This window comes from Populus trichocarpa, chromosome 18 (assembly GCF_000002775.5).
Source record: "Populus trichocarpa isolate Nisqually-1 chromosome 18, P.trichocarpa_v4.1, whole genome shotgun sequence".
In the NCBI taxonomy this organism is placed as follows: Eukaryota; Viridiplantae; Streptophyta; class Magnoliopsida; order Malpighiales; family Salicaceae; genus Populus; species Populus trichocarpa.
Window position 1 is genome coordinate 1,587,472 of NC_037302.2, and position 70,799 is coordinate 1,658,270.

General features: G+C 32.6%; 7 protein-coding genes across 9 annotated transcripts; 5 read left to right on the forward strand and 2 right to left on the reverse strand.

Annotated features, from left to right (window-relative positions):
- Positions 1-6,608: 6,608 nt before the first annotated feature.
- On the reverse strand, positions 6,609-7,903 carry LOC7458406 (ethylene-responsive transcription factor ERF003). The gene is made up of 2 exons (XM_002324281.4): positions 7,536-7,903; positions 6,609-7,442 (listed from the first exon to the last, which is right to left on the reverse strand). The coding sequence occupies exons 1-2, from the start codon at positions 7,616-7,618 to the stop codon at positions 6,941-6,943; spliced, it is 585 nt and encodes a 194-aa protein (XP_002324317.1). The 5' UTR covers positions 7,619-7,903; the 3' UTR covers positions 6,609-6,940.
- An 8,007-nt stretch (positions 7,904-15,910) lies between these two features.
- On the forward strand, positions 15,911-19,544 carry LOC7458405 (probable homogentisate phytyltransferase 1, chloroplastic). 2 transcript variants are annotated; one of them, XM_024589622.2, is made up of 13 exons: positions 15,911-16,198; positions 16,273-16,327; positions 16,829-17,129; positions 17,257-17,340; positions 17,422-17,496; positions 17,700-17,783; positions 17,894-17,983; positions 18,092-18,193; positions 18,350-18,445; positions 18,676-18,747; positions 18,873-18,968; positions 19,061-19,165; positions 19,249-19,544. In XM_024589622.2, the coding sequence occupies exons 1-13, from the start codon at positions 16,126-16,128 to the stop codon at positions 19,288-19,290; spliced, it is 1,275 nt and encodes a 424-aa protein (XP_024445390.2). In that variant the 5' UTR covers positions 15,911-16,125; the 3' UTR covers positions 19,291-19,544. The 2 variants fall into 2 exon arrangements, 1 of the variants encoding a protein (XP_024445390.2); XR_008058060.1 differs by lacking the exon at positions 19,249-19,544 and having other exon boundaries at positions 18,665-18,747; positions 19,061-19,113.
- A 1,714-nt stretch (positions 19,545-21,258) lies between these two features.
- On the forward strand, positions 21,259-21,983 carry LOC7493414 (60S ribosomal protein L39). The gene is made up of 3 exons (XM_002324527.4): positions 21,259-21,420; positions 21,513-21,616; positions 21,730-21,983. The coding sequence occupies exons 1-3, from the start codon at positions 21,418-21,420 to the stop codon at positions 21,776-21,778; spliced, it is 156 nt and encodes a 51-aa protein (XP_002324563.1). The 5' UTR covers positions 21,259-21,417; the 3' UTR covers positions 21,779-21,983.
- A 2,784-nt stretch (positions 21,984-24,767) lies between these two features.
- On the forward strand, positions 24,768-28,844 carry LOC7465406 (aspartate aminotransferase, chloroplastic). 2 transcript variants are annotated; one of them, XM_002324860.3, is made up of 12 exons: positions 24,768-24,928; positions 25,092-25,163; positions 25,388-25,465; positions 25,787-25,981; positions 26,105-26,143; positions 26,234-26,323; positions 26,455-26,563; positions 26,647-26,756; positions 27,094-27,237; positions 27,424-27,590; positions 27,965-28,229; positions 28,567-28,844. In XM_002324860.3, exons 2-12 carry the CDS (start codon positions 25,092-25,094, stop codon positions 28,696-28,698), a joined length of 1,401 nt encoding a protein of 466 aa, XP_002324896.1. In that variant the 5' UTR covers positions 24,768-24,928; the 3' UTR covers positions 28,699-28,844. The 2 variants fall into 2 exon arrangements, with proteins under 2 accessions (XP_002324896.1, XP_024446192.1); XM_024590424.2 differs by having other exon boundaries at positions 24,791-24,928; positions 25,073-25,163.
- Positions 28,845-29,124: 280 nt separating this feature from the next.
- Positions 29,125-32,819, reverse strand: LOC7458403 (probable receptor-like protein kinase At1g80640). The gene is made up of 10 exons (XM_002324280.4): positions 32,408-32,819; positions 31,949-32,125; positions 31,587-31,837; positions 31,360-31,492; positions 31,167-31,230; positions 30,975-31,071; positions 30,780-30,882; positions 30,133-30,251; positions 29,945-30,034; positions 29,125-29,537 (listed from the first exon to the last, which is right to left on the reverse strand). The coding sequence occupies exons 1-10, from the start codon at positions 32,568-32,570 to the stop codon at positions 29,340-29,342; spliced, it is 1,395 nt and encodes a 464-aa protein (XP_002324316.4). The 5' UTR covers positions 32,571-32,819; the 3' UTR covers positions 29,125-29,339.
- Positions 32,820-44,452: 11,633 nt separating this feature from the next.
- LOC7458402 (uncharacterized) lies at positions 44,453-45,600 on the forward strand. The gene has a single exon (XM_002324859.4). The coding sequence runs from the start codon at positions 44,597-44,599 to the stop codon at positions 45,140-45,142; it is 546 nt and encodes a 181-aa protein (XP_002324895.2). The 5' UTR covers positions 44,453-44,596; the 3' UTR covers positions 45,143-45,600.
- Positions 45,601-50,253: 4,653 nt separating this feature from the next.
- On the forward strand, positions 50,254-57,323 carry LOC7458398 (trafficking protein particle complex II-specific subunit 120 homolog). Its single transcript, XM_024590273.2, has 10 exons — positions 50,254-50,873; positions 51,347-51,553; positions 51,682-51,864; positions 52,097-52,206; positions 52,556-52,615; positions 52,748-53,036; positions 53,492-53,784; positions 54,061-54,923; positions 55,587-56,501; positions 56,759-57,323. The coding sequence occupies exons 1-10, from the start codon at positions 50,463-50,465 to the stop codon at positions 56,977-56,979; spliced, it is 3,552 nt and encodes a 1,183-aa protein (XP_024446041.1). The 5' UTR covers positions 50,254-50,462; the 3' UTR covers positions 56,980-57,323.
- The last annotated feature ends 13,476 nt before the right edge of the window (positions 57,324-70,799 follow it).

Genomic DNA, 70,799 nt, shown 5'->3' on the forward strand with positions numbered 1-70,799 from the left:
GTGATAAGACAATATTTTATTTATTTTTTAAATGCAAAATATTAAAAAAAAACCCAGTAAAATCATCTTTACCATGTATTTTTTAAATAAGTCACAAATAACATTTAAAACTCTAAAATCACATACGACACGTGGACTTTAGAGCTTCAAACTGTTATTCTTACAGATAAATTTTCAACTATATTATATTTTTTAAAAAAACCTATTTCCTTCTATACTTTGAAAAAAACTTTTTTAAAAAAAATTAAAAATTCTTTACACATCAGGTTATTTTTTTTCATCTATCTTGTTTGAAAATGGATTGCAAATTGCAAAACAATATGAACATGGTTAGGTAATTTCGGAAGCGTTTGGGAACGCGGTTCAACCCGTGTTTCCAAAAAATTTAAATTTTTTTTTTTTGTTAAAATTTAATATGGTTTGTATGTTTTGGATCGTTTTGATGTGCTGATGTCAAAAATAATTTTTAAAAAATAAAAAAATATCATTAACATGCATTTTAACACGAAAAGTTATTTAAAAAGCACCCACAACACGCTACTCATCCTCTCAAGTCCAAGACAAAAATAAAAGAGCCCACCATGTGTGAAAACATCCATCAATCCACACCTAGTTCTGTCCAAACGCTTGCCAATTGCCAACCACGCTACAAAACAAAAACCCTAATAATTATACAAGTAGATCACACCATTAATTACCTTCTTAAGGTCCCTCCATCCATCTTTGGTGGAGCAAATTAGAGTCGTTAGGCACTCTTTTCAAGCAATTAAGCCGCAGGCTTACCACCTATAAAGGGAGGTTACAATTTCTCGTGAATTCAATCCTGGAAACACAGGGAACTTTCTTCTGCTGCCTCTTTTAGCGTAGAGTTGTCAAAGTTAGGTTGCATAACTGCCCTGAAGTAGGTTTAAGAAATTTAAGGTTTAGAGTTTATCACGTGAATCTATAAAGATTTTAGATCCTATTTAGAAACGTGTTACAAATTATATTTTAAAAAATTATATTTTTTTATTTATTTTTAGATCATTTTAATGTGCTAATATTAAAAATAATTTTTTAAAAAATAAATAAAAAATAATCGATAGCACAGTAAAATGAAGTCCTCCCCTACCTTCCAAACACGAGCATGGACAGGACAAACGCCTCTTTTCCATTGTTATGGCACATGAAGAATAGTGGAAGGAGCTTCTCAAGGTTTAATCCTATACTCAATTATACGATGCCATCTCAATCCAAGGCAAATACAATACTTTGGGCTTTGAATAGTCACCTAACGCTTTCCCTAGTAAGTCTGGATTATATATTTAATTTAGGTGTCTGAAAGTAAAAGCAAAGGTGTCTTAAATATTAAAATAAAAAACTGAAGTTTAAGAATTCCAAAAGATTATTCTGTCTAACTCAACCTAACGGGTTGATTCAAGTCAATTCAAGTTTTGATATTTTTTTTTAAATACCCTTGAAATAATATTATTTTGATAAAAAAAATATGGATTTTTTACTAACCTGACCTGAATAAAGTATCGAATTAACAAGTTATCAAGTTGATTTAATATATCGTACCCAATCTTAATTAGGGTTGAAGAGTTATGTTCTATTTTGGATTTTTTTAACATCAACCCTTAAACCCATCTAAAGACATCAAATTATTATAAAAAAGATGCATTTTTCTTAGAATTTTGAAAAAGAAATATACTCTCAAAGAAGTCGATCCAGGAATACATGTTCATGTCGAATTAAAAAGAAAAAAGAAAAAAAGTCCAGTCTATTATTATCCATCAGTCGTGGGCTTAGCTCTAAAGGCAGAACGTCCACCACTACCGAACTAGGACACATTATCAAGAAAGATAGCAGGTTTAAGAGGTTTTTTTAGTTTAAGCTTGTGATTAAGAAATCTGTTCCCAGCATGCTAAATGGATTTTGGAGCCCAAGCATGGTCAGTGGCTGCAAGGCCTAGCGGATGTTTCCTCTCTCAATTGGGCTCTGGGCTAGGCCCAACCCAATTACCATGGTCCTTAAGGTGTTTCGTTGTGAGGACCAAAGTAATTTGAATGGCTTAGGCCCGCTGTCTGAGCTATGTCCATGGACTGTGCTACAGGCCCTGAATCTATGAGGCCCATATAAATATTACCACAAACCTCAAATCAAGGTCTGCTAGTAGAGATTCATAAGCCTTCCCAGCTTCCACTTTTCCTCCATAAATGATAAAATACTCAGACGAGCCCTGCTTATCTTGAACACTAACATAAATCTTTTAGGACTCTTAACACAAATTCATCATCGAACTTGCCACAAAATGAGGTTCACTAATATTTTCTACTAAATTTTTAAAACTTTTTGATTTTTTTTAAGTTTTATTTTTTATATATTTTTGAATCATTTTGATGTGCTGATATCAAATAAAAAAATAATAATATTTTAATATATTTTTAAATAAAAACATACTTTAAAAAGCAACCTTTAATCTTTTTTGCACTATTTTTCTTTTGAATTGAGCTTGGTTAATGTTTTTAAAATCAAACAAAGATGGTATATAAAGGAACAAAAATATATTTGGTCGGAGAAACGAAGAGAAATATATAAAATAAATTATTAAAGAAACAGATAAAAGTTAATATAGTTTCACTTCAGGCGTCCCCTGTTATGGACCAATCAATAAATTATCTAGTATGCAATCTCCATCTGTTTATCTTGAGTGAACACGATGCCTATTTTACACTACTGCAGCCATGCTGTGATGATAGCTGCTAGAATTGCAAAACAGTAAATGACTGGATGACAGTGGCTTTGATTAGTAAATGACAAAGCCAAGGTTGCTAGTGCAAATGCATGCATGGAAGCTGGAAAACTTTGTGCCATGTCACGAAGGCATAAACTTGCTAGCACAATTCAAGTGTTTTTTGCTTTAGTACAGATACATTTCATCTATATACATTATATCGAACATCACTGGCCTACCCATCTCAGTGAAGATAAACTGGTAATCTCCACGTTGTTGTGAGGATTCAAGATCTGTAGTTGCATAATTCATGTCTCTGATTAAGATGGGAAAAATACACTTGATCGGCAAGGACAGAACCCATGAATGAGAATGTGTTCATGTGTATTTTATGGGCACACATGTGTCCCATTCCTTGTTTGTCTTTTAGGACCATGTGGATGTTAACATGCACATGTTGATCCCTGTGGCGGGATGGGGGAGGAGGAGAATTTGGAAGTATGAGACATGCCATGTACCAGTGCCATGAGCCTAATGTGATAGAAATAGTCCTGTTGAGGTCTTCTCTAGACACATCCACTCAACTAATTAAAGAGCTGTGTAATTGAAAGTATTTTGGCTTTTCAGGGAGTAGGTCACCAAACCTTTTTCTTTTCTTTCACTCACAAACAAAGTTTTTTGCCTTTTGGAGTTTTGCATGACTCGCTTGATCCAAGGCATCTAAAACAAATGATAAAAACACCTAGTCGCAAAGACAAGAGAGCAACATATAGGTATATAGTAGTACCCTTTGGTTTTGTGGGAAAAAAAAGAAGAATTAAGGCCATATCATTGTCTGTTCTCTAGCATTTCCACATGAGATTCTATTTGTATACACCATGATTGGTTTTGACTACTTTTATGATCAGAAAGATCCCACCTTTGACTCCCATGTCCCATAAGTTTATCCCCCTCTTTTTCACTGAGGTCTCTGCAATTCAAGCAATATATGACCCCCCTTTACAAAGGAAGTTGTGCCAAAAAAAAGCTGTGCTAATGTTCGTGCTTAGATTATATGATAATGCTTCACCACCTAGAGTTGGCAAACTCAGATCCACATTTTCTTCCAAAAAATCTTTGAGTTTCTTGAGGTTACAGTAATTGTTTGACCTGATATGACCCTTGAGCCCTCGTTTTACCCTATGATCACTTGACCACTGATTTGGCCAGCACCTTTAGATTATGCATCTTAAAACCACTAACTTGGCTGTGAAGTAGGCAGAAATTTACAGATAATGTCACCAAAATATAGGGTTTCTAGTTTTCATGGACAGCTGCGCTGCTTTCATTTGATGCACAACAGAAAACCTGGAAAAAAAAATATTTGTGACAAAAGATGAGCATTCAAGAGTAAACATCATGGGACTAAATCTGGTAATTTTCTGTCAATTATTAGTGAGTCATTTACCAAGCTTTTTTAGTCAAAGGTTCTTGTCTTGAAGAGCATGCATGGTCTGAATGACATATCACCAGAAACAATGATAATTATTATGTATATAAAGAGCTAAAACATGCCAGATTCATTATCAATCAAAGATCAATTCACTTATCTCACTAGTAAATTTGAAAGCTTTAAGGAAATTTCCTTTAAAATCCACTGTCTGTTAAGATCTAATTGGCCACTCTTGTTCTTGTGTTTGGTGATCTTGCATTTTTGTTTCTTGACAAAAAGGAAAATGGTTGGTCAGGTGAAATATCAAGTGTCCCTTTAAGGTCACAAAGTTCAAACTTTTAATGATGGTAAACTCACTAACATGCCATGATTTAATCACCTTTGCTGAATCAAAAGTTGGAAAACAATATAATGAGACTAAACAACTTTAATTTTTTATGGTTGCGGGGAGCAAAATCAATTTCCAAACAGGTAAACAATCATGAAGTTTTCAATGACAAAGACTGGACACCAACACCCAAAGCAGATATATTTTAATCTGGATGTAGTAGAATTTATGATCTTAACTGTTCAATTAATACAAGTTAAACACACACTCTACTTAAAGAGAGAATCAAACTAAACTTCTATATTGATGCAAGAATCTGTACTCTTGAAGAGATAATAATAATAATATAAATTATTAATCAACTTTGATTAGAAATACTACATATTTCTTCGTACATTTGGTAATGTGGTATGGCGTATTTTTTAAAAATTAGTACTTTTTAATTAAAAATATATATATTAAAAAAATATGTTTTCATATTAGACGAATGGATTAACCATTTCCTTGAAGTTAGAAGAATGGGATAATCCCTAATAGGCCATTTATGAAGCTACAGTTGCAAAAAAAGCTAACCATTGCTCTGCAGAAATATTTGTGGTGGCCAAAAAAAGCTAACTATTGTTAGGCATGTGTTTCATCTAGCTACTTTTTTTTTCATCTAAAAGAGATCCATGCCCAGAAATGAAAATCTTCATATCACTTTCAAGTCAAGTGCTGGTAAATCTCATATCGCTCTCAACTTAAGTGCTGTAAAAAGCATTCCTTTACGAGGAAAACTACTATAACTGGAGGTTAAATTGGAAATGGCAAAGACATGCAAAAGGAGTGGTTACATCAATAATCACCCCATTATAGAAAGAAATTGAGCAAGCACACATGGTTAATCAAATGTTTCTAATCACCCCATTTGTTTACCATCCAATGTTAATTAACCTTTTAATTCAGGGAACTGAAACCTCATTTTAGAACACTAGCAAGCATGGCATGAATGAAAGATATGGCTCTACAAATATTTTGTACCACTTTTGTAGATTTTGTTGTTGTGTGTGGCATGACATAGAAAAGGAGAGAAAGATGGGCCTGAACAAAATAATTAAAACACCCACTCAATCACATTCAGTGTCACAATTTTCTTCAGGAGATGATGCAGCAATCCCAACTGGAATCCTGTCTTATAAGCCTGAGCAAAAGAACCTTTAAACCTAACAATTCAAAAAGATTTCAATTTTTTCAACCTCCATTGAAAGTTGGTCTCACATCTTTCTGACAGTAAAGAAACTCAGTCTCTGCGTTTCAACCTTCATTGTAAACTAAATTGCTTCTTTACCTTGCTTTGCAGAGACTCTTCCAATGACTTCAGTTTTGTTCTGTTGAATAAAATCTTGCAAGATGAAATAATGTATGCATTTTTACCAAGTGACTAATAGTACAACACAGTTTTGTAACTCAAAATTTGCACAACATGCAATGCCTCTCACATCTAGTTCTTTCACCTTAACTTTCAAGAAAAGTGCCCTGCAGGCCCTCCCTTTTCCACTAAAAAAATTGTTTCTTTTCGAGATCCTCTTTTCCAAACAAGTTCCTTTCAACACTACAGTGTTCATTTTGACAAATTTAGCCACCCATTCAGGATACCTACAGTATCATTGAGGTCAGGTGTGTGCTACCATTCTGGTGAGCAACTTGTATTATTAACCCCAGCTAGTGTAGTTTATCCTCTTGGAATCCCGACAAATTAGACCAAACCAAACACATTATACAGATCTATTGCACTATTAATTAGTAAGATTAGGGTTTACTGCACCAAACATCGAATCAGACTGATAGATTTTGGTCCACATGAATAATTTTCTACTAATGTAATGGATATTCCCAACAAAATGTCACACTAAATAAGCAAGTGAAAACTGACCATGTGGGTGACCTTTCACAAGATCGCTATTCTTTCTAACTGAACGGTAACGGTACGAATTTCCAGGTTCTTTGAAAATACTGCAAATTGAATACAACATACATATGCCAAATTGTCATATTGTGCTTCCAAGTTTCAGAGGCTGCTTTTTATTCGAACCCCAATAAAAGTGACATAGCAATTGAATGCAAGAAGCCTGGAAGATCAGAGAAAGGAGTCCTTGTTTCTAAAATTGATCCATTTGCATTATAAATGAAGATTTGGAATCCTTCAAGAAGCAGCAGCAAGATTCCTACAAATCTTCCACTGAAGACATAATGCATACGACAGCATCAAACATTATGGCATAATCTACTGTACACTACTACTAATTAAGCATCATCAAATGGAGTCCCTAAGGGGACACTTCTAAGGAGCTTAGAGGGTGTAAAAGACTAAACACTTGAAGAAGCTATAAAAATTGGTTAAAATTAGCTAGTTAATGCCATTGCTTTGGCAGAGGAGGACTAGATTAATCAGGGTGTTTGTGGCGTGGCCCCTTCGGCTTGCAGGTTACTGAGTTGCCACCCCAGAACATAACTCAATAGACCCATAATCAAGCAATTCTTCAATCATTTGCTCAATGTGGTGATCTTCAAGAGGCTTGATGAACTGCTGGTTGTTGTCAACTTGAACTTTCTTGTACACCCAGTTTGCCTCTGCCTCTTGAACTTGCAATGGACTTTTCTCTGGCTGCAAAGCATCAAGTTCCTCACTCTTTATGACAATGCTATTGGTAGGGGTTTTGACTAGTGAAGTTGGTGCCTTTTGTTGCTGTTGTTTTTGTTCTTGAAGTGATGTTTGTTTAGTCACTTGCAATGAGGCCATATAGCACCTATGCAACTTTGCTGTCAAAGTTGCTGAAAGAAGTTTCGACGAAGCTGACTGCGATGCATTTGGGTTATAAGGGAAGTTGGTCCTTGCCCTTGGTCCACACATAAGCCTTGCAGCTTCATCATAGGCTCTTGCTGCATCCTCTGCAGTTTCAAATGTGCCTAGCCAAATTCTAGTCTTCCTGCAAAAAAAAAAAAAAAGCCAAACGTTTCGTTAGAACTCAGGAGTATATTATCCGAAACGTTCATGGGTCACGTTGTTGATGTGTTCTTACAATAGAGGGTGGCGAATCTCAGACACCCATGATCCCCAATGCCTTTGTCGAACCCCTCGATATCGCTGTTGCGGTCTGGCCATATTAGTTAAAAAAGAAAACGTTTCTTTAAGAAAGTGTTTGTGAAAATGCCTGAGAGAAAGAGGGGCGTTGGAAAGCAAGATTGTGATGCCAAGGAAGGGGTGGGGGAGAGGGGTTTTTGTAGGTGGGTTTGCCTGAAAGATATAGGGAAAGCTGGTCTGGCAACCAATTTAGGGAAGTGGGTCCAACTTTGTGGGTTTAGGTCTTTCTATTCTTTTTCTTTCTTTGCTGGTTGCAACAAGTGATGAAGGATAATTGATTATATATTTTGGTGAACTGATGTTTCAAACTGACGTCCAAATTCAATTCACATGACTGGTTAGCACTACAACTTTTGTTCCATGAGAAAAAAGAACAAAAAAAAAATCAGAATATTCAACTGTTGCCATGGCGATCTCCTCTCCCTTCCAGAAAATCCAAGGTCATAGTCTTTGTAGATATGCTTTGTCACTTCATGCATGTGAGTGTTATGTTAGCCTAGCTAAAGATGATACTCCACCAGAACTCTCCTCTTGCTCCGTGACCATGAGAATTAAAACTTTTTTTAATTACGAGTTCATATATATATATATAAAACAGGTTGAATACCGGTTTAAATGGTCTGGTTTGAATAAAAACCTCAATTGATCCGAATAAAAAAACTAAACCAATTGGTACGGTTTTATATTTGAATTAATGGGTTTTGATTTAATGGAACTCTAATTTATAATTACAATGGGGTTTTTCTTGGTTGGATGTGGTTTAGTTTTTTTTTGTTAGGTTCGGTTCGAGTCCGTCATTTTGGTTGGTTCTTAAAATCCATGAACTACAATCACATGTTTTTAAGAAAAAATCCAAAAGAAATTACTCAACACGTTTGAAAAGCATTCTATTTAGTTGGTTTTTACTGATATTATGGAAAATTAGATTAATCTGCTCACCACTACGGATTTTGAGACCACAGATTTACCCATCTCTTGTGACCAAAAAATGGGAGTTTATTACTGTGTTGTAGTAAGATGCACAGATCTTTTTCACGCACACAGTAAATGGTCCACAGGTTAAAAGGGTTCATGCAACAATTTGGTACAGACATAATTGGGTCAATCCTAAGTTGAGACACAACTATTAAAGATTCTTAGACCATAATGATTGCCCTAAAAACCCAAATCATTTGATCAAATCTTATTCACTATATAATCGAATCAACATGCACTCAGAGAAGCTAAAAAGATTAAATAAAATACTTTTCACACAAAAGAGAGAAGGATTCTAAACTAAATCAGTAAGCTATAAGTGTATGGTGATTGTTCTGCGGTAGAGAACACGGCCCTTCCAAGTTTCAACAGGGTGATCTAGGCAACTTCACAAGCGGTATTTGTTATCTGGAAACATTAGCGTGTGTCACAGAGGGTACAGAAGACAAACAGTGTACATGGATTTGGGACAAAATTAATGCAAATGGGTGCTAATTTTGCAGCTGAAGAACACAATCGAAAGAACAAATTAAGAGAAGAAAGTGAAAAAATAAAATAAAATGGGCCACAATGTGGTCTGTGAGTGCTTCAGCAGTGTTTAAAACAGTTCGAAACACCCTTGCGTTATATTATATTTAGTTATGCTCTGTGTTTATTATAATATAGACGCATTCCCAATCTCTGTCTGCAGTCGCAATTTTTGACTGTTTGCTTCTGTGTCAGGAGCTGTTCCCATGAGCGAGGTACTTACCATAGTATTACAAGCAAACATTTACATCTTCATTCGTTGAACTTATTTAATTTTTCCTGACTTTCATGGCAGAGTGGTGTGGCCTTGCAGTGGTAACTAGGTGTTCATAACTTCAGGTTTGTGGTGTCTATGCGACATGGGACCAGGATCTCTTGTATGCAAATAATTTATTGCAGAAGACTTTAGCCCTAGCGTAGATCAAGTGGAGTTTTCGCTGCTCTTGCCACTGTCGAATGTCCGGTTATAGATGACCTAAAATATAGATTTTTCCACGGTTAACAGTATTTTTTTTTTAGTTTAACGTGGGTGTCCGGACCAGCTTGCGCGTACCTCGACTAATCCCACGGATCCTGAAGTTAACGACCATGTAAGCCTCCAGTGGCCATCATATGAGCAACCACAGGGCTCGAACCTGAGACCACAGAGTGAGCAAACCTCTTGGTCCCAAGCTCTTACCACTGGGCCACCACCTAGATGGTTAACAGTATTTTAATTTCATCAATACCATTTCAAACTAAATTATTTTTAAAAATAATATTTAGTGAGGTTACTATTCATAAAGCTGTCAAAATTCTTTTAACCACAAACTTTAGGTTGTTTAGATTTTAAAAATTTCCGGATTTTTTAAAATGATTTTGAAATTGTGTTTGATTAGTGTACATTATCGAGATAAAAAATTAAATTAATATAAAAGATACAGAAATGTATTTGATAAAAAAAGATAAAGACAAAAATATAAGATAAATATATCTGTAAAATAATTTTGGTGTAAATTTTTATTAATTAGAATAGAAATAATAAGATTTAAACTAAATTATTTTAATATTATATCAAGGAATTATTTTAATTCAAACACTATCACGAGCACATATTAACAAGACAAGACATGGAAATCTTGAAAATAAAAAATTATTTCACACTATGCTAACTTGTGGATAGATATTCAAATGGAGAGAACGAGATAGAAAATATGTGCCTATTTTCTCTTGCCTTCTGTGGAAGATCACATGCCTACTTACACACAATTCATCGAACAGACAAGAGAACTTCTGAGAATTAATTGTGTTTGGGATAAGGACATGCATGGAGTTCATAAGAATATAAAAATAAAAGGATCGATAATTAGGTTTTCTCCTCAATTATCAAGCCATGATCACGAAGCATCGTCTCTGCTTCATCTCATAATTTTCTGTGCTTTCTTCTCAACTAAGATTTAACATATGATGTGAGATATTTTGTCTTGTTTTATTTTATTCATTTTGATGTAACATGAATTATAACACCACCAATCCAATATTGCTGGCCGTAGCTTTCAGCAATAAAAAAAATAAATTAGATCACATATATATACTGGGGTTTTTTTCTTCTTCTTATATATCCATGCTAGAAGTTCGAAGAGTGTTTTTTATTTTTTTTATATTATTTTTTTTAAATAAAAACTCTTTCAACTTGAAATTTATATAAATTATTTAATTTTTATTAATTATAATAGAAATAATAAGATTTAAACTAGATTATTTTAATATTATGTCAAGAAATTATTTTAATTTAAACACTAGGACGAGCACATATTAACAAGACAAGACATGAAAATCTTGAAGTTAAAAAATTATTTCACACTATGCTAACTTGTGGATAGATATTCAAATGATGTTAAAAATTTAAGTTATTAAGTGAGGTTTATTAATAATTTTATATTACTTTCTAATACATCTTTTTAAATAAAAACTTTTTAAATTTAAAATTTATATATATAAATTATTTAATTTTTATTAATTAAAATGAGAATAATAAGATTTAAACTAGACTATTTTAATGTCATGTGAAAAAATGATTTTAATTGAAACACGAGCACACATTAACAAGACAAGACATGGAAATCTTGAAGTTGAAAAATTATTTCACACTATGCTAACTTGTGGATAAATATTCAAATGGAGAGAACGAGATAGTAAACTCTAAAACGTGTTCTAAGGGCAAAAACTTTGACATCTGCTCGTACAATTAGCACCTTTTTTCACACACTAATCTTAGGTTAATCAACAATTATAATAATTACCGTTATACCTTTTTGAGTTTTTCCATTAAAAAGGGTCGTCGATGAACCAGAAGCAGGATGCAGCGATGGGATGGGATTAGACTGAAAGATTAGAAGTTGTCTCAATCAATCTTGGTTTACAGCTAAATCAAAGACTTGCATCAAACAGAGGTCAGGAACAAGAAAGATATGAGCTAAGATGTCAGACCCCACAAAATTAACGCGTTAGGGTTATGGGACCCAGAACACAACATGGCTGATGATAGCAGCAGCTGAGACCTAAATATGAATCCCCATTATTTGTGTTTAAAACCTCCCATGGTTTTCTTGGCCATTACAGGGTCCCGTCTATGTCATTGCTACCTATTTTCTCTTGCCTTCTGTGGAAGATCACATGCGTACTTACACACAATTCATCGAACAGACAAGGGAACTTCTGAGAATTGTGTTTGGGATAAGGACATGGCGTTCATAAGAATATAAAAATAAAAGGATAAATGGGTTTTCTCCTTAATTATCATCAAGCTAGCCATGATCACAAAGCATCGTCGCTGCTTCATCTCATGATTTTCTATGCTTCTTCTCAGCTAAGATTTTACATATGATGTGAGATATATTTTGTCTTGTTTTATTTTATTCATTTTGATGTAACATGTATAACACCATTAATCCAATATTGCTGGCCGTAGCTTTCAGCAATTAAAAAAAATTAGATCACATATTTATGCTGGGGTTTTTTTCTTCTTCTTATATATCCATGCTAGAAGTTCGAAGAGTGTTTACTATTTTTTTTTTATGATATGATATGATGTTGTGATTAATTTGTGATAGGTGCATTTAATTTAACAATGATGAATATCACAAAACAATCCTATATCATGGTTAGAAAAACCTAACCAAATTAATAAAATTAATTCCCAATGTTATTCTTCATGTAAAACAAGATGTCAAATAAAAAAAAATCAATTAATTTTTTTTATATATTAATGAAGGTTTTCTTAGCTCGACATTTATACGTCAAGCCTTGAGCATGCTATATATCCATACCAAATCGGTATATTCACGAGAAAATATTATGTTCTTGCATGATCCTTCAAGATCCAAGCTATTGATGGTAATAAATGACGAGCATGTTCACTTACCCACCCACCCCTAAGTCTCTAATGTCAAGAATGAAACTTTATCTCTTATGTTTGCAATCCAATATATCATGCTAGGAGTAATGTCAATTTTTTTTTTTTAAATACAATAAAAAAAACTGCAAGATTTCTCATGAGTTGTTAGATCATGATTTTAAAGCGAGACCAACTTATAAATCTCAGTATTTCAATCATTAAAATGTATTGCGGTATATGTCGAGGCAATTTCTGTTTTTTAAATTTTTTTTTTTTAAATATCGTATTTGAAAAGCATTTTATACCAAAATACCAAACAAATATGTATTCTTGAAGTTTTTTTATTGTATTTTCTTTAATAGTTAACAATACTTTAAATATAAATGATCCCCCACAACTTTATTAGCCACTAAAAATTATTTGAAGAATTGTCCTAGAAGAAGACTTGGAGCAATAAAAAAGGAGAAAACCAACCTAAGATCCTGAACACAATCTTTGGAGATGCACTAATCATGGGTTTAGTTTTGTTCAAAGATCCACCTTGGACCCGGGATTTTTAATCTTAAAAACAACGCAAAACGTATAGAAAAAACAATTTTAGTTGCAGCTAAATGAGTGGGACATAATCTTATTATTCCCTTTCATTTTCCAAGTTCTTAAGGGAATTAGTCAAGGAAAAGAAGTTAATCAACCACCTAAACAAGATTTATTATCAGTCTTGACGCGGTTTTGTGCAGGCTAAACAAGAAAGGGAGTGATGTAGATTCAAGGGATGTGAAAGAAATGTTGTTTCCTGCGAGTTCTCCCGCGCAGTCTATGGGATTTGCACAGGCTGTTCCTTTGAATTTTGTTGGCAGCCAACACCACCACAAGCAGCTCATCATTAGCATGCCATGAAGAAGATGCGTCCAACTCCATTTGCAATAATTGTGCATGATCACTGTTCTGTCTCGCGTTTCAGATGGGTTGAAGCATCCTGAATTAATAAAAATTAATAAATAATAAATAACAGTTATCTCTCGGGATTTTATGGATTAAATTGACAAATAAAAAAATTTAAAAAGAGATTCAAAAGTTTTTTTTTTTTTGCTTATTGGACCATTAAATCTTCAAAATTATAACCAAAAGTTTTTTAATTATTATTTTAGTTATTTTCCTATATATTTTTATTTTAATTATTTGTTTTCAATTTAGTTTATGTTTCTTAAACGGGTCGGTGTTTAGACCTCTTATATAAATAGTTGAGGTGTTTTTTTATTATCCAAACTACTATACAAATTTCATAAAAATATATATAAAAAAAGTTCTAGGTTTCTTTATCTTTAAGGGTATGTTCGGGAATATGGTAGTGGTTGTGCGGTTCAATTAAAGTATTTTTTGCTTAGAAATATATTAAAATAATGTTTTTTTATTTTTAAAAATTATTTTTAACATCAGTACATCAAAACGATTTGAAAATATAAAAAAATTAAATTTTAAAAAAACATGGTTTATATATCGCATTCCCAACCGCGCAATAAATCTATAATCTTAGGAATTGGGACCATAGCCTTTATCCTTGCTATACGCGACTTCAAATATGGTTTATTGAAAATTATAATTCTTGTTAAATCAATGATGTAATAATCCATTAATGGCACAGGGAAGTCGCACATGCCTGGTAAGCGATGCAGCACTTTCGAGTCTAATAGCTTAAACATTAATTAACCTATATATTAAATTTATGCCACGACGTCGACGAGGACATTGTTTTCCCTCATTTCAAGTGCTGCAAAGCTATCAAGCAGACAATTGCGAGAGTCATTTTCATGCCATGTGCGAAGAAAGTTTTTTCAGTAGAAATTTATGTTTTTTTTCTTTCAAATCCGCGTAGTCTGATGAGGTACGTAGATAATGCTTTCAAAATCAATTTCTCACATTCCATGGCGTGACTTATTAATATATTTATTTAATGGATACATTATTCTTTTTTTGTATTTGGGATATGCCACTGAGTTTGCAACTTCCATGAAATTCATGATTTCTCGGACGAAGTTTCCAGATGAAAGATTCCACGAAGAAAATGATTTTTTCATTGCCATGTCCAATTTGCTATTTCATTGTGCAAAATTAATGAGTTTTAAAAAAATAATAAAAACAACTTAAGTGTGCAATAAAACACACATTGTTATTAATTTCGGTCCAATCATGCTTGGCAGGTTGTCATGACTAGGCCGATTGACTCATTCATTTGATCCGAGTGGCTTTTAAAAAATAATTTTTAAAAAAATAATTCTTAAAACAATACCATTTTAATTTTAAAAAATTAAAATATATATTTTTATTTAAATTAACTTATAACTCAGGCCTTAAACCAAGTCAGGAAAGGTGTGGTTGGAATCTCTTTGCCCTAATTTTAACAGCCATTAAACCCCCTCGCAGTATCATCCTTGGGATTGCTGGTAAGGGGGGGAAATCTGAATATCATAGCCCCCGAGTCTGATCTATTAAAAAATAGGCACGGCCCAATTCAAAAATTACTGGACCAAATATAGTGTTCGAAGGCCTCAGATATAGCCCACTTCTCGACCCAGTAAAGAAATGCTTGGATAAAAGAAAATTGTTTTCGGGGTTTTTTAGTACACGTTTTTAGGAAGAGAAATAGAGTGGGCTGTGGTACAAAAGATAGAAATTGGGCCCAATAGAAAATAGTAATTCTATGTTGGGCCAGACAAGCTCAGGGAGCCTGTAGCATGTTTTAACATTTTGTGACTGGCCCATCTCAAGCTTAGTTTGGGCTCTGAATTTGGTAAGTAAGATCCATTAATAAGGCCCTGTTTGGGCCCATCTCAAGATTCATTGGGCAACCACCACTGTCCCGTCCCCCACTCCCCCTTCCAGTTTCAGATAGCATCCTTACGGTTATGGGTGATGGATGCAGAGAGCACGGAACTAGTTCATTCGAAAAACATCTATTAACATTAACCAAAACACTAACCAGACACGATCCTAGGACACGTGGAAGTATCATGCAGATAGACACAACACACATCTAACCTCCATTAGAGATTCGTACGGCCAAGTGACATGCATGAACTTGTCTTTACTGCATAAATAAATTGGACTGTTAAGTTGTTTGATAAATCAGAAAAAGGAAACGATGAGAGAAAAAAAGGAAATGGATGTGAATGTCCACCTAAATTACCTTTATTATCAAAGCTAATTTTGGCTTTGAAAATTAATCTGATTGGTACGATTTCTACGAATTAATTAAGTCATAAATACATTTGGTTAAAAAATAATTGTTTACTTAGATTAAGAATTTGTTATAAGATTACGTCAGGATCTTGATTTAATTAAAAATTAATTTGTTTTGAATCATTCCCATCAAACATATTTATTACCTACGGTCATTTTAATTTGTTTTTATCATAAATTATTTATAAGAAAATTAACTTTAAAATTTATTCTCCTTCTTCTTGTTTTTTTTCTACTGTTGTTTGTCGTTCACACAGCACAACAGTCATAAATACAGGGGTTGATTGGCCGAAGCAGAATTCAAGAATTCAACAGAGACTATTGCAAAAGGTCACAGTGTATATAGTGGCCTGTCAACTAGGTCACTTGATTTTCGTGTTTGTTTGACAGGGAAAAAACGATAGAGCGTATAATGGTGAGTTTGTGTGCATTTTCATGCTTTGGTGCCACAACAAATCTTCATCACCACCAGCATCATCATCAAGGTATGTGTCAAATTTCTTCATGAATTTCTGATCAAATGTTTCGATTGTGTAAGAACTTTCTTGGCCTTTGGCAGATGGGTTGGTGAGAAATGTAACGTTTTTGGAAGCACAGAGAAGTGGTAACCGAAGGTACTCTTATAGAGATTTTTCTTTCTTTCCCCCCCTTTTTTTTTTATAAGCAAAGGTACTCGTTGAGAAATACCATATGATCCTGCTTACTGAGTATATTTGTTTAGATTTATTAGAGCCATTGTTTTAAAATTTATTTTTTCAATGTTCTTGTCAATCAAATCATATAATGTTTTTAAAAAACCAAAATTATATGTGCACATTATATAAATTTACGAGTTTGGAAAAAATTTCCAATGGACACTGTATATATATTTCAATCTATGTGGAATTCACTTGTAAAAACTAGTAAATAAGTGCTTTTAATTCGTTTGACGTCGAGGTTAGTGTTGCCCATGTAAAAAATTAAGAAAGAAAAGGAGATATGGATTTGTTCCTTTGTTTTCAACAACTTGAAGTTTCCAGTTAGAATCACTTGTAATCTTCCTAAATCCCAATGATTTTGCTTCAACTGTTAAGAAATCATTTCAATTCAAGATTTTCAACAGTCTTTCATCAAAGATTTTCAGGTAGTGTCACCCCAGTTAAAGTGCCGGTGAACCAAGCACATTGTGCACCGAAGAGAAGCCAATGCAAGAAAACCATTGTTTTTCCCTCAAGATTGTCATCTTCAGCCAGCACTAAAACTGTGGCTGGCAGAACTTGCAAAGGATACAGAGAGCACGGTGTTCTTGTCACTTTACAGGATAGAATTTCGACAAACCCTGAGAACGACAATGTTTCCTCGAGTTTTAAGGACACTGTATTCCAGCTGTTACATTCGTTCTATCAGTTTTCTCGTCCTCATACTGTGATTGGCACTGTGAGTTTCATGTTTTTACACTTTCTTGACATAAAATCAATGTTTCTGATAGAAAGAAGTCAGTAAAGCTGGGCTAATTTAAGTTTTCTCTTTTCTTTTCTTTTTTCTCTTCCTTTTTTTGTTGCAGCTTATAGGGATAACATCAGTTTCTCTTCTACCAGTAGAAACAATATCTGAACTGTCTCCCACATTTTTCATGGGATTGCTGAAGGTAAGTTTCGGACAAGAAGACCAATAATTGCCTCTGATGGGATTTTAGCTCCAATACTAAAGAATTCTTTTGACAACTCAGGCATTGGTGCCATCGGTGTTGATGAACATTTACGTGGTGGGGTTGAATCAATTATTTGATGTTGAAATAGACAAGGTATGTATTCACGTGGCTTAAATTATCGATTTGTATGATCTCTGCAGCAATTTATCTTCTACTAAATGCATGGTATATGAATTAATTTTGGTTACGGCATGGGTTTCTTCTTGATGAGGTACAGTTGTTTCAATTAACGTTTCCCTCACTGCCTGCCAATGCTGTGTTCTTGGCTTCATTTTTTACTGCTTTTATGTTCTCAGGTAAACAAACCTTATCTCCCACTTGCTTCTGGCGATTTCTCAATGGGAACTGGTGTCGCAATTGTTTCGGCATCTTTGTTGGCAGTAAGTAGGATTACTTGTTAAGACACAGCAGCAGAGAAGAATGAAGGATTTGTATGTCAGTCTGCTGATTAATTTGCCTCCTATGTTGATTGTTTGATTTCATTTTTCAGAGTTTTGCAATGGGAATCATGTTTCAATCCCCACTACTATTTTCTGCCCTACTCATAAGTTGTGTGCTCGGGAGTGTGTATTCTATAGAAGTAAGTTCCTTACCAACCTTACATCAACAGTTTTGTAATATTCTAAATGATCTGAAAGACTTAGAAGGATTATAGCATGACATGAGGAAAATCTCTGTTTCTTTGTAGCTTCCTTTTCTCAGATGGAAGAAGCAAGCATTTCTTGCTGCAACTTGCATCATGATCGTGAGGGCTATTGTCGTTCAACTCGCTTTCTTTGTACACATGCAGGTAAACAGAAATTCTTGAGCTTGTAGTTCACTGAGCCACGGATACCTCAGTCTATGATCAAGATTTGAAAGTCTATTGTTTTGTATGACAATTCTATCACCCAGGATTTCTTCTTGCTTCCTTGATTGACTCAACCAAATCGATCGTACTTTGCAGAAATTTGTTCTTGGCAAAACAACAGTTGTGACAAGATCATTGGTGTTTGCAACTGCTTTCATGTGCTTCTTTTCTGCTGTCATTGCCCTATTCAAGGTAAACCCACAACCATAATGGACCTTGTAAGGCAATTAATTATTACTTTATTTTAAATACAACAGTACCAAAGTACGTAAACATCAAAGTTAAATCCGATTTGCAGCCTGAATTGAACCGGCTCAGCCATTCTTGAGGCTATGTGGCTACTGGAGATGACTAAAGATGTTCGAGAAATTAACCTATAATCATGATGATTACTAATTAATGTCTTTCTAGCATTTCAATAGGATATACCTGACGTCGATGGCGACCGAGATTATGGCATTCAATCCTTCAGTGTCAGCTTAGGTCAAGAAAGAGTAAGCAAACTAATCACTTAATATTGTAACATTTATATGCTTTGTTTGCTTCCTGCAAGATGGAGTAGAAGGATAAGTTCTCATATATGTCAAAGGCCTGACACATATTTTGCTCATCTTTCCAGGTCTTTTGGCTCTGTGTTAACATGCTGCTAATAGCATATGGAGCTGCTGTGGTTGTAGGAGCTTCGTCTACATTCCTACCAAGCAAGTTCATCACAGTATGTATCATATAATATCCCTGCAACCAAACATTCCTGTTTATCTAGTCTTCTACAATTTTTTTTGCTTGCTAAGATTGGTTTTCATTCAGATATTAGGCCATTGTACTCTAGCTTTCATTCTGTGGCTTCGAGCACGATCGGTCGATCTTACCAGCAAAGATTCCATAACTTCCTTCTACATGTTCATCTGGAAGGCAAGTCAAATCATATAGAATTTCCATCTTAATTACATGAAACATGTTTAACCGCTTCATTGGTTATTCCTATGTTATTACAGTTATTCTATGCTGAGTACTTCCTCGTCCCGTTTGTTCGCTGATCAGAAGACTCGGTCTGAATTTCTTTTTGTACAAGATATATTTTTCTGTTGTCCTTCAAAGAGAAGGTAGTGATTTGATGGTGATGGTGATGGACAGGAAGCGAAAACGAGCATTCAAGCATGCCTGTGTAGGCAATGCTACGATTTAGTTTCAGTTCAAAACAGAAAAATCAATACGAATCATGAGATAAATTATGGTTGGCTTGTCCGAATTATGTGTTTTTATGGGAAAAAAAATTCTGTGACGAGGAGTTTATCTTCTGTTAAAATTCATGCTCATTGGATTGCAGCCACCCACTGATTACATATATGGACCATAGATCATAGGTTTCTATCTCATAAGCAATTTTTTACTTAATTTAAATGGAAAGTATACTGGGTCAAATTATTTTTCATAATAATGTGTTTTTTTTATATGAAAAGATGTTTTTTTCATCAAAAAACTGTCTAAACACGATTGTATCTGGGAAAGAAAAATTCTTATGAAATTTATTTGATCCTTGAATTTATTTTTTGTGTGCGCTTTAGTTACTAAACTTTATTTTTTTAATTTAATCCTTGTAAGATATGCTGGTTTATGTGTTGGGGTCTATTTTAATTTGCATGCTCCTGCTTATCCCACATGTCATGTCATAGAATATTTCAACATTAAACTAAAGAACCATGCTCCTGCCTATCCTACATATCATAGAATATGATGACGTTAAACTAAGGATTTATCTCACAAAATAGTATTTTAGGTTATTGTTGAACGGAAGATTGAAAAAGGATCGAAATAAAAAAAAAATAGAGTTGTTTTATCAAAAGGCTTTGAAAACTTCAATTCCATCCCTCAAGTTTCAAATTATACATTTTTTAGCTCCTATTGTTTAGGGTTTTTGTGTTTTAGTCCCAAATTTTGTTTTTATCACGTTTGAATTCGTAAATATTGATGTGGGAGAGAAAACGTTGATGTAAAAAATTAAAAAAAAAGGATAAATATTTGACTAACCATATTTCGATCGTTAAAAATGCCGAACTTGGTATCAAGAAGTTTGTCTTAGAGCTAGTTTAATAAATATGATTTTTTCCTTTAAATATGTTAAAAAAAATAGACAGGACTATGAATTTTATTTTGATTCAGTTTAATTTTAGATTTATGAATTGATTTAGGATTAAAAATAGGTTTATATGATTTTTTTTATCTATTTTAAAGTGATAACAAGTCTAAAATAATTTTTTTTATTTAAAAACTTGGACCTTGAATTTTTACTCTACAAAGATACACTGAATTTTTCCAATAAATGACATATGGTTCATCAATGTGTAGTTTGTTAAAACTTTTTTAAAAAAAACATCAAAGCTCTTTTTTAAAGAACAACTATTGTTCTAATTTTATTTTATTTTGGTTTTTTTAATTTGAATTTTTCAAACCAAATTTGATTAGATTTTTCAGGTTTCTGGTTTGATTTTAATTTTATATATATATATATATATATATATATATATATATATATATATATATATATATATATATAAAGTTGAGTAGAAAACCACAAACTGATAGCATTATATTTCATCCAATTTGTTAAATCCTTTATTTTTTTTCTATTTTTTTTCTTTTAATATGGTTTCTAATTAAATTGTATGTTTAAATTTATGTGTTTATATTGTTTTACTTGGATATTTATATATTTGATGTTATTTTTCAATTCAAAATTTGAGATTTTTTTCTTATTTTAAAAAAATAAATTAATGAAAAATAACAAAAATATAATTAGAGCTTTAATTGCAACCGAATATTATTAATTCTCCGAAAATGTTCTTTTCTTTTTCATTTTTTATCAAAATTACTATGAAACAAACAAAGTGTTGGTTCATATATATATATATATATATATTGCCTAGGCCATTTTTCTAAACAATGAATGGGCTCAGCCCAAGTATCAGACTTTGGGCACCCACTTAAACATCCAAGGCCCAGACTCTTAAAAAATGTCTATCCTTCACCTCTGGGTAACCCACAACCTTCAATAAATCCATGTATAAAAAACCCTAATATCAAGACTTCTAAGTTCTAGGGTTTCTCCTCAGTGTTTTCGCTGACAAGACCAAGCAGCAGCAGAAGCCGATCAGAAGCAAGCAAAAATGGTAACCCTCTGTCTAGATAGATCCTGTCTTGATTGAATCGAAACTCTTTTGTTGATTATTGACATGGGTTCTTGATGTTTCTATTTGTGTAGCCGTCACACAAGACATTTAGGATCAAGAAGAAACTAGCAAAGAAGATGAGGCAAAACAGGCCTATCCCTCATTGGATTCGCATGAGAACAGACAACACTATCAGGTCTTTTTTCTTTTCTTTGTTTCGCTGTTTGTTTTGAAGAAAAGAAAAGGAAATGAAACTAAGTAAGAAGGTTTTGAAGTTATTGAATGTGGGGTTTTTTGTGTTTTCTTTAGGTACAACGCCAAGCGCAGGCACTGGAGAAGGACTAAGCTTGGATTCTGAGGTGTTTTGGGTACTTGGAATATTGGATTTTTGTTATTGTTTTTTGGGTTTTAATTAGTTGGAGAATTCATTGAGGAGGGAATTCTAGTTGATATTGCTTTGTAAGGAACTCATGAGAGTCCCACTTGAGAAATCTTGCTATGTTCGAAGTGTTGACTTTTGATTAATTCTCAATTTGATGAAACCCGCAAGTTTTTGGTATGCATTTTGATTGTGTTTGATTTGCTGTTTTTTATGATCTCGTTATCATTAGGGTGCTTTGTCATTGCTCTTTTCTAAGATTTATTAGCTAAGTTATTGTCGTTAAGAGTCTTCACTGTCGTGAAGGCAGTGAAATGTGATTGTTTTCTTCTGCGTACCAACTATGGTAGAAGCTAGTTTGAGTGGCTTGGCTTTGTTTAATTGGTTTGATGCATTAGTTAGTCTAATTAATTGCTGTTTTATTAGGTCGATTTGAAATTATTTTTCTGTTTCTATTCAATGTTTACATGCTTAAAATAGAATCTTTTGTTGATTTTCAGCTTGATTTCTTTTGTAAAATGTTCTCATGTCTTACTTCGAGCTTGATTTTCATTTCTAAAATCATGGTCTTTTCATTTCATTTGATTTTTAAACTAAATCTCGTTTACAATTTTCTGATTCTGATCATAGTATGTGATCAATCTTCTATAAACGCAATCCCCTTAATAATGGAGTCTTGAAGATAATTCAAGTATGATATAGCTTTTTTTTTCATGATCATGAATTTAATCTTCTCATTGTATTTGTGGGATTGCATATTGTGCTGAGTCTTGTTAATGAACATTTTGCCCATCTCCAAATTGGGGGTTCTTTTTTCATCTGACTCTATTTTTAGATGGCATGATCCATCTGACCTTGCATAGCCATGGCCTTTGTTAATGATTGGAATGCAACTCTCCCAGCAAACAAAATTGTCACAGGATGTTTGCAGATATGGATGCTGATCATTTTTGCTGCATTTCTTTTCTTGGCACTGCAATTTAATACTCGTGCATTCAGTGTTCACTCTTCTCTGTTCATTGAAATCCACACAAGGGGAATGGGGATTGCTCAGGATTAAACCCAGGATTCCTGTCGTTTTATATTCTTCGTTTATGTGATGGTGTATTCTTGCCATTTATTTTACTAGCCTGACATTACGGACAAGATGTTGCATGTTGATGGTTTGATTGTTTTTGCATTTCGAGAAAAAAATTGATTTTTTTCTTTCCAAATTATTATATTTTTTGTATTTTTAGATGTTTTAATGTTAAAAATAATTTTTTAAAAATAAAAAATATTATTTTAATATATTTTTTAAAAATATATATTTTAAAAAGCAATAACTCTAACTGCAATTGCAATTGCCCCTCTCATATGTATAAGTTGACAAGCATAATCAGCTATAGCCGGTTCGTTGGTGTCCTGTAAGATTTAACTGAAGCCGCTGAATATGGGGAAAGAGACCAGAGGGTGGTACATTTGTCAGTGTCCAAACATTTTTAACTGGTTGGCCCATGGGCCAGATAGGGCCCATTTAGTAAACCCCAGCCACTAACCTGCTGACAAATGGCTTTCTGAAGTAAATGAGCTCCCCACCAGTCACGAGGGAAGAAAGATTAACCACGACTTTTTATCAGCAATCCATAATTGCTACCGTATGTCTCCTGTGGTAGGGTTGCATTCAAGTTCCTTTCTCCTATTTTTACTTTATGAGAGATTATTTTCTTGTGTGGCCTAACATGAAGACCAAATAAAATTATCCTATTTCAGCACTGGTGGATGTCCAACACCTATTTCTAGTGGGGTCGGATCACAGGTGAGTTCCCAAAAAATATTTTTTTTTAAGAATTAAAATGAAAAGACTTCATCTAGGATAATAAATCCAAGCGATGGCCCAACAAAAAAAAATATAAAAAAACTTAATTAAAATAATATTATTTTAATAAAAATAAATAAATATTAGGTTGCCTAGGTCACTAGGTCAATCTGTGGATTTTTAATTGGATTAGTTGTGTTTTTTTTTTTTAATTTTTTTTTAACTCGAATCTATTCAGATTCCAAGTTGATCGGATCTTAAATTAACTCATTATGTCTATTCAAGTTTTTAAAAAAATAGCGTCTGTATAGGTGTTTAGAAGTATGATAGTGTTTGTTTTTTAAAGTATTTTTCGTTTTGAAATGTATTTAAATAATGTTTTTTATTTTTAAAAAATTCATTCTTAATATTAACACATCAAAATGATATGAAATCTTCAAAAAAAAATAGTTGAAAGCAAAGAAAAAAAATAAAATTCAAATTTTTAAAAAACATTTTTAAAATATAAAAACAAATATCTTCTCATAAATAAATGGCTTGTCTTGTGATTTATAGTGGATAGCTTTGTGTTAGACTCTCGTTAGTTACCATCTTTATGTTATATTGATTTATTATTTCTATGTTCTCATAAACATGATAAATCATATCTTTTATAAATACTTTAGTCAGATACATGGCCACTATTTTTACACATTTTGATTAAGATGCAGACAAATTACCTCAAGAATTTTGTAATCATTTAAAAAAAAAAAAGATTACGGCTAAATTATTATGTCATCATTACATATCAGAGCATGCACTCAAATCCTTGACCATTGGTCGGTCGAATATTACGTCCGGATATATGGATATTATCTTTAAAATTTAATTGAGATGTGAAAACTAAGCCCTTGTTTTGTATTGTTTTCCATAGGGTAAAATTTAATTTTTTTGTAATCATTTAAAAATAGAGTTATTACACTTCATTTTAGGCAAATCAAAACTAGAATTTGGAAAAAAATATTAAAATAATATTATTTTAACAATAGATTATTTGGAACAAAATGAACTCTGCTTTTTAGTTTAATCAATCTGAGTTTTGATCTAATTAGATCATGTCAGTTTTATTTTTTTTTAACCCGAATTAATTAATTGAGATCTTGAATTGATTGGATCTTAGAGTCGGTAGACTCAGTCGGAGTTTTATAAATATCCTTGGATTAATTTACCCTTAAATGTACGCCATCATTACATATCAAAGCATGCACTCAAATCTTCGACACAACACTACTACTTGATTACGAACATTACCACAGAACAACTCCAGTATCTATAGCCAACGGTTTTTCAAGGTTTCATTTTCTTTAATAAACCCATCTATATTTTAAGCACCATTTACAGTTCTGTCATATCCAATCACTTAAATACTTGTACATCGCACAAGTGGCTGTTTGATTTTATCAAAATCATTCCTTAGAAATCTCACCATTGAGCAGTGTGATTTTTGTTATTCAGATGGCTTCAACAATGATTTCTTTAGCTTCTGCTACTCCTTCTGCTTCACTTTCTGTGCAAGAAACTCTCAAGGTAGCTATATTTCCCACTTTAATCGCCACTTTCTACTGTTTTTCTCTTCTGGGACATCAGTTTTCTAAGTTTTCTGTTTGGTTATAGGGAAAATGTGGCAAATCAAATAAAATAGACTATGAAAGTAGACGTTAAAATTCAAAAGTTTGTATTTTGTTATTTTCTTGGCAGCCAAACGGATTTTTATGGTGTGGATCAGGAATTTTAATTGTGGTTTTGGACAGGGAAAGATGAGGCTTGGAAGTAGTAGTGTGAGTACATTGTTTAACAAGGAGAAAGGCAATCCCTCTATCAAGAAAAAGGTATGAATGTTAATTCTTGTATTGTTGGGTGCTTGGTTTTTTTATTGAATTCTTGTTTGCTTGATCCTATGTTTTGTAATTGGTGGAGGATTCGTGATTTTATCTGAAGCAGCAGCTATGTTAGTTTAGAAGTGTAAAAGATGGAGGCTTTGTTGTTTAATCACGTATTTGTTGAAATCATGGGTTTTTTTACCAGTGCATGCTTCTTGTCTTTTGAAGATTTTGATATGATTTGATTTGAACTTAACATGCATACTTGGGTGGATTCGAGCTTGATATGTTTTAGTTTTGAGATGTGGGTTTGCTGTTTCTGATTTGCAGTCATTTGGCCGGATATCTATGACTGTTGCAGTGAATGTATCCCGTTTCGAGGGTATTGCTATGGCCCCCCCTGATCCTATCCTTGGTGTTTCTGAAGCTTTTAGAGCAGACATAGATGTAAAGAAGCTCAACCTTGGAGTTGGGGCCTACCGAACTGAAGAGTTACAACCTTATGTGCTTGATGTTGTTAAGAAGGTTAGTGCATTTTCTCAGTCTACTTGGTATATATTTCTTTAATGGCAGTCTAGCTTTGGACCTTTTTCCTTATAAGCAGCAGCAATTGATATGGCAAATCTGGAATTGATTTTCATTTTCTAGGCTGAGAATCTTATGCTGGAGAGGGGAGAAAACAAAGAGGTATCTTAATACATTCAATTGTAAGAGTGGCCAGAGTTTTTGATCTCCATATTTTCTTCAACTCACCTGACGTAGATCATTTTTATGTAGTATCTCGCAATCGAAGGTTTGGCTGCATTCAATAAGGTGACTGCAGAGTTACTATTCGGAGCAGACAACCAAGTGATAGAGCAACAAAGAGTATGTTGAGGACATAAGCTTTTTTTCTCTTCTGAGAGGAGTTTAATTTTTTATCCTTGCCTCAAAGATATTACTGAAACATAATAATACGTTGATAATAAACTAGATATCGATTTGTATAAAATTTCCAGGTTGCAACTGTTCAAGGTCTCTCGGGCACCGGTTCTCTTCGATTAGCTGCAGCTCTCATTGAGCGATATTTTCCTGGAGCGCAAGTTCTGATATCGTCTCCTACTTGGGGTTTGATATGTCACTTCCTTGTGTTTTTTGTACGATTCATCTAATTAATATCAATTTTAATGGCCAACAAACTTGTTTTGCAGGTAATCACAAGAATATTTTCAATGATGCAAGAGTTCCATGGTCAGAGTACCGATACTATGATCCCAAAACAGTTGGCTTGGATTTTGAGGGGATGATATCGGACATAAAGGTTAGGTCTGGAGTAGTTATGCTGCACTCAAAAATTCCCACCAAATTGTTTTGAATCATTAGAATCGATGCCCAAGCTAAACACACCATGCTGTTAAATCTTTCAGCTCCTCTTTTGTGCTATTCACTACAATTTGTACTAGTATACTATCCTACCTGTCATACGCACACTCCCTCCCTCCCTCCCTCTAGGGTTGGTCAGTGTTCAGGCACATGATTGAACATTACACTATTGGTGCTTGGTATGACAATTCAGAGAGAGAGAGAGGTGGTCTTTCATTATAACCTCGGTTTCAGACTGAATCATTTCTCTAACTCGTGCTATTTTTTCATTACAGGCAGCCCCTGAGGGATCATTTGTGTTGCTACATGGCTGTGCTCACAACCCAACTGGTATTGATCCAACCCCTGAACAATGGGAGAAAATTGCTGATGTCATTCAAGAAAAGAACCATATTCCATTTTTTGATGTTGCCTACCAGGTAAACAATGGTTTAAATCTGATCTGAATAACATTTGCACTATCAATTTTTTTTCCTGCTGAACCAAAGATGGTGCCTGTGTGAACTGTAGAATATTTATTGTAGTTTGTTGCTGAAAATTTCTCAAGAATTTAGAATACTGTTTGGGCAATGATATTTAATTTGAAATTTTCAATGTACTATTAGGGATTTGCTAGTGGAAGCCTTGATGCAGATGCATCATCAGTGAGGTTGTTTGCTGCACGTGGTATGGAGCTTCTGGTTGCTCAGTCATACAGCAAAAATTTGGGTTTGTATGCCGAAAGAATTGGGGCGATTAATGTTGTCTGCTCATCAGCTGATGCAGCAGCAAGGTGTGATAAACCGATTTACTATATAATACGTGCTATTTTAAACTGCTGGTTTCCTTTTCTTTCCAATGAAAAATGAATGAGATGCCATGCCCTTGTCTGTTGAATCTACTACGTGAGGACATAGATTTTGTATCCTACATTGTGGTATGGAAGAAATGGATTGTATCCTACATTGTGGTATGGAAGAAATGGACTGCATATTTAAGCCTTTTGCTTCTTATTATCGGGTCTCCTTTTGTCAATTTTGTTGTAATTGAGGTCAGGCTGGTGCTGTCAAAGGTGTCCTGCGGACAAGTTGCTAAACAACCAATTTGATAGCTCTCACATTATATTACCTGTTTAAATCATGTTTTTTTCTTTACCTTAATTTTCAGGGTTAAGAGCCAACTGAAAAGGATTGCCCGACCAATGTACTCAAATCCTCCTGTTCATGGGGCTAGAATTGTTGCTAATGTTGTTGGGGATCCAGCTCTTTTCAATGAATGGAAGGCAGAGATGGAAATGATGGCTGGGAGGATAAAAAATGTGAGACAGAAGCTATTTGACAGTCTCTCTGCAAAAGATAAAAGTGGGAAAGATTGGTCTTTTATACTGAAGCAGATTGGCATGTTTTCCTTCACTGGCTTGAACAAAGCTCAGGTAATTGTTCCTCAAATCTTTATCAAGTTTTGGATCTCGTGTGCTTCTTTTGGTAGAATCATTAAAAAAACTTTCATCATCTTCATGTTTTTCTACATTTCTTCTTATTTTATAGTCACGGGTGAATTTGTTCTCTCTCATTTCTCCCCTATGAACCTCAGACTTCTCCATTTGTCATCATTAAATCGGTGGTTATCATAAAACATTTGCTGCCAGTCTGTTCTTCACACTGCTGCAATTGCTTAAGCTATTCAATTATTAAACTTCTCTTCTGTGTACCATGCAGCATTGTTTCCCTAACTTCTGATCTTTTGTGTTTCTCTTCTCGTCTGATCAGAGCGATAATATGACCAACAAGTGGCATGTTTATATGACGAAGGATGGAAGAATATCCTTGGCTGGACTGTCTTTGGCCAAATGTGAATACCTTGCTGATGCAATTATTGACTCCTACCACAATGTCAGTTGAAAGAATGATGAACAGGCATTATAACCAACAAGTAAAAAGTTTTATCACTAAACTGTTTTACTGAGTTGATATTATTTTACGGAAGTTTTGTAATAATGTTCACTGGTATTTGACTGAAACAAATCCATGCAAACCGAGTTTTGATAGGCTGTTTATTACATCCCAGCTGGGGCTAAGCTATATTTTCACTGGTCATGGTATCAGTTTCTTCTCTTCTCAAGACATTCTCCTTTTGGAGATCGCTTCCACCTTTATTAGGGAAGGACAGAAGAATTGCAGCACTGAGCAGAGCTCTCTGCTGAAGCCTTGACACCCAAAAGATCAATAAAACTCCAAGAGATAGAAAATGCCATTTTACAGATTCTCTCAAGTTGCTGTAAAAATGACTGATTATGTGCATGGCCATGAGATTGACAATGAGCTTGATGCGCAGAAATAAATTTTGGGAGTGCTATTTTACTGATTCTATAAACTTTGCTTCAATTTACAAATGTGGTGAAGATCCCGATGCTCTTCAAATCCATCTATATCAACCTTCTTGACCGAAATAACCAAAGATATGAATTATCTAGAATACATCAAAATATGCACATAAGAAACTTAGAAAGCGCAGTGGATCGATAATTCATCTAATACAAAACTTAAGCAGAGGCAGCACCATCCAAAAACAGTTTCTTTGATGCGCCTTGTCGTTGACCTCTGGAAGTTGTAGGCTGTGGAACTCTTAGTGTCCCTCCAAGCTCAAGAGGAACTAATGGGACGAGAGAGTGCACAACATCTGTTATGAGAGGGCGGTAACTTGGCTCTGGTTGAATACACAACACGGCTACTGCTGCAACCTGCAGATATTGCTATCCAATTAGCCAACTCAAGCAAATTCGCAAATACTACCAACTCCACATCAACCCTAAAATCACCTAAGCATCGCCTAACTCAAGGCAAATGCACTCAGCACTCACCGACAAGCTTCTTAGTTCAACAATCATTCTCTCCTAACTTGCTGATGATAACATTTAGGGCAGAATAGATCGATATAACCTCTGAATAAACCTCACCAAAGGCAAATTTTTGCTGTGCCCACTCACAACTACCAACCAATCCAGATTTATTATTTTAAGGAAAAAACCTTCTTCAGGGTTGGTTTGCATTAGTTAATAGTCAACAGTCAACTTGGAGTTCACCTCAAACTTCTAGACTGTACAAATTCAATTGGAGAAGTAAACTATGGTTTTTATGGTTCACAAACCTGGAACAAGTACTTCTCATCTACTGAATCTCTGATCACAGGATCCACAATGGTTGGAAGCACAGCTCTGTTAGTGAGCTGAGGCATGGCCTGCATTTAAAATAGCTAGAGCATTAAATATAGTTATCGAAATCTTGATTTTTTGCCTCTCAAAAGACATTAATTTTTTGGATATGGAGCTAACATACCCATGTTACTATAGATTGGCAATGAGCTGGTGTCAGTTTTTCTACAGGCCTTCTTCCTAATAGAAGCTCTAGAAGCACAACTCCAAAAGCATAGACATCACTCTTATCCGTCAATTCACCTACAATATTTCAAAAAGTAATTGTTGATAAGGGAAGAGAAAATGGCAAAATGCAAAGCAAATACGATGTGATTTCAGTCATTTGCATTTCGCTGACATTTTTTTCATCGATTGTCATGTGATTTGCTCTGTTAATGGCATCCTTAAAAGAATTATTTGGTTGATGAACCTTGAGTGTGTCATACTCTTAGCCACATCATCTCCAAAATAAAGGGCTGACCACAGAATATTCAAGTGTTATAGATTGTGAAAGCCAAAACACACAATAGTATTTTACACTTTGACCAAAAAATTCTTTGATAGAAAATGCATAATTTAGAGATGCTTTGACCATGCTATCCGAGATTCATTACTTCTAAGCTCATGAATTCATGCAAAATGCATCAGTCTTCTCCCTCAATTCACCTACACTAAACTAGTTCTTATATATATATATAAAAAAAAAAGTGGCTTCTCAACTCAACTCCATCATCTAGCTAACGAGTCAAAACTACTGATGTCAAAATATAACCAGTTCAGTTAGCATACCATCTAACATATACTCTGGGGCTACATAACCCACAGTGCCTGAAAGCTTGAGCTTTTTCTTGTTATGAGAGCTATCAGCTACAGCAAGACCAAAATCTGACAGCTGAATTCAAACACAAGTTGAGAGAGAGAGAGATTGAAATATTTGAAAGTTGAATTAATTTAACAAAACTCAAAAATCTTATACATTTTTACCTTGGCATTGAAGTTGGCGTCCAAAAGAATATTCGATGATTTCAGATCTCTATGGATCACTGCTGGCTTGCAGAATTCATGCAGATATTCTAATCCTCTATAGTCAACAAGTTGAAATAAATAAATACTCCGAGAATCAAAAGCAAACAAGCAAAAGAAATTTAAAAATCTACAGAAAAGATAAAATCTCACCTTGCTGTATCAAGAGCAATTTTCAACCTTAAATGCCAATTTAGTGAAGATCCACGAGAAGGTCCTAAAGAATCAACGAAAATCCAGGGAAAAAAAAGAGAGAAATATATTAACACTTCTCTATTTCAAAATCCCAAAACTCATCTACCATGACACAGTAAACCCTAGTAAAAAAATGAGACAGATATTTTACCATGCAGTAGATCTTCAAGGCACCCATTTGGCATTAACTCATAAATAATGAACCCCATCTCCTCATGAACACTAAAACCCACAATAGAAATTATATTTGGATGGTGAAATTTGCTTAACAAATCCACCTCATTCTGCAATTCCAATGAATAATAAATCGCCATCAAGAAAAAGCAAAGCTAAAAAAAGAAAATGATGCAATCAATTCTACCAGAAAATTGATGATACCTCAAATTCTCTCTGCGCATCATCAGTTGCGCAGTCTAGTTTCTTGACTGCAGCACTTGAGTCATCTTCCATTACAGCCTTATATACACGTCCAAATCCTCCCTTTCCCAACAATTTATCATCGCCAAAATTGTTTGTTCCTTTCTCTAGTATCTTATACTCAATTAATGAAACAGATCCCCTATTACTAACCATTTTCAAGGAACTGAATTTGCCCAAAAATGGTGCCAATGAAAGCCCTTTCTCCACATCTTCACATCAAAGCAAAACAAACCAAAGAATTATTAACATAAAGCACAACAACAACCATAAATGTTGAAGTAAACTAGAGATGGGGTGTTGGTAAAAAGAAACCGAAGTACCTGAACACCGAGTAGCTTTTTTCTTTTGTGAGGACTTCTTATAGTAAATGAAACAAGAACACAAAGAAAGAAGGATGATAACAAGTATGCAACAAGCAACAATGAGCAACAAGATTATTTTCCTGTGGAGGTCATCATGCTGGTGGTGGTCTTTGATTCCCATTTCCGATTCAACCCCTGGTCAAATTATACAAAGAAGCAGACTTTTTAGCTTTTTAAGCTTTTACAAAAAGGAAAGAACCATAAAAACTAAATCTTGAGACTTTATCAACAATGTGCAGAGAGATGGGATCATGCCAAAGTGCTAAACTCTTTGTTACGTGTAGTGTGAAGTCATGAATGCACTAGATTTTGCAGTCCTTTTTTTAAATTTGAAACGGAAAGTTTGAATCTTTGAAAGAACTTAAACCACCACAAAATCATTTCTTTTGAAAAAACAAAAAGGGCCCTTTCAAGTACCTGGAGAGAAGGCAGTCATTGAAGTTGAAATAGGAGAAATGAGAGAGGGAGATGGTGAAGGGACAGGTGGGTCTTCTTGTACGGCATGAACTACTACTAGACACAAATGAAAAAACCAAATGGGAACTGTTTGAGGAACAAGAACAAGATGAAGAAGCTTCATTGTTTGTTTGTTTCTAAGTGCAAAGAACACATGAAGACAGAGATATGTTAGGACTTCTGTTCCTTAGCCCGCTAGGTTCAAAAAAGACAGACTAACAGAAAGAGAAGTTACAAACTTGCAAGTGGTGGAACATCATGGGAAGGGAGTGTATATTGTTAAAACTTTGGTTTGGATCTTCTCCTAGTTCTTGGACTTGCCTTTCCTTTTCCTGAATATTTTTTAATTCTTTTTTTATTTTCTTTTAAAACTGTTATTCCATGTTTAAAAGGGAGAGAAAAGGGGACAAAAAGGAGGCAGAAAAAAGAAACCTATTTATGTTTTTAAGTCATTAAGTGGGGGCCACTACACCACAATCATGTGGGCAGTTGTGGGGGCAAAATAGTAAATAACAAAATTATTTATGACAAAAGGCTGTTGCCTGCAAGAGCCCATTTACTTCCCAGCATGGAAGACAGGTAAATTCCAATTTGTTTTTCGCATTTTGGAGTTTCTCATGTTAAAACCCATTTGCCCTGAATCAGCGGCACCGTTTGTTTTTATTTGAAATTATGTTTTGGTATATTTAAATTTGTGTTTGGCTGATTTTTTTTAATATTTTTTTATGATTTTGATTTTAATATGTCAAAAAATAAAGAAAAAAATTAATTTTTAAATTTTTAAATAAAAAATATTTTATATCACAGCACCAAACACTCATTAAAATTTGCTAATGAAAATTAAAATGTCTTTTTTCCATTTTAATTTTTTAGATCCTTTTAAAATAGCATGGTCATAAGATATGATCTTGAATCAATCTAATTCAATGTTCGAGTCGTAAATAAGAAATCCATGTTAACTAAAAATAAATTGAAATAATGATCCAATTTTAATTTAACATATTATCAAATTAACTTATTGAATTAATTAGACCAGAACTAAGATCTTAACAACTTGAAACTTAAAAGGGGAAAATAATAATTTTTGTCAGTTGAATTTTTTTTTTATTTTTTTCTCTTTGTTTTTTTTGTTTGTTTTTTTTGTTTGGAAAAATCAATCTCATACTCAATGATGGACACCCATTTTAATTTAGGGGTGAGAAAAAAATATAAAAACTGATTAAATCGAGAAAATTGAAAAAAAAATAACCGAAAAAACCGAACCGTGAAAAAAAACCGATTAAAATTTTGAAAAAACTGACCGGTTCGGTTCGGTTTTATAAGATTGAAACCTAAAAACCGAACCCAAACTGAAAAAAACTGAGCCAAACCGAGAAAAAACCGATTTCGGTATTTTAAAAAAAATAAATTCAGTATAGTTATTTTTTTTATAAAATCAAACCAAACTAAAAATAATCACTCCTATTTTAATTTATCAAAAATAGAAATAGGATTTGATTGGAAATGTTTTGCAATGACCTAGCAAGCAGGCTTTGATTGCCATTGGTTTAGGTGTCTTGTTCAATTTTTTTTATTTTATTTTTCATTTTATTTGATTTGATTCGAAGAAAATGTCAACTTGAAACCTGTTGGCACAGCTTAATCATCATATGACTTCGATTATAATAATTTTTCCCTTTGATTTCGTTTTCAGTCGTTTGGCCTTTCGTTTTCTCGCATTTCTGTATAGATTTGTGTAATGTTTTTTGAACTTCCCAGGTGGCAGCGTCTCCAACGTCATCGTCTCCTCGTTTCGAATTCTAATAGATCTGTAAGAAAATTGATGTATATAAAGTTAATACAATATGTCTGGAACCAAATCGTTAAATTTAATTTAATTTAATTTAATTTATAAGAATATTTGAATTCAATTGATCTTATTATAATTCTTATGTTTAGAATAAAATATTCAATTATATAATTATATTCAATTATATTGTTTGTGATACTTGTGAAAACGAATTAAATTGATAATCTTAATTATGTTTTTCTTAATTAAGAAATTATTTTTTTAATATTAATTTATATATTTTGATTCTACATCTTGAACTGTGGGGATTTTGGTAAAAACAGAGTTATTTTGTAGGGTTTTTTAGGGAAAAGAAAGGCGTGGATATTTCTAAAATATTAATTTCAATATTAATTTTGCATTAATTTTTTTTTTTAAGAAAAACTTGACCTCTGTTCAACTTTCCACTAAACCAATAGACACAGCATGCCTGGCAAAAGCAAATGAGCCTGGCTGGATTTCACTTCGTCTGATTTATCGAGTTAATAAAAATTCAAAATGGAAATAGATATTAAAAATTCTGTAACCATTAAAGGTTCATCGAAATTGGAAAGAGGTATTTATTAATTAACTTTATGTGTGAAAAATGAATTAAATTAAAATAGGTGCTAAAATCGCTATCATGGTCATGAATTTAATAAAAATTCAATAGGGGAATATATATTAAAATCATTATTGTAATCATTAAGCTAATAAAAATTGGGAAAGTAAGTTAGTAAAAATCGAAAAAGGTAAATAATTAACCATGTGCATGGAAAATAAATTGAAATTACAAAGTATATTGTACTCATTAAGTTAATAAAAAACTCAAGGAAATTTAATAAAAACAGGAATTAAAACAGTTATTAAAAACACTGATTAAGTTAATAAAAGATTAAAAATATTTCAGTCAAATCAAATATTTCGCATGAATAGTAGTTATTATAATATAGTTAAACACGTTAAATTTTGTTTGTCATTGCAGTCTAACAACAACGTTTTTAAATTTTTTAATTTTAAAGTAATATTTTTTTATTTTTTTAATGTACTAGTATCAAAAATAAATTTTAAAAAATAAATAAATAACTTATTTTAATGAATTTCTAAAAATAATACTTTTAAAAAATAATATCTATTTCAATTCCAAAGAGACACTAATACATATAAACTTGAAAATAAAATTATACTAATCAGGAATATTAATTTAAAACTCAATTCATTCATTGCCACTCTCCATCCCTCCCTGCCTCTTACCATAAGATTTTTTTATCTTTCAGTTTATCATTGGTGCTCCTTCACAGGCGATAGCAACTTTATCAGCAATTACTCCCATAGCTGCAAAACATTATCCAAGAGTCGATCAAGTTTAAGTTCATGGTCAAGATGATCGAGTTTAAAAAAAAATTAAAAAGGATTCTCTAAACAGAATAATCATCATTTACAAAATATTTTATAAACAAAATAAAAGAAAAAATGATATTGATCTAAATATAAATATTTTTAAAAATAAATATATAAAAGAAGCGTTCATTGAAAAAAAAAAAAACGACCCTGGCCAGCCCGTTTGGCCCATTTTATTAAGGCCCCGCACGGGCCTGCCCTAATAAACTCACACAACCGAGCCTTTTTTTTTTGTTGCACCTGGGGCAAACAATACGTCATCTAATCTTGCCCAGATCCCGGGTGGCAGGAATATCGAGGCTTAATTTTTTTTACCTAAAAACCCGTTTTTCAATATATTTTTGACCCAAAACACCTTAAGAATCATGATAAACCTATTCATGACCTCAAAAAAACCAAAAAACCATCATGGAAACCAAAATCAACCGGAACAAAAAATTCAATCCAAGCTTATATATGTTTTTTTTCACGAACTTTAAAGATAAAAAAACATCTAATATGAACTCCCCTCGTCATAATGAATAATTTGACATAAAAATTATTTGTTTTGGTGGTCTAAATCTGTCCCAGTATCATGTTTATCTCTCTATGTTTTTCTCTTTATCTCTAGAATTCAGTGACCTCTCCCTCTCTTCTCTCTAAATCAGGGACTGAAACATAATAAAAATAAACATTTGTACCAAAATATAATTTGAAAATATTGAGATACCAAAATTATATAATCTGCGTTATTTTTTAAGTTTGAGGATCAAAGTGCATCTTATTTGAAATTTATAGCATGTCATTCATGTTTGATGTTTTTTTTTATTTAGATACATCTTCTTTTAATCTAACCCTTTTATAAAAAACTAAAATTAATTGGTCTTCAATTAAAACTACATCACTGAAAAAAAAAAAAGCTTAATAACCAAATTGAAAAAACTAAAAACATTTGAAGAGTTTATCCACAATAATATAGGGAAGGATAAACCCATGTATTCTAGTTTTATACTTAATAAAATTACACTTTTCTGATAATAAAAAATAAAAATATTAATTTGATATAATTTGAATAAAATATTTTTTACTAATAATAGTTGAAATAATTTTTTCTGGATAGGAGTCACAATTTATAAAAACAGTAAAATGATTACGACTGGATACTGAACCCGTTTCCTTCGCACTTTTTTTTATTTTTCAATTTTATCATCTTTGTTAACTCGATCTGTCTTTACAGTTCCTTGGGTATTTGCATTTGGTCCCTAAACAATAAAATATTTGCAATTTAACTCAATTACTTGGGATTAATTAAAAAATATATTTATTTCCATTGCAAACATGATCTAAATGCACTATTATTAACAAAAAAATATTATCAAAAAAACCTTACTAAAATCGACAAAAATTACCAGCAATGAATTAAAAGGAAAGTTATTTTCAAAGTATTTTTACTTGAAAATACATTAAAATTATTTTTTAAATTATTTTCAACACATCTAAAAAATTTAAAATTATTTTAAAAATTAAAAATTAAAAAAAAATACTATTAAACGAAACTCTCAAACCCTCGTATAGCCTATCTGTGAGCATCTCCACATTAGCTTTCTAGCACCGACCGCTACAAGAATGGATTCGTAGAAAAGAAAAACGGCATTGATCTAAAAGTAGTCCGAGCTTGTCATTTTCGTAATTATAATTCAATAACACGAAATCAATAATTATTAGACTATCCAACAATAAAATAATTCAAAATAAAAAAAAACTTTTCACGTGTTAGGTAAATGGTGTGCTTCAAAATAGGCAGTCGTGACAGATCATACCTATCGGATAAGTCCTCCTTCAGGGTTCCATTTCTATTTTTAATTCTAATTGTTTTTCATATTTTATTTGAACAAAATCAATTCTAATTTCTAAGGGTCCTTGCTCTTTAATCTGAGGATCCACATCTAGATCTTGAAAATGATTCGAATTTAGCTGAATTATTATGTCTGATACTGTCTAATTCATCATGGTTAATAATAATAATAATAATAATAATAATAAACTCTTGGAGCTTGAGTTTTTATATAATTGAACTTGTTTATGCATTAGCATCAAGATGATTTTATTGTTTTTAATGTTAAGAGATATATTTAAATCAGATTAAGTATTAATCAAGACTAGGTTTTTATTTTTGGATAATATTAAAAGGGTATATTCTATATTGATATGATGTATTTGGAAGTATTTATTGATAAATTCTTTTAAATACCAATTCTAATATTTAAATTTAGAAAATTAAAGGGTAAATCTTTAACTATTGCAGCTTCTTGGGGTTAAAATGACTTCGATTATTAGGATGGAGATATAATTTGTGTCATCATCGAAGAAAGACTGTTAGCTAGAACCACCATGGAGAGTCTCTTGGGAGTATAGTAGTTATTTTTTATTTAAAAATAATTTTTTTTTATTTTTAATATTAATATATTAAAATGATAAAAAAAATACTAAAAAAAAAAATCAAGAATTTTTAAGAACAAAGTATTGGGTCAAGGGATTTTACATGCGATAATTGACATTTATGAGAAGACAAATTACATGATCCTTTTTAATCCTTATTTACTAGCAACGCGCCTACGCCTATGGTGTCTCTCTTATTTTAATTTGACAAGAGTACACGCAATACAACATGCAAGCAACAACTCCCATCTTCTAAAAAAAAATTTAATTTAATCATCTAAGTGATGGATTAGTGGTAAAAGTTTGGAATCAAGATGTTTGTTTCCTCTGTGATCTCAGGTTCGAGCCCTGTAGTTGCTTATATGATGACACTGGAGGCTTACATGGTTGTTAACTTCAGGACCCGTGAGATTAGTCGAGGTACGTGCAAACTGGCCCGGACACCTACATTAAACTAAAAAAAAAAGAATTTAATTTTAATTGATATATAATTTATAATATACTTTAACATTTCACTAAAAAAAAACCCTTCAATTAGCATATATGGAATAAAAAAATGTCAATTTTAATGAATGATTCTTCTTCTAGAAATACCTTACATGTTAAATAAACATGTTTCATTGATGAATCTTATAACCTCAATTGTCCACATCTTTACAGGGCAAATTGATCAATTTATTATCACTGCGTCAATCAAAGTACTTTGCAGCGATGAATGGAAAGATTAAGAGTATTTTAGATTGTGATAACGATGACAGTTTAAAATATTTTTTTTGCTTATAAATATATTGAAATAATTTTTTTTTATTTTTTAAAAATAATTTTTGATACCAGCACATCAAAACGATCTAAAACCATAAAAAAAAATTTTTAAAGTAAAAACAATTTCAAAATTTGAGGAAAACTGCGTTCCCAAACACGCTCTAAGAACTGTTTTATATTCGAGTAGTAATTGTTTTTTAAAATATTTTTTTGCTTGAAATGCGTTGAAATAATTTTATTTTATTTTTTAAAATTTATTTTTAATATTACTACATCAAAACAATTTAAATATATATATATAATTAATTTAAAACACATAAACAAAAGGTAGATAAGTGGTCTCAAGTGCACACATGAATGAATGATTATTCAAATTATTTCATAAAATATAATCAAGGGAACAATAATTACGGGGTTAGTGAGATTTTGGCAATGCCAAAATCAATTCAGGGCATTAAGAATTTAAATCAACTAAAAATGGTAATCATGTGGTTAATTAAAGGGACGAGTTAATGGCCATGTCTACACATGCAGCACCTGAAAAGGATAGGGCTCTCGACGTTATGTAAAGTTCCAAATGCTAAAAGCAATCATGCTTCAAAGACTTTGATCATTCATTTTTTAAAAATCTCACATGGTTGGCAAACATCATACTAATTTAATCATTTAATTCACTATGAAGGTGGGTCTATTGCCGCCGGTGAGCAAATGGACTGAAATACCCATAAAAATCCACTCCAATTTTAAATTTGTTGGATAATTTCAATTAAAAAGTATTTAAAAAAATTATTTTTTTTGTTTCAAAATATATATTTTATATTGGAGGGGGGGTTTTCTTCCCTGGTTTCTTCATGGGCTGGCATGGCAATAAATTATAACCCCAGCTCAGAGACTAGGCCTAGGGCTCATGAGACTGGCAGTGTAACTAAGGACGTGCCCAGTCTAAGACCTAAGCCTGTGCCTCTTTGGAAATGGATTGGATAAGCTGTGATTAGGCCCGGGAAAGATGGTAAGCCATGGCTGGACCTCGTACCATGCTGCTCTTTTTTCTCTCCTCTTCAAATAAATTTCTCAGCCTTTTGTTTCGATATTTTATTTTTATATTTACTGTGATTCGGAGCATGAGATGTTTGACTTGGAAAATGGAAAGAATAACGAGATGATAAGCTAAAAGATTCATGGAGATCAACAACGAGTGCAAAGTCCAAAGTGTCCTCGAACACTTGGACCTATCCAAGTCATTATTAAAACATAAATTAATGTATATATTAAAAAAAAATATTAATCCCAAGGCATATCTTTGTTTTAGCTTGTGTTTTTTTAGATTAATATCGGTATTCAGTCAGTTTACGCGCACCTCGACTAATCTCACGGGTTTTGAAGTTAACGACCATGTAAGTCTCCAGTGGTCCTGAGATTCGTAAGACTCGAACTGGTGACCTCTAAAAAGCAAATCTAGAATCTTACTAGTTAAACTACACCCCTTGAAGTTATATTTGTGTTTTTAAAAGCATGAAAGTGAGAGTTTGCATTGTTGTTATTGTTGTGAAAAATATTGTGAAAAAGAAATTTTTTATAAATACATCTTTGACTTATGATTGTATATTTAAAATATAGAAATGGATTTGGTTTTGATAAGATGTTTTTAAGGAAATATATCATGCTGTTGAGAAAATTATAAATTGGGTTATTATACCATCAAAATGATAAACTTTAAAAAAAAAACCCAGATATAAATAAAATAATCCAACCACACGTGAATGTGAAGAAATAGGACTTCAATTTTTACTCGATTAGAATCTTTGCAATCAATTCTCAATAAATTTCAGTATCATTTGTGATGATTTTCAATGTATGCAATAAGAAACAATAAAAAAATTAATCGTAAAAGAACTGTTTAAAAATTAATTATACAGTTCTGGTTCTCGTTCCCGAAGTAGTTGAATTACTGTATAACTGGCATGCGCTGCAAATTCGATAATTTTTTAAAAATTAAAAAATATTTAATTATTGCTAATATTGTTTTAGTAAAAAAATTTAATTTGATTAGGGATTTAACCAATGTACTCATGTTAATTTAATAGGTTTAAATACAATTTAAATAACTTAAAATAAATTTTGAGGATGAGGATTTTTTATGAAAATCAAGACAATAATAAGCTGGATTGATTCGAGTCAACCGATGTTAATATATCGATTTGTATGTCATATCATAAGACCATGAAAACTCTATAAAATAAAATAAAAATAAAATCTAAAGTTCAATGTCCAATAAAACAAATGTTGAGGAACAAAATTGAAAACAAAATCAATTTAATAAATGATCTAAAAAAATATATCAGTTCGACTTGGGTTGAACTGTCAAACATGTGATTTAGGATACCAGATCATGATAACTCAACATAAATTAAATTAAAATAAACTATAAAAATTATATTTAAATCAATTCAGTGTTGATAAATAAAATTAAAAAAAATCAATTAAAAAAAAGATAAAAATAACTCAAGTTATCTCGGTTGATCATGAAATATAAATAACCTCATAGAAAGCAAGTCAAAACAAATCACAAAGCCTAATTCTTGATTAATTCAATATTAAATAGTGAAAATAAAATAAAAAATTAATTAAAAAAATTCAAATAACCGAATTCACTTGTCAAACTCGCTAATAGGATGATGATAGTCTCATAAAAAGTTAACTGAAAAAAATTACAAAAATAAAGTTTTAATAAATCTAATGTTGAGAGATAAAATTGAAAAAAAAAATATAAATTATAAAGAAAAAAACAAAAATATATATTATTCAAGTAAATATTGTTATGTAAAGAGATGTACATGAAAACTTCATTTTTTATATTTTATTAACAAGATAGCTGGAAAGATAATTGTTTTTGACATGAATAGAAAAGCTAAATATTTTATAATTCATGTAAGATTATCAAGAAATGTATATATTTATGGTAATATTTGGTCACTATTTTAAGATAATAAAGATGAAGATGATAATGATAAAAGATAAATTATTTTTTAAATATACAAATTTATTCTAAAATTATATTTATGCTAAAGAGATAAATTTATTTTATATTTTTTACAACTAAACTATTTATATTATTTTTTCACTTTTTTCTCATAGAACACTAATCAATCACGACCACTAAAATAACTTTTCGTCCTCTTCGACACATCCTTGACATGTGCCATCTGTCCATCCAGGAAGCTGTCTTGTCTCCATCAAATCTCTTTATCAAAATAAAGAATGAAACGCTTCCTCCACACAAAAAGCTCTGCCGGTTCAAATGTCTATAATAACCCAGAGCGGTCCAATCGGACCGCCGAAGCAAAGGTCGGCTGCCTCAATCAGTCATGACTCATGCACGTCTTTTCCAACGTCTACGTCATTCCATTTAATAAGAAACACGTATAATAATTCCCGGGTCCAGCTGTCCTCTCATCATCGAGGATCCAATGCTCTTCGATGTTACAAAAATGCCCATTTATATTTGTTCAAATTACAAAAAGTATCCAAGATCATTTGCATCTTGTGATCCGCTCTTATTAATTGCTTCTTCGCTAGCTTCATTGCTAAGTTGTCGAGGCTACATTTACTTGGGTGGTTCTGTATTTTATTTTAATTATAGATTTAAAAATATTTATTTTATTAAAATATACCATAATTTTACATAGATTTTACTATTTTTAAAAAAATTTAATTGTAAAAAAAACAATAATTTATATATTTTTTAATCTATTTTGTTAAATCACAACCATACAAGTTATAGCATGTCAAACATATATTAAGGGGTATTTAGAAATGTGATAGCGATTATTTTTTAAATTATTTTTTGTTTAAAAATATATTAAAATAATTTTTTTATTTTTTAAAATTTATTCTTAATATCAACATATTAAAATAATTCAAAAACATAAATTTTTTTTTTCACATGTAAATTAATTAAATAACCTTTTTTTTTTTCAAATCCATCGCAGAATGATTCATTGACCAAGGAACTTTCCTCACGAATTTCCCAGTGAAAAGCGCGTTTCAAAGACGCAAACCGTGTAGAAATTTTGATTGTTCGCATGGTTCTCGTGAATTGTGGTCATAAGCAACTCCTATAGATCAATTTCTTTCTTTGAAAATAGTAAATAGCTTTAATTTTATTTATTTTTAAGTTTTGACCTGTATGATAATGGAGATTGTTCGTTTGTTAGTTTTAAATTCAAGCAAAGGGAGGGAGGGTGAGATTTTTTCATATTTGAGAATTCATTGGAATAAAAAAAAAGTTGCTTAAATTACTCTCATTATTTTAAATTATATTAAAATTATAAAAAATATTTTAAAAAAAATCATAAATATATTTTAAAAAATATTTAAAAACATAAACTGTCACACTTTTTAACGCACCGAGCATATCTTTTATGTATGCTTGCATGACACATAAAGTTGACATCTGGTGTGCTTTTTTTCCCCTTTACATTCGAAAAGGATTTCGGCCGTACAGAGAATATTTTTTCTTTAATTTTGGCTGGACGGATTTTTTTCCGTTCACAGTAGAGAAGAGGAATTTAATGTTTTTTAACGTTTCGAATTTGGATTTGTTGCTATAACAAGTTAATGTTATTAATTTAACAATAAATAAATAAAACACTTAGAGAGTGATGTTCATTATGGTATCGATTGTTTTTAAAATAATATTTTATGATGAAATGCATATCAATGATATTTTTTTTATTTTTTAAAAATTATTTTTGACATCAACACATCAAAACGATTCAAAATATATAAATTATATTAAATTTTAATAAAACAAATTTAAAAATTTTAAAAATATCAATTTACACCGCGTTTCCAAACTTAGAAAACTGGCGAAGTTGCCAACAGTAGCATGGCAGCCAGAAAACGGTTGGAGTGGTTCGTGGCATTATCGTAGTTAAGAGAAACCACAAGGGCTGAAATTTAAGATAGACGATAATTATGGCACCGGTGGCATCTAACCCACGTCAGATACAGAGCCTCTCGCAACCAAAGCACTGGCGGGGTATTCCCTCTCCCAGCTACCCCATCACGCTCCTTAAATCACGTTGTTAAAATCAAGGTTTGTTAGGCGGTGGGGTAGATGATGTTTTTTTTTTAATTTTTATTTAAAAATATACTAAAATAATATATTATTTTTATATTTAAAATTTGTATTTTATCAATAAAACAATTTTTTTTTAAGAAACAGGCTTTAAAGTATATTTTATTTGAAAATATATTAAAATAATATTTTATTTTTATTTTTTAAAATTTACATCAAAATAATAATAAAATTTAATTTTTTTTAAATATGAAGAAAGAAAGAGTTAACGTCTGCGTAAACAGTGATTATTTTTTACGATAAATATCACTTGCATAAAGAAAGTTATCGTAACTTGAGGATGACATTAAAAAATAATAAGTAAGAAATGCAGCGTTAAGGAAAATTTAGAAAAATTCGGTTGAAATTTAAAGTCAAATACCACTCTAGTAAAAAACAAAACAAAATCCGCTTCGTGTTTCTCACGTATCCCTAGTGAGACTGGCATAAGAAACTGCCCCCTAATCCTCAAATCCACGGTCTCATCCTCCTTTCCCCTTCCCTTATAAAACCAACCCTCTCCACTCCTCTCTCTCCACGTTAACTCCAACGTAGGGTTTCCTCTCTTCCTCTATTTCTATAGGTTTCCTTTATTTTATTGCTAAGAAATCTTGTCTTCTCGATCTGTTTCTTGAAAAATAACATGGGAGTTCTTGTTGTAAACCCTCAAGATTGCCTGAAAAATCCCTTACAATCACAACCACAACGGATGAGGTTCACACGGAACCCTAACCTCAACAACCCCCGCCCAAACCGGGCACAACCCAACCGCCGAAAATGGAGTCCCAACTCATCGCCACCTCCACGCGCCGCTGTACCCAAGAACAACAGCAGCAACCTTGTTATGGGACAAGTCAAGATTCTCAAACGAGGCAAAGAAGATTTAATCGAGCCCGGAAAGAAGGATGAGACTCCAAGAGGGAGTCATAACACAGAGGCTGTGAAAAGTGAAGACCTGGGTTTCTTCTCAACCAACAGGCTGGGTCCTGATGCCGTTCTGGTTCCGACTCAGGTCCGACTCACTGAGTCAAAGGACATAGTTAATGGTTTTTATGCGGGATCGGCTTTTATTACGTCCCCGCCACCCAGCTCTCTTCCTCTACCTGGCTTTTTCACAAAGAAGACAAATAACCCTGTTGCTGTCGATGCAAGCAGTGAGATAATGAAGCTTTTAGGCCTTAGTTTGTAGTTTCATCAAGGTTTCTTTTGGTGGGTTTTGAAGCTCCTGCTGCTCTGGCAGATGGGATTTGAAGAATGAAGATTATGATGTAGATGGGGTTTTGTTTTTTGATGTTTTGCATTCGATTATCCCGTATTTTTTCAAGGGGAGAAATCGAATTGCTTGACCTTAAAATTCTTAGTCTTATTGGGTGCGCGCGCTCGCTGTTTCTCCGTGTATAGTTTAATTATCAGTTCGTGTGAGTTAATTGCTAGAATTTAGAATCTCTAAGGTGTTTCGGTGTATTAAAGGTTACAGTTAGCCCCTTTTAAGTTAATGATGGTTTAGTTTTATCATGTTTAATTTTGTAACAGGTGCCTGTTAAGATGACCTTTGATGGCCTTTGTTTTTAGGGGTTATCTTTTTGAAATCCCTGTTCATGATGTACTTGAAGCTTAAATAAAAATGAAATCCTTTAGCGTGTTAAATCCTTGTGTTTGCCAGCTTAAATAAAAATGAAATCCTTTAGCGTGTTAAATCCTTGTGTTTGCCAGCTTAAATTGTATTTCGGATTGGTTTTTAGACTTGTTAATCAATAACAAATCTGTAAGATCAGAGCTTGTGGAAGATTCCAAGGTCTGCTTGATACAAACCAGATTATCTGGGTCACCCATTGAAGCTTGAATCCCAGATTCAAGTATTCAAGACATGAATCTGCCAACGGATCAAAGCATGATCCTCTGTCTTAGCATTAGAAGCGGAGAAGCCATACATTTATCATGTTTACCCATCCAAACCAGATTTTCTGGGTCACCCATTGAAGCTTGAATCCCAGATTCAAGTATTCAAGACATGAATCTGCCAACGGATCAAGCATGATCCTCTGTTTTAGCATTTGAAGCGGAGAAGCCATCTATTCATCATGTTCACATCCTCCTCTAGTTTGAATTTCACTATCTTGAGTCGTCCAGAAAATTTTGTTGTTGGAGTAAGATGCAGAGAAGTCTGCAGTTATGTTTGTGGTTTAGGGCAGGGCTGTGAGGATGTTTTTAAAAGTGTTTCGCTAAACGGGGCTGTAACGAGAACTTGTCTTTGTTTTCCTCGCATGATCCTACAGTTCCTCCTGCTTTTTTATGTTTGCAGCGTATTTGCTTTTTGTACATCACTATTTCAATAATTCTGAGGGGGAGAACTTTAAAAAAAAGAGAAGATGCTTTCACTATTATATCCTTACTTTTTCCAAAAAGCTGTCTATATAGAGCTTTGTGAAAGAAATAATGCTAATTATATTCGAAGTTTTTTCCCGACGAGATTCAAATCTCTGCCAAGTTATTGAGCGTGTAAGGGTATAATTATTAAATCTGATTTACCTTTTTAGAAATTTATAACTTTGAATATCAAACCTGTCAACATTTAAATTGAATAAAAAAATATTAATTCACTAATACTTGATTAATGTATTAGATTTCTAATAATTTGGTTAATCTAACTAAACTCAATGAGATAAACTTTGTTACTTTTTTTTAAATAAAATGATATTATTTTTATAAAAATAATTAATATGAATGAATTTAATGATTCACAAGTTAACACGAATTGATCCAGTATTTTGATAATTCAAATCCATTTTCAGGTCCTTCCTTGTATAATAACTATCTACATTGGTGCAAATATTAGGAGCCATCAAAATTAAGGGTTTTTTTAATGTGGTTATGGTTATTTTTTATTCAAAGATATATTAAAATAATATTTTTTATTTTTAAAAATTATTTTTAACATTAGTATATTAAAATGATATAAAAATATTAAGTTAAAATAAAAAAAAATTAAATATTTTTAAAACACAAAAATAAAAATATCTATATAAAAAAAATTACCACTACGAGCTTTTAAGCATAGTTATTAAACCCGGCCAAGGGGCCGGGTCCCGGGTTTCATGGGTCAACCCGGAAAAATTTAAAAAAATTAAAGTTTTAATATTTCATATGAAAAAATCCATGTAAATATAGGTTATACATATTGTAAACAATGAAGTTTAAAAGAATATTTTAAAAAGTTTTTTATCTCACATTAAAAATATATTATGTTAAGCTTTTAAGTTGAAGTATTTAAACCAAAAAAGATTTTTATCCCACATCGAAAAAACATAACTTCTTTCCTGAAAACATAGAGTATATATACTAATAGGTTTCAAATCCCACATTGAAAAAACATAACTTCTTTCATGGGAACATAGAGTATATATACGAAAGGGCTTCAAATCCCACATTGAGAAGATACCATATTATCCTTTTAAGTTGAAGTATTTAAACCAAAAAAGTTTTTTATCTCACATTGAAAAAACATAACTTTTTTCATGAGAACATAGAGTATATATACGGAAGGGCTTCAAATCCCACATTGAAAAGATACTTGTTATCCTTTTAAGTTGAAGTATTTAAACCAAAAGGTTTTTTATCCCACATTGAAAAAACATGATTTTTTTCAAAGGAACATATAATATATATACTAATGGGCTTCAAATCCCACATTGAAAAGATACTTGTTATCCTTTTAAGTTGAAGTATTTAAACCAAAAGATTTTTTATCCCACATTGAAAAAACATGATTTTTTTCAAATGAACATAAAGTATATATATTAATAGGTTTCAAATCCCACATTGAAAAAACATAGAGTATATATACGAAAGGGCTTCAAATCCCACATTGAAAATATACAATGTTATCCTTTTAAGTTGAAGTATTTAAACGAAAATGTTTTTTATCCCACATTGAAAAAACATGACTTTTTTCTTGGGGACATAGAGTATATATAGTTATATACTAATGGGTTTCAAATCCCACATTTGAAAAAAAAAAAAAATGGGTCTCGTTCGAGTTCGCCCGGGTCATGGGTCGACCCGCCGGGTCACCCGGGTCTAACCGGGCTGTTGCCCCAGCCGGTCTTTTAGTAAATCCGGACCGGTCCAGCCACCGGGTCAACCAGGTTTCGGGCCGGGCCGGGTTCAATAACACTACTTTTAAGTTTTACCTTAGCCGAAAGGTAGTTTAGGGTCAAGAATTGGACTTTAGAAGAATAAACAGTGGCCACACAAGAAGTATATACTTTGAATTTTCTCATTAACCATGAAAATACAGGGCATGAGTTTTTCACTATAGCATTAGATATAAATTATTGTCTATTGCTATAATAGTTTTTTTTTAGTTTAAAAATTAAAAGTCTTGATTTAGGGGTAATTTTATCCTTTTTTTAATGGTTATTTGAAGATTATTAAATATATATGTTCATCTTTTTTTTAAAAAATAAACAGTAAAATTATTCATTTACTTTCAATATCAAAAAAAATTAGAACTTTTGACCAAGGATTTGTTTGTTTTTTTAGTCTGTTATAATATAGTAAAAATACATATTTGCCCTTAAAAAAACAAACAAAAAAGCATATGTCTAGAGGTATCTTATTACTTTTCACAAGGGATTATTTTGTAATTTTTAGGGGCATAAAGAGTGTTTAGTTATTTTATGTTGGATAATTGATTTTTTATTCAAAGACATTGTTGGAGTGTGCTTATTATGCGTTAGCAAATGAGTAGTGTATGTGTCATTTAAGCGGCACGTGAGACATTACTTGGTGGACAAACTTGCCCTTCCACTATATATTTGGAAGCACAATTATTTTCTCTTCCTCCTAGTATGACGCATGACGTGTAATTTGTCGTTGATAATCGTTTTTTTTCTTTCCTCTTCCTCTCCAACCCAAAAAGGTATGTGGTTGTCCTCTTTGTTTTCATTCTTATCCCTTTTATAAAATTCATGTTTGTTTTCAATTTAGTCATTCAATTACAATTCGTCATGTATTATATTTTTCATTCCAGTCCTTTTTTATTTCTATTTTTTTTGTCAAAGTTTTATTGATTTTCAATTTCATCATTCAATAAAAGTTTATGTTGTTTTTTTTTTCTAATGTGACCCTCATTTTTTTGATATGTTTTTCCTTTTATTAATTTTTTTTTGTTTCAATTTAACTCTCAAATTGAACATTTTTTATTGCCCTCTGATTTATTTTTTATTTTATTTTTCACCCCATTCTTTTAATTACATCCTTTTGTTTTAGATCCTTTCATGTAATTGATATTTTTTCTTGATTTTTCATCTGCTGTTTGATTTATTGGGGATTAGACTTCGTGATTTTCTCGATTATAGTGCTTTTGATCTAATAATCGAAGTTACTGTTTTGAAAAGTTAATATGGTTCAACGTCTTTTTTTGCCTCGTTTTATTTTGTTATTTTATCATTCTAAATTATTATTTTAAAAAAATAGTTTTGTGACCATCTTCAATTTCTTTTTAATCGATTTATCCTGATTTTATGATTCAAGTCACCTGTTTTGCCTGTCTTTTTTAATATAATTTTTTTTAAAATATATTTGTATTTAATTTTTGAAGATACTATTATATAATCCCGTGTTTTTTTTGTTTTATACAAATAAACTTTATTTTTATAAATAAAAAATATTTCTCTTAAATGTCGAGCTCGGGCCTTTTAAAGGTGAAAAATAGAATCAGGCACGCTACCTAAATCTAAGCATACTGGGCTTGGGGTGTACTCTCGAGCGCACGAAGGTGCTAGGATGCACGCCCAACAAGGCTGAATGTGTGTCCATTTTGGGTGAACACCCTGCATGCCCTCTAGGGAGTTGGGCTTGGACTACTACATTGAAGCCCATTTTATTTGGGCCACCACTGTACATTAGACTTGGGCTACGAAACCGAGCGAGCTTATCTTAAGGTATCTTTCAAGCTCATTTTAGGGGGTTTTGGATCCATTTTATTTGGATCCAACAATATATATTTTTTTTAATTTATATAAAACTAGTTTATTTAGCTGACCATGACTATAATCCGGATTATTAAATTTTTTTTTTTTAAAAAAACATACTTACAGCAGCTAAATATTATATAGAAAAAATAGCACGGACCCACAGTGCAACGCGACCCCTCATCTAGTATTAATTTACCATTGCAGGCTTAATTAACAACTCCTAACATTTTCACAACCTAAATGCACAGACTTGTACCGTTTGTTCTTGCTCTTGTAACCTTCCAAAAAGAAGTAGGACTCAGTTAAACTATTTTACAACTAGAAGGACTCACCTCTCTTCCCAACAAAACTATTCCCACCCACCTATACCCAAACACACCCTCTCGTCCCCCTCCCTCTAACGCAACCACCGAAAGTCGAAACGTTTCACTACTCCACCACTCTCTCCAGTTTCTAACGGTGTCAGTCTTACACTCCACTCCCTACTGTAACTCCCTACACCTCCACCTTCAATCACCGTCTGATCCCATCATGGAACCAGACGTAAGCGTAGAAACCTCCGCCATGATCCGAATCGCCATCATCCCAATCGGCAAAATCCCTCACCAAACCCTACGCGATTATTACTCCATGTTCCTCCACCATCACACGATCCCACTCTCCTCCATCTCCTCCTTCTACACTGAAGAGCAAAAATCACCATTCACCAATCAACCTTGGGAAACCGGTTCCCTCCGGTTCAAATTCGTCCTCGGCGGTGCACCGCCTAGTCCATGGGAAGATTTCCAGTCAAATCGTAAGATCTTGGCTGTTATTGGTGTTTGTCATTGTCCGTTATCGCCTGATCTTGATTCAGTTATTGAAGAGTTCGATGGAGTCTGTAAAGGTTACGCTTCTGCGCGTGTTACTCGCTGTTTCGGATTTTTTCCTTGTGATTCTCAGGTTAGTTTGTCGCTTCGCTGTATTTTAGTAAATTTTTTATTTCTTAACTGGAATCGGATCGGATTTGTAATTATATTTTTTTTTAATTTTATGACAGTGACAATGACTATGATTATGATTGAGCTAAATGCTAAGGAATGGTTTTTTGAATTTCTCTTTTCATGTGTTGTTTCTGTTGGATTACGTATTATAGAGATTTACGTGGATATTAGGTGTTTTAGATTTAAATGTGATTTAGTTTGCTAAACTAGGAGGTTGGGATTCCGTGAGAAATGAGGAATGAAACTAATCTATGAAACCCTTGGAGTGGAGTGGGAGTTGGGATTGGGATTCAAGTTTGCTTGCGGACCTGCTTTCGAAATGAACCTAGGTTTTGATTTCAATGAATCTGAAGTGGTTTTTGATGTAAATGCCAAGCAATTGTCTCTCTTATTTGGCTGATCAGTGATTTGATTCTCATGGTTTTGTTACAGTTAGAGGATGGTGGTAAAAAGGGAGAGAATTTGAGATTGTTTCCGCCGGCAGATCGTCAAACGCAGGAGATGCATTTGCAGACTATGATGCAAGAGATCGCGGCTTCATTGTTGATGGAATTTGAGAAGTATGTATTTCAAGCGGAATCTGCTGGAACTATACTCAAGACGCCTTTGGATTCTCAAGCTAGTTTAAGCTCAGAGGAGGTTTATTTTTAGGTGTCCTAAGGATTTTGAATCTGGAAATTTTATTCTGAAAGTTTTTATTTTGTAATGTGATGCCATGTATTTTGTACTCTGTAGGTTGATAATTTTGAGTTTTGTAAAAATTACAGGTGATCAAGGCTAAAAAGAGAAGACTTGGTCGTGCACAAAAGACTATAGGGGATTATTGTTTATTGGCAGGATCTCCTGTTGATGCCAATGCTCATTATTCTACCGCATTGGAATTATCCAGATTGACTGCAGATTACTTCTGGTATGCTGGGGCATTGGAGGGTAGTGTTTGTGCCTTATTGGTATGTGCGCCTTTTGAATTAAATGATAAAATGGCATTCATGTCAAACACATCCTTTTGTTGGTCTATGAGTAGTTAGGCTGTTCCCTGTTCCGTAATGAAGTTTCTGCGAAAGCTGATTGGTTTAAGGCTTTGTTATTTTCCTCTTGAATGATGGGTCCTGTTAATGTCTACATCTTTGGCATACCCTGCAGTTATGCAATTGCTTACCTCCCTTTTTTACCTGTTATCAGATAGACCGGATAGGCCTGAAAGACCCATCTCTAGAGGATGAAGTTAGGTATCGGTACAACAATGTGATATTGCATTACAAGAAGTCATTTATACCAGAGAATGCTCAGAGGTAATTTCTTGTTGATCGATTATCTTTTTAAACATCTTTTTCCTGAATCAATGTGAAATAGTGCTTAAAAATTCAATTTTTTTTTTGTATGCTTATGCTTGGAAGTGAAACTGCAAATTTTCTCATTATATTATATATATTTTCAATCTCTCTACTCTTGTTCTATGAATCACAGTGTAAAATATAATTTCCAGGCCTGTTTCCCTAATAATTGCAGTTGGTTTATATTTTTACATATATTAGGAGGTCATGCTCTTGCATAGACTGCCGAGAGATCTTCGGGTGATTTATTTTCACATTTTAATTAATCTTATTAAATGCAAAATTTATTTTAATATTTTGAATGCAGGGTTTCACCTTTAAGCTTTGAACTTGAAGCTGATTTGAAATTGGCAAGATATCTTTGCAGGTAAATGTTTGTCTCTCAACTTTTTTTTTACAACGTAAGAAGATACACACAGAAGAGAGCTCTTTAAATTAAGATGCTAAGGCTTCTGTTTCTTGAAAGCAATTTTCAAAGTACCGGTCCTTGTTTTTGCAGAAGAGAGCTGGCTAAGGATGTAGTGGATTTGCTGACAAGTGCTGCAGATGGTGCAAAATCTTTGATTGATGCGACTGATAGACTCATACTATATGTCGAAATAGCTCGTTTATTTGGAACTCTTGGTTACCAGAGGAAAGCTGCCTTTTTTACTAGGCAGGTTGCTCAGCTGTATCTGCAACAAGACAGCAAATTGGCTGCTATTAGTGCTTTGCAAGTTTTGGCAATGACCACCAAAGCATATCGTGTTCAGAGCAGAGCTTCCATCTCCAATAATTCTCATATCAATGTGAGTATACAAGCCAGGTGGAAAATTGAAACCATGCATGTAATGGTTGCTGGGATGCTTGTACTGTTGGCTGGCTGTAGTGTGGAGTCATCTATTGTGGATTCCTCTGGGTTACCTACATTATTTCCCCGAACAAATCTATCTATTTATGCTTAGAAAATGCAGCACTCTCAATTTACAGAAAGAAAAAGGCCGCATAATAAGTACATAAAGTCCTCGTGGAACTTGATTAATGTCTACTGATGCTTAGCTAGTTAATTCATTTGCTTTTGTCTCAAGAGAATCAGGATCAAATCCTGCCGAAAAAGAGGAAAGAAGAGATGAAGAAAAGAAAAGAAAAGGGAGAGGGTTAAACTTGTCACGTAAACCAAACAATGGGTGAAAGAAATGAGCTTATAGTGTTCCTTGCGTCCTTTAAAATTCTCACCTTTCATGAATTATCTTCTTTTTGATAGGAGGTTGGATCAGGTCATGCTGATAGCGGGAAAATGCATCACCAGTCTGTAGTTTCTTTATTTGAGTCTCAGTGGAGCACACTTCAAATGGTTGTGCTGAGGGAGATACTGCTATCTGCTGTTCGTGCAGGAGATCCTCTTGCTGCATGGAGCGCTGCTGCTCGGCTTCTAAGATCATATTACCCTCTAATCACACCTGCTGGACAGAATGGCCTTGCTCGTGCACTCGCTAATTCATCGGAGATGCTGCCTTCTGGGATTCGATGCAGTGATCCTGCCTTACCTTTTGTAAGGTATTTTGCTTCATCCGTGGAATCTTAGCTCGCTTTCTATCATCTTTTACCTATTACCTTAGTAGTAAATGTGTTGTGGGTCCTTTCATTTTTATTTTATTTTTCGTCTATTGTTGTTTGGGTGTTCAAAGAATATGTGTATAAGAACTTATAGCAGATGGTCCTGTATTTACTGAATCTGTCAACAAGAAAGCTGCTTATGGAGTCTCATTTTCTTTTCATATCAGTTTCTGAAGTCGGCAATCATCATCCAATTAATCTGTCTATTTCTTCTAGGTTGTATTCTTTTCCTCTACATACCTCTCAAATGGACATTGTAAAATGCAATCCAGGAAGAGAAGATTGGTGGGTTGGATCTGCTCCTTCAGGGCCTTTTATTTATACACCATTCAGCAAAGGGGAACCAAATGATAGCAGCAAGCAGGAGCTGATTTGGATTGTTGGGGAACCAGTCCAGATTTTAGTGGAGTTGGCAAACCCATGTGGCTTTAATTTAATGGTTGATAGTATCTACTTGTCAGTGCATTCAGGAAATTTTGATCCTTTTCCCATCAGTGTAGATCTCCCTCCCAATTCATCGAAGGTGATCACCTTATCTGGAATCCCAACTTCAGTGGGGCTAGTGACAATTCCAGGGTGCACTGTTCACTGTTTTGGTGTTATTACTGAACATCTCTTCAGGGATGTAGATAATCTGCTCCATGGTGCAGCACAAGGACTTGTGCTTTCTGACCCTTTCAGATGCTGTGGTTCTCCAAAGTTGAAAAATGTATCTGTCCCAAATATTTCTGTTGTACCACCACTGCCTTCACTGGTTTCACATGTTGTTGGGGGTAATGGTGCAATAGTTTTATATGAAGGCGAGATACGTGAAATCTATATTAGTCTGGCTAATGCAGGCACTGTTCCAGTTGAACAGGCACATATTTCACTCTCAGGAAAACACCAAGATTCTGTTCTCTCAATATCATATGAAACTTTAAAATCCGTTCTTCCTTTAAAACCTGGTGCTGAGGTGATCCTGCCTGTGACCTTGAAAGCCTGGAAGCTTGGGTTAGTGGACCTTGATAATGCTTCTGGAAGCACGGGAAGGCAGTTAAAGGACAGTAGTAGCCCGTCGCTGTTGATTCATTATGCAGGTAATTTTCATTCTGTACATTTACCCCCCTTCAAATTTGATATTTAATTCTGCAGACTGAGCAAAAAGGGAAAGCTATTGGCTGACAGAAACTTTTTGTTGTTTATCTTCTCTTTGCTCTAGCCATATAATTTTGGGTGAAATAATCCAGCTAGTCCTCCAATTCAAAGATTTATTCTACCATAAAACCATAGTGCGGGCTTGCAATAGGTTAAGTATATGCTTTTACTTTGTTAGTTTGTTTTTGGAGGATTCAAGGAAATGTGAGGTCAGGTGTCTCAATACCTCCTGTTTGTAAATTATTTAAACGCACAAAAGAATTGTTATCTAACTGAGTTTTAGCTCATTTGTAGTCAGTACCACTTGAGTTAAGAGTCCGGCCTTTTTCATATTGCTGTTAATCTTTTATATATATAAATGAGATTTTAGTTACTTGAAACCAACCCCCCCAGCATTTATGATCTTCCGCACTTTATACATGTCTATTGTTGAGAATTGACTGAAAAGAGCGTTGTTATTTATTATTTTGTAGATTTGTTCTGCTGTTAGTTTAAAGCTATTTTTATCTCCTTGTTCCCCTAGAAATAGTATTCTGAATGTCATGACAGAATTTAAGCGAATAAATTATTTTTTCTTTGCTTGCCCTTTTCTTTCTGATTTTCAGGGCCATTAACAGATTGTGAAGATCCTCCAAAAGGATCTGCTGTGCCTCCTGGTAGACGCCTGGTTGTTCCCTTGAACATATGCGTTTTGCAAGGTTTGTCTTTTGTAAAGGCTCGTTTGCTGTCAATGGAAATTCCTGCCCATGTTGGTGAAAATCTTCCAAAACCAATTTATCTAGAGAATAGTGCTAGTAAAGAAGCTATTGGTTCTGAAACAAAGATGGATGGACTGGTGAAGATTGATCCTTTCAGAGGAAGTTGGGGACTGCGATTTCTGGAACTAGAATTGTCTAATCCAACTGATTTGGTGTTCGAAATCAGTGTCTCTGTCCAGCTGGATAGCACAGAGGACAATCTTTCTGCTGGTCAAGATGCTACTGAATATGGTTATCCAAAAACAAGAATCGATAGGGATTTCTCTGCTAGGGTATTAATACCACTGGAACATTTTAAATTACCTATCCTTGATGGTTCTTTTTTCATGAAGGATTTTAAGCCTGATGGGGCTGCTGGCAGCAGAAATTCAAGCTTCTCAGAAAAGAGTGCCAAGGCTGAACTAAAAGCTTCCATTAATAACCTGATATCCAGAATAAAGGTCCGGTGGCAATCAGGCCGGACCAGCTCTGGAGAATTAAATATCAAGGATGCCATACAGGCAGCACTCAAGACATCTGCTATGGATGTACTGCTACCAGATCCCTTGACATTTGGCTTCAGGCTTGTTAGAAACAATCTCTCGCAAGAATCTGGCGACTCTAGGCCTAAAGGTTCTGTTGTGGCACATGACATGACTCCTATGGAAGTTTTGGTTCGCAATAACACCAAGGAAATGATCAGGATGAGTCTTAATATTACATGCAGGGACGTAGCTGGAGAGAATTGCGTTGAGGGTACCAAGGCAACTGTCTTGTGGTCTGGTAAGGCTTTATTGTGTTGAGGGATGTTAGTTTGCATTTACTTTCTTTCATTATTATTACCCGCTACTCACTCTAGTGAAATATTCATGTCGCATCAATAAGTTCCGCTCATAAAATATTCAATCTTTTCATTTCTGGCCGCCTCCTTGGTAATCAGCATAATCTGTGCCTTGGCCTCCCATAGGTAGAGAACTAATTCTGCATATTGCTACTACCATGACAGATGCGAGCAATGACTGTGCTTGGTTTTTTGTTAGGTGTTCTGAATGGAATAACCATAGAGGTTCCTCCCCTCCAAGAATCCAAGCATTCCTTCTCTTTGTATTTTCTTGTACCTGGGGAGTACACTCTAATAGCTGCTGCCCTGATAGAAGATGCTAATGACCTCCTCAGAGCTCGTGCTAAAACCAATTCACCTGAGGAGCCAATATTCTGTCGCGGCCCCCCATTCCATGTCCGTGTCATTGGGACTGCATGATTTTTCTTTCTTGTCCAAGACGATGAATCAACTTATATGTTGGGCTGTACAGCCACGGAGAGCTGCCTGCTCGACACAAGTAAAATGCGGAGGTTTTTTGGCAGCTTCACTGCGAACTCAGTTTTATTGAGTTCTGCGAGCTATTCAATTCTTGTTCTGCTATTCTAGTTGTTCTCTTAATCAATTTGACTAAATCTGTATTTGTGATTTGTATGTGCTTGTAAATCCATTGGTCAATTACAAAATGGTACCCTCTTATCCCCTTTTGTTTTAACCAATCGGATTATTTTTATTTGTAAATGTATTGAAAACATATTTTTTTATTTATTAAAATTTATTTTTAATATTAACATGTTAAAATGATATAATAACAGGAAAAATAAATTAATTTGAAGTAAAGAAAAAAAATTATTATTTTTTAAAAATAATTTAAAAACTAAAAAAACAAAAAGCCGATACAAAGTTAGCCAAACCACCCTCAAGCAATACCCGTGGGCTTATTAGGTTTTTTGACGTGTCAGGAATTTTCGAACTCGAAGGTTGGCATCTGAACTGGGTCTTTCAGCTTAGGCTGCCTGTATTCACTCATTTTGGTCGGGATTTTATGAGAATCTTGGGCTAATCAAATGATTAAGAGAATCTTGCACTCGCTATTTGGTCTAATTAAATGGGATTAGCCCAAGATTTTATGAGAATCTTGGGCTAATCAAATGATCAAGATCCTTAACCAAGAATCTTGGACGTTTGAGGTTGGCTAATCAGCTTCTCGGTTAAGGAACCCAACATCCTGGGCTCTGGTATTAATTTCTGGGTTGTCTATATCTAACTTTAAACATCAACTAACACAACCTTAGAAAACAGTAGGTTAGACCTAAATGGGGCTACCGAATGTGGACTCTAGCTTGCTGGATTTGACCCTTCAATGGAGCAAATGGATAAGACCTTTCAAATTTCTAGAGTTATATAGTCGATTCAAATTAAAGAGCTATCTAATCATTTCATTATGTGGCTTTAGTTGTAGAAGGTGTGGCCTAGGTGCCATAGTCTCATTTCGAGCATTGATCTTGAGGGTTGATGTGCAAGTAGGTATGCCCTCCATCTCCAAGATTAAGCCCAAGAATGTGATTAATTAAGAAAACATAAGATTCAGACTAAACAGATTAAGAATGTAATTTTCATCTGGGCTATTATATTTACTGTGTGGTTGATGGGTTAAAATAATATTTGTACCTTTCAATTTGGTAACGAAATGCCTCCTTTTTACCACCATTAGTGTGAGTGAGTGTGTGTGTGTGTGTGTGATGGGATTACTTATCAAATTCGTATTGGAAGCTCAACATGGATTAAAAATTAAGGGTTTCAAGTATGGAAGCTCAAACTTACATCAATTGGTTGTCAGAAGGATGGCCGTTTGAAAGTTGACACCCTTCTACTATCTCTACCACACCATTAGATTTTGTGAAGTTTGTACATGAACATTTAAAACACATTTGAGACCTAAAGATTCTTGAAGTGATTGTGTTGGTCATTAGATATGCTTGATGGCAATGGATGATATGATTACTTGGATGAATTGTTCTTCATCATCAATTTTAATGTCAAGTACCAAGTTTTTTATTTCCCTTTTCTTTCCCATGAGATCCATTGAACCCATTTACTAAGCTCTAGAAAGAACAAGCCATGATAAAAATGTCAAGGTGTTTGATCTATTTACTTAGCAATATATGGTAATGTGGACAAGAGCAGGACTTGCCAAGTCTTACTAGCCATGTTTTCGAGAGGGGAGGGAGAAGAATGTGATGGGAAAAAAAAAGCAAAAGATTTTCATGAAACATCTTGAGTGATGAGTTGTTTTCATTCACCTAATGTTCCCCGTGCTAAGTGCTAAGTGCTATAGGGTTGTAGTTTCCTTGGCATGCAATTTCCACATTCTCTGTGCTGCCTTCTCCATGTTCATTTTCAAGAAAGCTCATATTTCAAACTCACCAGCTGGTAATTTAGAATTGACCTTGTTGCAATTTTCAACTACTCTCCTAGCCCCACCCTACACCAAGACCCTTGAATTAACTTGAAGCAACAATCAACAATTTCACCTCAAAAGAAAGATAAATTTAAACAAAAAGATAAATCATCCTTGATTTGGTTTGTAAATCACCAACACCATTTTCTAATCTATTAAAATAACATCCCGAGCTTCATGTGAATGGAAATCGATAGTCATGTAAAGCTTTTATCAAAATTTAAGAAAATTAACTACAAAAAATTAAAATTGATATTGTATTCACGTATTCACGTGATTCTTATTTATTATTATTCACAGCGAAATTAGATATTTAAAAAATAAAAAACTATTATAAAAGCAAGAATTTATTTGGGAATGCGCCAACCGCGCGGTTAGCCATACTAAAATCAGATTTTTGATACTTTAATATTTGTCTCGAACTTTAAAGATATATATCATTATCAAATATGTTAGCTATTGTATAGTGGATAATGCATCCCCCTCAAAACAAAAAATAAAACGGTCGATCTATTTCAAATCACATGTTAGATTCTTAATAGTATTGAATATCCAGCAACCAAACCTATTGTGTCTAAATCAAACATGTCTCCCTTGTCATGTTCTGATATAGTCAGAAATCAACACATGAAAAATCCCCAAGCAATGATCAATGTCAATGTGTTTTCATTGCTGTGTGTTATTTCACACATTTGTGAAAGGATTTTTCTCACTCACAAGTCATAAATCTTTCTGCATAACGAGCACACCACCCAACAATCACAGTGTCGATACGGTTTCACAATTTATTTGTCCTTAGTTTCTCCATCTCCTACACTTTTCCCTCGAAATGGAAAAATCCTTTCAAGTGCTATCTATCATTGCTAGAACAATTTCCACAAAACTTGTCAACAACCTTTCTACTATGCTTATGACACCCTTTTCTTTCTCCCAATTGTGTGTGTGTGCAATCAACATCATGTAATAGGAAATGTGGTCTCATCTGTAGTATTTGTCTGTGTGCTCAGTCCCTTTTTCTCTCTCTCTCTCTGAGCAAATGGCATGACATCACAGAGAGAGACTGGGAAAACATATTATCATTAAAAACCAAGCCAAAATTATATGTCTTGTGATCCCCTTTTCCTCATCTATCATATCACCTACAATGGCTGGTGGGGCAAAGGGTTCCTTTACCTGTTTGGATCGTTGTTCAAAACTCGTAACAGTGTATAAAAGATGGGGATTGTTAAGAGACTGGCCACGCGCCATGAACAAGGCCGCTGTGACTTTGGAGACATGCAAAAAGATGAAGAAGGTGACTAACTATGGGCAGGAACCCATTGACATCATAAATAGGAAGACGTGCTTGTTCTGCCTGCCCTTGCAAAGTAAGAGAGATGAGAATTATAGAGTTCAAGTCTTGCCTCTTTTTTTTTTGCTGAAAATAATGATATGATACTTTAAATTAATTCGAATATCACTTAATTCTAGTTGTCATCTCAAAAAAAAAAAAATATTATCAACTGGGTTTTAAACACTTCTTAATTGGCCCTTTCTTACAATGTCTATGTTCAATACTATTTTTTGGCAAATTTTCTTCGAATTGATTTTTTTTTTTTGTATAATATGCAAATCAAATGGAGAATACTTACCCAATATGGATATAATGACCCAATTGATAATTCTTTTTTTTTTTGGAATGAAATTGAGAATTGAGTAAAAAGTTGGAGATAAAATTGAGGTTACCCTCCAAAACAATTGAGAAAAGTTTAACTAAGCAAGGCATATTGGTAGAATAAAATCTCATGATTGTAACAGTGAGAGTAAAGAGGTGAAGTGGGATTGTGGTCCATGAAGGAGTAGTGTCTCAGAAGTGCTCTTGTGGTCCATGAAGAAAGCCTAATTTGAGGGGAGGGAAACATGAAGTGGGAAATAGCGGTTTTCTCCGAGATCATTTTTTTAAAATATTTTTTATTAAAAAATATATTAAAATAATATTTTTATTTTTAACATCAACATATCAAAATAATCTAAAAACATTAAAAATATTAATTTAAAACAAAAAAAACAAAAAACCTTCAAGTTTTTTAAAAAACGCTTTTTAAAAATAAAAACAAACGGGATCTTCAATGTTGCCGCCACCACGGGACAAGCTCATCCAAGTTTTAGCACATTCCTCATCCTTTCAAAAAGCTCAGAAAAACCCTTCAAATGCATGATGTATGATTATTCAGTCTCAAATCTTTTCACATGTCCAAGGATAAGAGCATCTTGTTGTTGAAGTGTTCATTGGAGAGAAAACTCGATGAACAAACACTAATGAATCACTATCTAGTGCTAGTACATCTTTTAAGCATTTCTTTTGGGAGTCACTTTTAGCCAAATTCCCCCCTCTATAATTGTCCTAACTTGATACCCATTTTTCTCCTTGATTTTGCACTACCTCTCCCTCCCGACAAGTGCTCCTCTGAAAGGTATAGATCAAACTCGTACAAAGCACAAGTCTTTAACAAGCAACACATGTATGCTCCATCATCATACTATGGACAAGGCAATCACATCCTTGGTGGGGCAATTTAGCGACCTTTGTCACGCGTAACGGAATTAGACACTTCCATGTCCATGAATTGGACATATTTCTTGAGTTCTTTTGACATGGATTACCATTATAGGCAAGAAATTAGCCTTCAAAATGATTTCGATGACTAATTATCCGTTTGTATGTATGATAATGCCGTGTTTGAACTGCCTAGACAAATATAATCTACAAATATTTATATTATTACCTCTTAAGTTAAAAAAAAAACAAAAAGACTTAGGTAACTCGGCAAAATAAAAAGTTTGTGACTGCTAGTGTTTGTCTGTTCTTCTTCTAGGGTTGAAAAGGCCATCTTCTGTTTGGTCAATCTTGGCTCCCCATGATTAGTATCTGATCTGTGAATGAAATTAACTTGCTGCCTCCCCATGAGTAGTAAATTTGTCATTTGATAATTATTTAGGGGTTTTGTTTTTTTTGTTTTTATCATGTTTATGCATGATAAAATAATTTTATTACCATTAAGAGCAAAATAGTATTTAACTCTGGTCAAGAATCTTTGCGGGCATTTCACATTTTAATATACAGTAAAATTATAAATTTAATTTTGGAGTTAAATATTTAATATACAATAAAATTATAAATCAAAATCATAAAAAAAACACCAATTTATTTTTTTTTTAAAATGAAACACACATTTAAAATACACTCAAAAACAAAATTTACCGCTATCTGAAACAAAAGTGTAAGACTAGCTGGGCATGATCCACAATTGTGGGCAGGTAAAAAAATGCATATGCCATCCAATGCTGCAGTTGGTGCTTTCATTTTCAGAAGAGCAGTCGAAATCTCCATTTATGTACTACAGATGGAGATCAAATTGGAATCCAGAAATGTTTCACGTCTGCTTCAATGAGAGTCCTTCTCTTCTACCTTACACCTTTTCTCTGAAGTCTTCACTCTTCCAAAAAGAATCCTGCCCCACTCCACAACCTCGAATCCCAGCCGCATTCAAATCGCTGTCTACAAAAACCAAGGTTTTTTTTTTTAATAGTAAGATAAAACTTGAATTAAATAAAAGTATTAAACCTAGTTGGAAAATGAATCACACAAAAAAAAATTAAAAAAATAAAGATAATTATTAAAAAAAAACATACTTATAAAATCTCATTCTCTATCCTCAATCCGATCCAGTAATTAGAATAAGATTCACGAGTATGTTTTTATCAATAATTTGTTTGACTCATCTAAGCTTATTCTTAAATAAAAATCATATAATAAGCATATCCATGCCAATTAAACTCAATAATTCATAACATGTGACATGTGTACAGAGAGATCAACCAGCATCCCATAATTTGTGATTTTAAAAATTCATCAATATTTTTTTTATTAACGTAGATGTCCGGATCAGCTTGCACGCTTCTCAATTAATCCCACGAACCTTGAAGTTAATGACCATGTAAGCATCCAGTAGTCCTGAGATTTGTGAGACTTGAACTGGTGATCTTTAAAGAAAAGCAAATATAGAACCTGACCAGTTGAATTACACACTTCAAGGTTAATTCATCAACATTTTTTTGTTATTCTTGTTGATGCTATATGTGATTGTTAAGTTAAAACTTTAATTAAATAAAAGTCTTAAATCTAATTAGAAAATGAATCGCAAAAAAAACGAGAAGAAAATTGTAGAACAACTCCCTGTGAAACTAAGAACACGCTGATGAAAACAACTTAGTAATATTATTTTAATATATTTTAAAATAAAAAAAAATATTTAAAGAACACGCTATATGAGAGTGGAATAGATGTAGGGCATCGCAAGGCGACCTAGCTAGCTATTTTTTATTAGGTTTTTCTTCCTCGATTATTGGGAATGTTATCCCTAACAAGCTTTATCGAAACCTTGGTAGCATCGATGGAATGATCTTGTGTTTGGAGTCTATATATGATCTTGGACAGTCTAGCAAGCCAAATCTTTTTAGCATTAAAATAAGGCCATGGGGTTGTGATTCAACTCCTTTATTGTTTCTTTAAGTGATCAAGATCTTAATCAAAGTTCGTGAAAGTGACATGGTAGATAAACTAATAGAGGGTTTTGAAGTTATCCAGCAACATATATAAAGGAGGTGAGGAAACCCATTTTCAATGAATTTCAAAATAATATTTTTTTTATCTTTAAATTAGGTATTTGTATAAACTTGTTTTCTATTTTTGATATATATATATATATATATATATATATATATATATATATATATATATATATATAATATTAAAAGAGGTATGTGAGCATAAATGCTTCAAATTAAACATCTTATATATATCTGACTATCAATTTGCTAGGAATAATAAAGATGGCATGTGCAAGGAAATTCCTTTAATTACATGGCAATGTTCGAGCATGGGTGTTGTGAAATTAGATGTAAACAAAAACTTTTTTAGAAACCCTAGATGGTGGGCTTCACGGGTTTTACTGGTTATGCCTCTAACTTGCTTCCAAAACTTATGGCTCTAAAGCATTGTTTGCTGGTTGCTTGGACTCGAGGCTTTGAAAAAATCCTTTGTAACTCAGACTCTTTAGAAACTTTACATCTTGTTCTTGATGATAATACTCAGCACTATCATGTTGGAACAATTATTATGTATATCAGAGAACTTTGTAGCTAGGAAGTGAGAGGTCACTCTTCATCAAGCGCTAAGAGAAGCTAACTCTTGTGTGGATTTCCTAGTCAAGATAAGAGTAGAGAGGATGATTGAGTTTTATATTTGATTTTCTCTTGTTCATTGATTGTTCTTCTTCTTATTACTTATTTTATTGATACTAGCTGCCGTAGAGAGGAGGCTACTTTGTTTTTCTTTTCTTTTCATTGTAGCAAAAAAGGGGTACAACATTTTCAAGCACGTGGAATAGCTCCAATCTTTTTGTGTATGATTGCAATTGCATCAATAGAGGAAAACAATATTAAACCACCTAATGTCTTAAGTAAACATTTGTTGTAGTAGATGGAGTTGCCACCTTTAAAATTAAAGACAAGATACAAAATTACGTGAGGTGTAGCTTAACTGGTTAGATTTTAGATTTGTTCTCTATAGGTTATTAGTTCGAGTCCTACAAACCTCAGGGTTACTGGAGGTTTACATGGTCGTTAACTTCAGGACCCGTATACTTAGTTAAGATACACACAAGCTGATCCGAACATTCATAATAATAATAAAAAAAAAAAACAAGACACAGACAAATCTCACACGAACACCTTTTCCTCTCCCCCCACAATCAAAATATATTTTATATTTCACCTAGTGAGAATTAGTCCCACCAAAATAATGTTAATGATAAAAAAGTAGGCTAAAACTACCTATTACCCTATCATATTATTATATTAATCAAGAAATCAACCTACTAAATGCAACTACTCTCTTTTTAATCATCAATCTTCTCTTTTTAAAATTTGGTGTTGATATTAAGATAGCTTAATTTACTAGTTAGTGCATCCAAAAGTGTGTGAAATTGGGATACCGTGGATGTTGCTCTTTATCGGCTCGTGTAAAACGTGTGGGCCTTGCCAGCCGTCCAAAAGGAAGATGATCATGTATATCATATCGCCGGCTGTGATTGATCGATGGTGACAGCTGCAGCAAATTGCATGCTGAGCAACACCGTAGCGGATAGCCCACGAAACCGAGACAGCGTCTTACTCGATTTTTTTTTTTTCATTTATTACTTTATAATTTACCTTTTTTTAGGTTTGGAGTGGAACACGTGTCAACTGTATAACCATTCGCGCACTGTTCGGATATCCTAATTAGCGATAGGAAAGTTCTCTCTCTAGTGTGTGTGTGGGGGTACACTCTTTATTATAGCTGTCACATCCTGATTGACTTGGAAAGAGGCATGCACTATTGGATTATTGGATCTATGCGATGGTTATTATATTAATTTAGATTAATTATTATTATTAAAATAATTTTTTTTATTGATCTTATTCAAATTGAACCGACTTAATTAAATTAATATAAAATCAAATGTTTTATATAATTTAATTAAAAATCCAATCCAAATCCAATTCTTAAATTTTTTAGATCAACCTATTAAACTAAACTACATCTAATATATATCTAATAGACTCATTTTCTATTCTTCAAGTTATTCTAAAAATGTAAAATTAGAACTGGAATCTTCATATTAAAAAAATAAATAAAAGATAAATTTGATTGGAAGATGCCATCTACATGTTTTGGAATAACCTCAAAAATAAAAATAAAAACTATTTAAAAAAAACAAGGAATGCGGTTTGATCTGATCAATCCGATTAAAATACTTAATAATTTTTTTAATTAAAAAATCAAGATTACATTCGTTTATTCGTTTTCACCCGAGTTATGTGCCGAATCAGCTCGAAGAGGGTTTAATAAGTTATATGATAGCCTGGGTGTAGCTTAACTGGTCAGATCCTGAGTTTGCTCTCCAGAGATTATCAGTTCGAGTGTCACAAACGTTATGACCACTGAAGGCTTACATGATTGTTAATTTCAGAGTCTCGGAGAGATTAGTTAAGATGTGCGTAAGCCGGCATGGATATCCATGCTTAAAAAAGAAAAAAGAAAAAGAAAAAAAAGGTTATATGATGCATAGTGGTAAAATTGGGTGGTAGGGACGAGTGTTTGTCACCTCTAATTTTGGAACTGGCATGGGCAAGTGAATGGCTTTCTTTTTAAAACCCAAAAAGAAGGAATTGAATATTAACCCGCATGGTTATAAACAGCGATAGACAAAATAAAAAAAGTTTTGAGGAGAGAGCTTTTGACTTCCAGCACAAACTATTCTCCGAGGACAGAAATTTGAAGCCTGGTTTCGTGCCACGTGCACTTCAAAATTATATATATTCTACCCATGAGTCGGCAGCTCACGAGGTGGAAATGTATTCGCTTATGATTGAAGAAAACTATTTTTATACGAATACACTAATTTATTGGAAGTATATTTATTACTCTTTCTTTTAATTATGAATATTAATCTATTTGATATATGAAAAATATTAAAATATTACGATTGGAAATAATATTTTTGAATAAAAAAAATTATGAAAATTTATCTTTTCTATATTATTTTGATGTGATGGTTTTAAAAATAAAATTTAAAAAATAAAAAATATATATTATTTTAATATATTTTTTTTTTTAAAAAAAAATACTACAATCAACCGAGAAGATAGAGTAGGAATACGAGGGCATGCAGCTATAAATATTCACATCTCGACTGAATGGTCAGAACCAGCAAGGCATGCACAGTTAATCAGTTTCGAGGGATACGAGGCAGTGAACAAAATCAGCATCAATTTTACCTTTACAGTGAGTTCTTTTAAATGACAAAATCACACCTACGAACGAGGCTTGAGAGAGTTACCTTAATTAATGTCGTCACCTTAATCAAGTCCTTTTATGGTATCCCAAGTTAAATTCTATATTGGCTATGGATGATTATTTTTTATGTGGTTTTGTTTTTATTTATAAAAACAATCAAATTGAATTTTTGTAAAATGTAAAAAATAAAATCAAAACTGGTTCGGTTATTTTATATTAAAAACAGAAACCCAATATTCGGTTATTTTTTGAGTTATTTTTTGGATTTTTTGACGAGTTTGGTTTCGGTTTGGTTTTTTTATTCGGTTTATTTTTAACTAAACCGGTTTGGTTTGGTTGAGATTTTTCAGTTTCAGACTTATAAAACCGAAATCAAACCGAATATTTTTAAAATATTCTAATTGATTTAATCAGGTTTTTTTCATGGTTTGACTTTTTCTGTTATTTTTTCTTGATTTTCTTGATTTAATTTGTTTGTCAGCTTTTTTGCTCATCATTGATATTAACATCGAGAGGTGAGCCTAGTGTCTAGGTATTAAAATTACCGCGAGATGAATCTATACATGTAAAATAAATAATATAAAAAACAAGTTATTTTAAATTTTACACAATAAAAATTTAAAACGCAATTATAAATAGAATCCAATGGAAAAGGTAAAAATTATTTGATTAAATTAAACATTTTTCTCTCAATACTTCAACAAAAAAAACAAAGACTACATAGATACCGAATGGACGAGGAAGCATGCAAGTCCATGGATCACCTCAAAAAACTTCGAAGAAAAGACAACCAAACATCTCCTAAGAAATTACTCGAGCCTATCTCCTCTTTTAGATGGAGTGTGCCTTGCTTATTCGCCGTTAGTCCGACGGCAGAACCATTGGTCCCCTGCTCAAAAGAAAAAATAAATTACTAACAAAAGAGAGCCAAGCTACTAGGCAGGGGACCATAGGGCACGTTGGCCCTAATGGACAGTCCCTTCTCTCTCTATCTCTGCTGGACCCAACTTCTTATAAAACTGGGCCCCATGCACAAAGCCCACGATGTTTTCTTTGGTTGTGGACCCCATGAGTTTTAAAGGTGTGGGATCATAAGCAGTTTGCAATTTTGCATTGATTGAGTAAGTTTGATTACGTTCCTTTATTTTTTTTAATATATTAAAATAATATATATTTTTTATTTTTTAAAATTTATTTTTAACATTAATATATATAAATAATTTAAATATATATATATATAAAAATTTAATTTTTTTTTACAAAAATATTTTTAAAATGTAAAAATAAATTCTAAATCCCTATTTGTGAGTGTTGCTCAAATATATATTGGTTAAATTTTATTTTTTTATTTTTATTTAATTTTTTTATATATATTTTAAAATTATTATAATATGATGATATTAAAAATAAATTTTAAAAAATAAAAAATAATATTTTAATATATTTATAAATAAAAAATACTTTAAAACCTAAACAAACACCCACCGAGCCGGCGGCTGTCAGGGAAGTCAAAAAAATTCTCAGTTGTCCCCACCCTCCTGGCCGTTCCACATGGACGTTATTCATTCGGTACGTCCATGGCGCGTGCTCTTGGCTAGGGACGACTTGTGGTTCAAGCTACGATAGGATGACGCGTGTCTTAGGACTTCCTTTTCCCGCGAGTGGTGCAGAGAGGAGCGACGTAATCAAAGCAAAGGTATCCAATTTATTTATTTTTACTATTTAAATCTGAGCCTCAACCCTTGCGTTAACTTGGAGTGTGATTATTTTTTTATACATAAAATAATTTCAAGACAATTTGATTTTTTTTATTTTGAATTAATTTTTTAAAATAAGTTTAGATTTCTCATGTGTCGGTTTTAAAAATAAATTTTAAAAAATAAAAAAATATTATTTTAATATATTTTTAAATAAAAAACATTTAATATCACAATCTCAAATAATACTTTAAAATTTGAGTTTTTATTTTAATTTTATTTATTTAATTTTCCAAAATGTAACTTATAACAAAGTTTTGTAGGATAAAAACCCTAACAATCCAACATAAATTTACATGCAATTTATGTTAGATTTTATATTAAATATGCCATTAAATTTTGGATAAACATATACTAGCAGGTAGGATGTGCGGAGCTTCTCAAAATTAAAAAAAATAAAATTGGATAGCTTAGATAATTAATCCAAACTATATCTCTAGTGGCCTGTCCATGACATATCCCTCAACTAAACTTAGATGATTAATCCAAACTCTTATTAAACTTGATTTAATTTAATATTTATATATTTAATAACTTTGTTAATTTGAAAATTGATTTTTGTCAAGTTTTTTTAAATATTTTAAATATTAACTTAGTTAAATTTAAATTTTATCTATTTATAATCTGAACGACTTAAATCGGATGAAACCTAGTCTCTTTCAAGGAATTCTTTTAAATTTTTTCTTTAAAATAATATATTTTAGTTTTTTAATTATTATTTAAAATTAACTCGAGTTGTTAATTTAAAAATTAATTTTTGCCAAGTTTTTTTTAAACATTTTAAATATTAACTCAGTTAAATTTAAATTTTATCTATTTATAATCTGAACGACTTAAATCGGATGAAACCTAGTCTCTTTCAAGGAATTCTTTTAAATTTTTTATTTAAAATAATATATTTTAGTTTTTTAATTATTATTTAAAATTAAATCGAGTTGTTAATTTAAAAATTAATTTTTGCCAAGTTTTTTTTAAACATTTTAAATATTAACTCAGTTAAATTTAAATTTTATCTATTTATAATCTGAACGACTTAAATCGGATGAAACCTAGTCTCTTTCAAGGAATTCTTTTAAATTTTTTATTTAAAATAATATATTTTAGTTTTTTAATTATTATTTAAAATTAACTCGAGTTGTTAATTTAAAAATTAATTTTTGCCAAGTTTTTTTTAAACATTTTAAATATTAACTCAGTTAAATTTAAATTTAATCTATTTATAATCTGATTGACTTAAATCGGATGAAACCTAGTCTCTTTCAAGGAATTCTTTTAAATTTTTTATTTAAAATAATATATTTTAGTTTTTTAATTATTATTTAAAATTAACTCGAGTTGTTAATTTGAAAATTAATTTTTGCCAAGTTTTTTTAAACATTTTAAATACTAACCCAGTTAAATTTAAATTTTATCTATTTATAATCTGATTAACTTAAATCGTATGAAACCTAGTCTCTTTCAAGGAATTATTTTAAATTTTTTATTTTAAATAATATATTTTAGTTTTTTAATTATTATTTAAAATTAACTCGAGTTGTTAATTTGAAAATTAATTTTTGCCAAGTTTTTTTTAAACATTTTAAATAGTAACTCAGTTAAATTTAAATTTAATCTATTTATAATCTGATTGACTTCAATCGATGAAATCTAGTCTCTTTCAAGGAATATTTTTAAATTTTTTATTTAAAATAATATATTTTAGTTTTTTTAATTATTATTTAAAATTAACTCGAGTTGATATAATAATTTAATAAGACACCGTTTGTTCTGTGATGTAAAATTATTTTTGAAAAATTTAGAATTTTTTTTTCAAATTTTTTTTATATTTTTAAATTATTTTAATATATCAATATTAAAAATAAAATTTGAAAACTAAAAAAATATTATTTAACATATTTTTTAAATTTTATCATCGAGATGCTCGGAGCAGGTGGGATTGCGTGACAACTATGTTCTTCAGTGTTAAGTGACTGGAATAGCCGGTAATCACAAAGGAAACCATCTAGATGGATTCTTGACCAAACCGGTAAGCTAGATAGATGGAATGTTGTTTGCTGTCTCTAGTGCTTGATTTTATCAGGTGATAATTTGTTACGCAAATTTAAGTGACGTGGAAAGCACGCTCCAAGGTTAAAGGGATGACATTCAATTAGCTAAGCAAATC

What these genes read in the sequence shown, in the direction of transcription:
- LOC7458406 (XM_002324281.4), bottom strand. Translation starts at nt 7,618, where the DNA reads ATGGCCAGACCGCAACAGCGATATCGAGGGGTTCGACAAAGGCATTGG. An exon ending in GAGATTCGCCACCCTCTATT is followed by an intron (nt 7,443 to 7,535) that starts GTAAGAACACAT and finishes TTTTTTTTGCAG; the next exon opens with GAAGACTAGAATTTGGCTAG.
- LOC7458405 (XM_024589622.2), top strand. Translation starts at nt 16,126, where the DNA reads ATGGTGAGTTTGTGTGCATTTTCATGCTTTGGTGCCACAACAAATCTT. An exon ending in TTTCGGCATCTTTGTTGGCA is followed by an intron (nt 17,784 to 17,893) that starts GTAAGTAGGATT and finishes TTCATTTTTCAG; the next exon opens with AGTTTTGCAATGGGAATCAT. An exon ending in TCTACATGTTCATCTGGAAG is followed by an intron (nt 19,166 to 19,248) that starts GCAAGTCAAATC and finishes ATGTTATTACAG; the next exon opens with TTATTCTATGCTGAGTACTT.
- LOC7493414 (XM_002324527.4), top strand. An exon ending in AGAACAGACAACACTATCAG is followed by an intron (nt 21,617 to 21,729) that starts GTCTTTTTTCTT and finishes TGTTTTCTTTAG; the next exon opens with GTACAACGCCAAGCGCAGGC.
- LOC7465406 (XM_002324860.3), top strand. Translation starts at nt 25,092, where the DNA reads ATGGCTTCAACAATGATTTCTTTAGCTTCTGCTACTCCTTCTGCTTCA. An exon ending in TGCTTGATGTTGTTAAGAAG is followed by an intron (nt 25,982 to 26,104) that starts GTTAGTGCATTT and finishes TTCATTTTCTAG; the next exon opens with GCTGAGAATCTTATGCTGGA. An exon ending in GATATCGTCTCCTACTTGGG is followed by an intron (nt 26,564 to 26,646) that starts GTTTGATATGTC and finishes CTTGTTTTGCAG; the next exon opens with GTAATCACAAGAATATTTTC.
- LOC7458403 (XM_002324280.4), bottom strand. Translation starts at nt 32,570, where the DNA reads ATGAAGCTTCTTCATCTTGTTCTTGTTCCTCAAACAGTTCCCATTTGG. An exon ending in AATGACTGCCTTCTCTCCAG is followed by an intron (nt 32,126 to 32,407) that starts GTACTTGAAAGG and finishes TAATTTGACCAG; the next exon opens with GGGTTGAATCGGAAATGGGA. An exon ending in ATGAGAAGTACTTGTTCCAG is followed by an intron (nt 29,538 to 29,944) that starts GTTTGTGAACCA and finishes CAATATCTGCAG; the next exon opens with GTTGCAGCAGTAGCCGTGTT.
- LOC7458402 (XM_002324859.4), top strand. Translation starts at nt 44,597, where the DNA reads ATGGGAGTTCTTGTTGTAAACCCTCAAGATTGCCTGAAAAATCCCTTA.
- LOC7458398 (XM_024590273.2), top strand. Translation starts at nt 50,463, where the DNA reads ATGGAACCAGACGTAAGCGTAGAAACCTCCGCCATGATCCGAATCGCC. An exon ending in TTGGCAAGATATCTTTGCAG is followed by an intron (nt 52,616 to 52,747) that starts GTAAATGTTTGT and finishes TTGTTTTTGCAG; the next exon opens with AAGAGAGCTGGCTAAGGATG. An exon ending in GCTGTTGATTCATTATGCAG is followed by an intron (nt 54,924 to 55,586) that starts GTAATTTTCATT and finishes TCTGATTTTCAG; the next exon opens with GGCCATTAACAGATTGTGAA.